The sequence below is a fragment of the Mus caroli genome, unplaced genomic scaffold, assembly GCF_978045245.1.
Source record: "Mus caroli unplaced genomic scaffold, Mus_caroli_1 scaffold_10, whole genome shotgun sequence".
In the NCBI taxonomy this organism is placed as follows: domain Eukaryota; kingdom Metazoa; phylum Chordata; class Mammalia; order Rodentia; family Muridae; genus Mus; species Mus caroli.
Window position 1 is genome coordinate 24,595,315 of NW_028227265.1, and position 56,050 is coordinate 24,651,364.

The 56,050-nt window shown below is 44.0% G+C and overlaps 3 protein-coding genes across 7 annotated transcripts in view; all 3 read right to left on the minus strand.

Moving 5' to 3' along the window:
* LOC110299699 (acylcarnitine hydrolase) overlaps window positions 1-6,149 on the minus strand; it is a 12,916-nt gene extending 6,767 nt beyond the window's left edge. The window contains exons 1-3 of the mRNA XM_021169466.3: window positions 6,022-6,149; window positions 3,179-3,383; window positions 2,309-2,450 (exon numbers count right to left, since the gene is read on the minus strand). Coding sequence (XP_021025125.3) covers window positions 2,309-2,450; window positions 3,179-3,383; window positions 6,022-6,094 — 420 coding nt within the window. The 5' untranslated portion in view covers window positions 6,095-6,149. The remainder of the gene's footprint in view (window positions 1-2,308; window positions 2,451-3,178; window positions 3,384-6,021) is intronic.
* Window positions 6,150-27,942: 21,793 nt separating this feature from the next.
* LOC110299698 (acylcarnitine hydrolase-like) lies at window positions 27,943-35,849 on the minus strand. The gene is made up of 12 exons (XM_021169464.2): window positions 35,711-35,849; window positions 34,872-35,082; window positions 33,462-33,600; window positions 32,687-32,820; window positions 32,347-32,605; window positions 31,509-31,607; window positions 31,106-31,246; window positions 30,905-30,985; window positions 30,524-30,668; window positions 30,040-30,177; window positions 29,619-29,691; window positions 27,943-29,207 (listed from the first exon to the last, which is right to left on the minus strand). The coding sequence occupies exons 1-12, from the start codon at window positions 35,784-35,786 to the stop codon at window positions 29,021-29,023; spliced, it is 1,683 nt and encodes a 560-aa protein (XP_021025123.1). The 5' UTR covers window positions 35,787-35,849; the 3' UTR covers window positions 27,943-29,020.
* A 7,660-nt stretch (window positions 35,850-43,509) lies between these two features.
* On the minus strand, window positions 43,510-54,179 carry LOC147002351 (pyrethroid hydrolase Ces2e-like). 5 transcript variants are annotated; one of them, XM_085843656.1, is made up of 13 exons: window positions 54,104-54,179; window positions 53,997-54,012; window positions 53,303-53,491; window positions 51,471-51,612; window positions 50,732-50,865; window positions 50,394-50,652; window positions 49,566-49,664; window positions 49,062-49,202; window positions 48,861-48,941; window positions 48,532-48,676; window positions 48,047-48,184; window positions 47,595-47,667; window positions 43,510-43,696 (listed from the first exon to the last, which is right to left on the minus strand). In XM_085843656.1, exons 1-13 carry the CDS (start codon window positions 54,177-54,179, stop codon window positions 43,510-43,512), a joined length of 1,680 nt encoding a protein of 559 aa, XP_085699782.1. The 5 variants fall into 5 exon arrangements, with proteins under 5 accessions (XP_085699782.1, XP_085699783.1, XP_021025128.1 ...); XM_085843657.1 differs by having other exon boundaries at window positions 48,861-48,923; window positions 49,044-49,202; XM_021169469.1 differs by lacking the exon at window positions 53,997-54,012 and having other exon boundaries at window positions 53,303-53,513.
* Window positions 54,180-56,050: the final 1,871 nt, after the last annotated feature.

Genomic DNA, 56,050 nt, shown 5'->3' on the forward strand with positions numbered 1-56,050 from the left:
CACACACACACACACACACACACACACACACACACACACCATCACCACCATGAACTCTGCATGAAAAAGGATGCAACTAGAAAAAAATTATTCTGAGTGAGGTAATCCAGACCCAGAAAGGCAAATATAGCACATAGTCACTTGTAAGTGGACATTGTCTGTTAAGTAAATTAAAATCAAGCTACAATCCACAGACCCAGAGGGGTTAGGCAAACAGAAAGGCTCTAGGAAGATGCATGGACTTCCCTGGGAAAGGGAAATAGAATGGATTTGGGGGTGGACTGGGGGATGGGTGGGGATGGGAGTGGTAAGGACCAGGTGGGGGACATGGAGAGAGAGAGAGAGCTGGGATTGGGGAGCATTGGGAATGGTGGTATGGAAACCTAGTGTAGTGGGGACTTCCTGGAATCTATGAGGGTGACTGACCCTAGTGAGGACCCCTAGTAATGGAGGATATGGAGTCTGAACTGGATGTCTTTTGTAGTCAGTCAAGGCTTCCAGTGGTGGGACTGAGTTGCATTCAGTTGAGTTGCTGGCTGAGGAGATCCTGTAGAGATCTCTAAGCAACCTATGCTGATGCTAGGACAGAAAGTTGCTCTCTGGAAACTAACAGCAGGATGCCATTGCCAAAGACAACATCTACATAGCTCCTTGGATGTAGAGAATTTGAGCTGGTGCCTGCATGGAGCCTTCATCCCTGTGCTTAGTATCTTTGAAGTAGGTAAGGTATGGAAAGAGAAACCTGGGCACCCACCCACCCACCCATACAAACCTCATCCTATCATCTGTCCTGACTGCAAGATGTGCTGGGGCAATGGTAGCTCAGAACTTGTGGGAGTGACCATGTTTAACTTGAGGCCCATACTAGGTGAGGGAACCCATGCTCTACACTACTTGAGCAGCCAGGAATGAGAGACTGGATAGCCTAGAGTCCAAGGGAACTAGAACCAAACATAACCGGCAATCAATCAACCAACCAACCAACCAATCAATCAATATCAGTGAAGTGATTTCTAATGATCTTCTGCTATAATTATAGATCAGTGCCTTGTGCAGTTGTCAAAATAGAGTCTTCCTTTGGCAGCAGATGGGAGCAGATGCAGAGACCTACAGCCGGACATTATGCAGAGAGTATAAATTGGAGGTTTCCATCAGATCCCTCCTCTCAGAGATCTGGGAACCTAGCAGAAGAAGGGAGGAAAGACTGTAGGAGTCAGAGAGGATGGGGGACACGAACAGGACATAGCCCACCAAAGGAACTAAGCAGGGCTAACATGAGCTCACAGAGTCTCAAGCAGCAAGCACAGGGCCTGCATGGGTCTGCACCAGCTCCTCTGTGCATCTGTCATGGCTGTTAGCTTGGGGTTTTTGTGGTACTCCTAACAGTATGTGTGGGTGTCTCTGACTCTTTTGCCTGCCTTCTGGGAGTCTTTTACTCCTACTGGATTGTCTTGTCCAGCTTTGATATGGGTGTTTGTGTCTAGTCTTGTGGCATCTTGTTATGTAGTATTTGGTTGATACCCCTGGGAAGCCTGCTCTTTCCTGAAGGGGAAATGGAGGTGGAGAGGATCTGGGGGAAAGAGGATTAGGGGAAGCTGGGAAGAGTGGAGGGAGGGAAAACTGTGTTCAGGATGTATTGTATGAGAGAGGATCTATTTTCAATGAAATATGTATATTTATTTAATATAATAATATATGAATAATATAAATATATATTTACATGTACTACACAATTTATATATTTTACATATAAATTTAAAAATATTTTAAAGTTTTACAATAAATATTAAAATATATAATATATTTAAAAATTTATATATTATTTAAATATATAAATAAAAATATAAAATATGTATCTATATCAGAACTCTGGAAGCAGATGTCAAAGCTCTCTGAATTTGAGGCCAGTCTAGTTTACATAGTAAGTTCCAGACCAGCCAGGGTTACAAAATGAGACACTTTCAAAAAACCAAACCAAACCAAACCAAACCAAACCAAACCAAACCAAACCAAAAACTCACCCATACCTGCACAATGGGTAACCCTTGATAATAAACTGGCATGACCTCAGGGTTTAGCTCTCAGGCCTCTGGTAGGTAGTGTGAGATTTGAGTTGATTAAAGAGCCACAACCTCTGGCGTCTCAGAGTCTTTAGGTCTCTGTGCCCCATACCCAGGGGTTAGTTTGTGCCAAGGCAAAGAAGTTCTTCCTGGATATGATAGGGGGAGCTTCTCATCAGGCCTCACATTGAGTTTCCTGAACAAATGAACTCCCATCCCCCCAAAGTTGGCCACAGCCTGACACTCACAGGCAGGTTAGAGCCCTCCTGGGCGTGGGCTGGTGTGTAGATGTTGAGATACAGGCAGTCCTCAGACATAGGGATGGGAGGCATGCTCAGATTCATCATCTCCAGACTCTCTGCATTCACGGTTTCAGAATTCTGTAGACACCTGGGAACAATGACAGACAGTTATTCCAAGAAATGGAATACAGTGGTTAAAAAAAGACCCTGAGTATATATTCACTCCCAGCCATCAGTATTTAGCTCCCAGGCCTCTGGTAGGTTGTGTGAGATTTGAGTTGCTCAAGGAGGCACAACCTCTCTCTGCCCTGCGGTGTCTTGATAACATGTGATCCCTCTCCAAAATCTCTTCCCATCACAGGCTCTGGGATAGCTGGTATCGATCTCAAACTTCCACTGAGGCTGTCAATTGGGAGGGGGCCTTGGATCCCACTTCTTTGAACGTGATGTTGACATCTCCATCTGTGAAAACTATTGGTGTATGTAATGATACAACTTCTCTTTGTGCTCTCTGAGACCTGGTATCGGAGCGCTGAACCTAGATAGCTGCTGCACTAATAAGCAGGGTGGTGGGACATCCTTGCTCTCATATTCAGACTCTCAAGGAACTGTCTTCTTTTCCAGAGTCTCCATTTGGAAGACATGTATTTGTTTCTTGGCCAGTGGTGCCTTAGATACTTTAGGTTGGTGCATTGATTGTGGAGGGCAATTTTGCCAAGAAACCATTGTTACCTTGGCCTCTCTCTGGCATCGTCAGAATATCCCCATCACAGGGAGAATGCAACTGAGGGGTTGAGATGGAGAAAGCCTGGCTCAGAGTTCTGAGTTCCTGTCCATTCCAGGGCCTGAAGTTCCCTGGGCCTCAGGAGAACTTACTTGGGTGGGTGGGTGGTCCCATTCCTCACACCGCTCCATGGTTCAGGAGGTTGAGGGGGTGCAAACCTCAGCTGACCTAGAGGTGGCTTGGCAAAGGGAATTCCCAGGAACGTGTGGACACCCACTCTGGTGTCATTCAAGTGGACAAGACTGCCCCGAACCTGTCCTGTATGGGTGGTCCTGATGGGTCTGGCTGAGTCTTCACCTGTGAGTAACATATGATATCAAGGTTAGGTTTGTCCAATCATCCATCTTCAAACTATGGGTGTTGCTACTTTCTTGTGAGCCTCAGCTCAGCCTTCTCCAAGTATCCTGGTTTCCAAATACTGCTAACTGCCAGGCACCAGATTATCCAACCAGGCTCACTGAAGGGCATCCATCCTTATGAGCTCAATAATACATTTTATACTTGATGCAGTTCAAGTGCTGTGAGAGAGGAATCCCTGCAGGTTTGCTGTCACTAACCTAGCTTCATTGAGAGAGCCTGTCTGGAGGGAATGAGGCAGAGAGCAAAAGGGACACCCACATTCTCTTTTGCCCTCTGTGTTTGACAGGTACACATATCCACATATAGTTTGCACACACCACACAAGCATACACAACATAAGCGCGCTCGCGTGCACACACACACACACACACACACACACACACACACACACACACACACATGAATATAATTTTTAAAAGACCAGGCTGTTGGAGCTGGGGTTGAAGAGCAAAGTCATGATTGAAAGTCACCTAATAATCCTGGTAAACCTAGGATATTCGAGTCCCAGTGTTCAGTAAAATGGGAGATGAGCTAGGTCCTCTTCCTCAGCCTAGGTTCTGCCTTGGGCACTACACCAAGCCCCAATTCTCCAAGCCTAGGGTATAGGGAGGTATCCACTGAGGCTCTCTGAGTGAAGTTTTCATGTCTCCACCCCTGTCTAGTCCACTGGGTTCTCACTTCTCCACCAAGTCCCACTTCCATGGCAACTTGTCTCCACAGTATCATGTTCCAACATAGCAGAATTTGGCAGACCTGCCCTGTTTTCATAAAAAGAGTGAAAACCTTCCACACCTGATAAATATGGATTGCATGTTTGATTCTACCTGGTGTGGTATCAAGTAGCCACTCCCAGGGACCAGAGGCTCTCGTCCCTAACCCCTGCAATATGCTGTCTACAGGATATGGTGCCACATGACATATCTGTCTACATTGCTCATTGAGGTAATGGGCCACTAGTAACTGTCACTGCTACAGCAACAGACAAAACCTGTTAAAATTGGTCTGGTAAGAGTCAAGCTACATACAGGATGCTTTGTCCACCAAGAGATGCTCTCCACAGAATCCCATGTATTGGAATACTTTTTGTCAGGAGGTAGGAAAAACACAACCAAGAAAGAGGTGCTTTTTGATCAATATGTGAAAAATTAAAAAAAAATCTATGCACATATTTTTAAATAAAACAGAATTGGAGTTTACTAAGCAGAGATTCTGAATACATGTGGGGAAAGGATAATGCCCCTCTAATCACATGTGTAGCCTTCTCAAGAGTCTCCTTGTCTTTATAATAACCATATGTGCAAAAAGTGGGCCCATGAAGAGAAACAAAAAAGGAGTAGAAAATTACCCTGTAATTAAATCTCAACAAACAACATCTATGTTATGTTTAAAACCAAACCATTCCCATGGATTGGATTGTCATCTGACTATATGATATTTCAAATTCCTTACTTTGTTAAGAATTTCTGTCCAAATTTATTTCCAGATCTACCCCCACCTCTGTTTAGTAACAATGCTAAAATTGTTATGGGATTCTGTTTTTACACATCTCTACATTTAACTTTTTTATTTTTCCTGAGACAGGTTCTTGCTATGTAGCCCAAGCTCGCCTGCAACTGAAAAGCCTCTTGCCTTTTCTGTCTCATCCAGCATGCTATTTACACGGAGATGCCAACATAGCAGCCTACACCTATCTTCTTTATCATGTATGAGACAGGATGGGACACAACTCTGTCCCCCTTCTAGTTATTAGTAATTCTGAACCCAGAACCCAAACAAGAATGTTCAAATAAGCCAAAAGGAAGTAGGGCAGATTGTCCTGCCCAGAAGGTCCTGGTGGCATTTCAAGTCTGGACACCATCAGGCAGGGATCACAGTGTGAAGTCCAATATGGTCTCCGTACGGTAGATCTGATTGTGGCCTGGCAGGAGATCAGCATGGTTCACGCTTGATCACCACTGGGTAAGAGGCATCAGACCTTGTGCCCAATGTCCTGCTGGCTCATCTTCTTGTAAGTCCAAAGTCTTTGTGGCAGGCCCAGAGCACATGCTCTTTGCCTTGAAAGCCAAGTTATGCCTTTTCCAAAGGTCAGAGAATGGGGAAGGGAACCTGGGCCTCTCAGTTTGGCAATTATCTTTAGGGCTGGAGAACTATATAAAGGAGGGTCAGGAAGCTTTCTAAGGGCCATTTTGGAGCATACCAGGATGCTTTTCTGTTCCAGGGGGTAAAACATCTAGAAATAAACGACTTCATAAAGGTATGATTAATTTCATTATGACTCCAAGGGTCAATAGCAGCTACAGTCACAGGCACAGCCACATACAGAGGAAGGAAATGCCCCATCTGTCCCTTTGTATTTCTTTCATCCCCGGTGCTCTTCAGAGCCTCTCATAATGAGCTGGTCCCTTAGGCACCACTGACTTTCTGTGTGCTCAGAGGTCACTTTGCCACTCTGTCATCTCTACCTGTTCCTCCTCCCTCCTTACCACCCTCCCTACCATAGCTTCAGTCTTTGGCTCTGAAAAAAAAAAAGGCAACTCTGGTCTCTGGTCCCCATCACCAACCTAGGGCATCTCACCATGCACATGGAGGAGAAACAGAAGACCACAGGCTACCGCAGTCAGCCAAAAAGGAGGTATGACCAGCGACATGATCAGCTCTCAGGCCCGTGTCTGTGCTGCTATGGGATTCACTGCATGCCTTGCCCAGACAGATATTTGGACCCTAAGAGTTGTAGGCGGGAACTTGGTGGGCAGGGCGAAGTTGTTGCAGGAGGGCTGTATTCACTAGGTGGAACTGGTAGGAGCCAGGGCTCAGCAGGTGGGGCAAACTGTCTTTTGCTGTGTATATATTCTTGTTTTTGGCCGTTCGAGGCACAGCACACCTTCGGGAGCTATTCTAGACAGCAGCAACTCTCACCTCAAACCTGGAGTCATAGCATTTCCTGTCCTTGAAGTCACAAGCCCAGTGTGGCTGTTGGGTAGAAAGCAAGGAACAGAAAGCCGTAACTGTGGACAGATGCTACGGTTGTTTTCCCAATGAGGTGTGTACTGTGAGCTTCCCACAGATGAGCTGTGTGAATATTTGAGAATCATGCTCTTGGTAAAGAGAGAGCATGGGCAAGCACAGGGTCCTCTGAGACCACCCTTTTCTCCAAAACTCCTTGTCTTCTTGAGTCACAGAGTCTGCATTCAGGTCCCTCCTCCCTTACAGTGATCATCTTAAGTCCACACATACCCCTCCCTGGGAGGCCATGACTGTTTTAGTGAAAGTCATTGCAATGGTGGCAATTTATTGTGCGTTTTAAATTACATAATAATTTTCCATTATGGCACTTTACACATGTATTTAATGTTTTAAAAACACATTCTCCCCCAGTCTTCTTCTCTTGCCCTATTCCATCTTTCACCCATGATCTCTCTTCTTCCCAATTAGTACATATCCTACCTTCCTAGTTTTAAAGGGTTTCATTTTAATATTTACGTTTTACATGTAAGGTTTTTACCTACATATATGTAGATATACCTTATATGTGCCTGGTGCCCACAGAGGCCCAAAAATGGTGTTGGATCCTCTGGAATTGAGGTAAGTACGGTTATGAGCTGCCATGTGGTTGAATGGAACTCTCTGTGAGCACAGCAAGTGCTCTAACCACTGAGCAATGTCTCCAGACCTGGTTTCCTTTTCATGTTCTCTCACTTTCCTTCACTTCTTCCCTTCCTACCCACTTCCCTCAGATCATTTTTTTTAAGGCAGATGCGACATACTTTATTTATCTGCACATGAGCCACCAGGTAGATGCCAGTAAGTACCCAGGCATATTCTAGCACACATGGGGCTCAAGAAGTAGGCACATGAGCTTAGGGATGGATGGATGAGATGCCTGGTTGTGGCTTTAATTAATCAGCAAATCACCCCCTTCAGATACTCATGAAAAACCATTACCCATCTAAAAAATGTCTCTATCATAACCAGTAAATATTTGGTCTTTTTGATGGGTGGCTTGTGGGTAAAATCAATCTACCAATCCTTGTCAGACTTTCCTCTCTCTTGATGGATTGAGAAGGACAGGGTCCCGATGTGTCCCTGGGGCACTCGAGGCAAGGCTGGGTGACAGAAATAGAGATTTCTGACAAGGGACAATTCTTTAATTGTGAGAGGAGCACTAGGGGCTACTATAGCCCACATGGAATTGGTTGTGGAGGGTTGTTAAAATGGCAAATTTTTCCAGGTAAAATTATTTTTTTCCACCCTTAATAAGACAGCCCTGATATAAGGTAGCTCCTTTTAGGGATGGTTTTTCATTTTCCTCAGATGAGAAAGGAGAAAGTAAAGGGTGATGAGGAGAGGTTTATGGCTGGGAATTTAGTTCCTCTATCAACCTTAGAATTTCCAAGGCTAATGATGACAGAATTAAATTCCCGGTGCTTCTGTGTAATCGCCCTGTGGCCACACTAACTGGGAGTGGGAGGCCGGAGCTGTATAGGAGAGAAGTAAAGAGACCAAGACAGATTTCTGATCAAGGCCCAATGTTTACTAAGAGTCTGTGCTTATATAGAGGGAAAGCCTATCCCTTGCCACTCAAGGCTTCTTGATGCTTTGTTGCTTCTTGATGCTTGATGCTTCTTGATGCTCTGTTGCTAAGTTGTTAGCACTAGTCTGTCAGAGCTGTTAGCATTAGGTCGCCAAGTCCACAGGCTGTTGACTATCTCAGGAATATCTCAGGAAGACAGGTTCAACCTCTCAGCGGTAGCTGCTAGCTGCATCTTGGAGCAGAGCAGTGGCAGGTGACAGAACAATAAAGTCATCTAGGTCGGAAGGCTCCACCCCAGGTGGTCTCATTCACAGTGGCAGCAATGTCTGAGACAGCCTACTCAAGGCTGGGGGATGCTACACTTCTGGAAATGGAGAGCAGCTGCTCACTAGGGGGTGGGGGAGAGGTAGATTACAATAATTATAAATTGGTGTGCTATTAATGATAGGTGAGCCCTTAGCAGTTAGGGTTCCCCCACCAATGAGGGGATGAATGATTCAGAAGGCATGTTTGGAGTCTGTATAGATATCTGCAGGCAGATACTTGGTCCAGATTAATGCTCTAGATAATAAAGTAGGCTCTACTTGTTATGACATGATCCCTGGGAGGAGGAGCGTGACCCAGTTGCTGAGTCAGAGGTAGTTACTGTCCTGCTTGGGTGGCTTCCTGAGTTTTAACTGAGCTAATGTCTATAAACCACATAAAGGTTGGAAGGGGCAAGGGAGATTCAAAGCTGTTAGGGAAGGATTAAGAGAGTGATTTATTGTTCAGAACAGTAGTGAGGGGAGGATTTTCTGGCTTTGAGGGAACAAGGAGAAAGGAATGTGGCTTAATTGATGTAAAGCCACACCAGGGGTTTGAAGTGAGTGTCACTTAGAGCTTGGACATGGGTGGGAAGAGTCACAAAAATTGCTTGATGTCTTAAAAGTGGTTGTAGAGAATGAGATGGATAGACATGCTGTACTGGCTAATTTTGTGTCAACTTGACACAACTGGAGTTATCACAGAGAAAGGAGCTTCAGTTGAGGAAATGCCTCCATGAAATTCAACTGTAAGGCATTTTCTCAATTAGTGATCAAGGGGAAAAGGCCCCTTGTGGGTGGGACCATCTCTGGGCTTGTAGTCTTGGTTCTATGAGAGCAGGCTGAGCAAGCCATGTGAAGCAAGCCAGTAAGGAACATCCCTCCATGGCCTCTGCATCAGCTCCTGCTTTCTGACCTGCTTGAGTTCCAGTCCTGACTTCCTTAGTGATGAACAGCAGTATTGAAGTGTAAGCTGAATAAACCCTTTCCTCCCCAACTTGTTTCTTGGTCATGATGTTTGTGCAGGAATAGAAACCCTGACTAAGACACATGCTGAATCAGAGCCTTAGACCTTAGTAGCATAACTGACTCCATGATGGAAGTAACATCCAGGAGCAAAACTCACCATGTAGATAGCACCACTTGTCGAAATGAAAAGAAAGTCCTAATCCATCAAAGTCCATGGTTATGGGAAAATCTCTAGATGAACTCACCTTGCTTTTTGGCTTCTGAAGTTCTGCTTCTAGCTAACTGTTCTTGCTAACTGAAGTATGTCAACCCAGAACATGGTTTTTGTGATTAAAAGCTCAGGACTACTCTGGGTTCCATACACCCAGTATAGTTGCAGAATGGCCAATAAAGACCTTCTGTTGGCTTAAACCCATGTCCTAGCGGTCTTCTCTGGAGACTACTCCACAACAATGTATGTAAGGATAAGGGACTAATGTAAAAGTTTCTTAAATCATAAGAACAGCCCCTTGAAGAATCTCCAAATGAGAAGGCTATCTTAGGATAATTTTATTTAACTGTTTGTGAAAATAATCAATGATCTGAATATCAGGCCCATACTGTTATCCTTAAAGTGTCGCACTTTTTTTGTTTTTATTTATTATTCTTTCTTAAAATACATCTGATCATACAATAGACTCCCCTGCCTTGACTCCTCCCAGATTCACTTCACCCCTCTCTCAGATCTATTCCTCTGCCATTTCCCTTTAGAAAAGAGCAGACCTCCAAGCGATACCAACCAAATATAACATAAAAAGATGCAATAAGACTAGGCACAAACCCTCGCATCAAGGTTGGATGAGACGACCCAGTAGGAGGAAATGGGTTCCAAAAGCAGGCAAAAGAATCAGACACTCTAACTCTGACTATTAGAAGTCCCACAAAACCCCAAGATAAATCAATGCACATATGCACGGACCTCACACAGACCCACGAAGGCTCCATTATGGCCACTTAAATCTCCATGAGCTCCTAATAACCCTGCTTAGTTGATACTGTGAGCTGTACCCACAGTCCTTTCTCCCTTCTTCTCTGGGGTACTTTGAGCTTTGCCTAATATTTGGCTATGGGTCTCTGCATCTGCTCCCAACAGTTGCCAAAGGAAGACTTTAGTAATGATTGGGCTGGGCATATATAAGTAGAGTGGAATCTCACTAGGAATCATTTCAATGGTTTTTGTTGGCCAGTCCTATTTGGTTCTATTCTAAGTCTTTGGGCTATACAGTCTCTGGTTCCTGGCTATCCTGGATAGTTTAGGCATTAATCTCCTGGTGTGGGCCTCAAGTTAGACCAGTCATTGGTTTGCCACTTCCACAAGTTCTTAGCCACCATTGCCCCAACACATCTTGCAGGTATGATAGAATGTAGGTGGGAGGTTTTTGTGGCTGGGTTAGTGTCCTAGTCACACTACTGGAAGTCTTGCTTGGTTACAGAAGATGCTAGTTCAGGCTCCATATTCTCCATTAATAGGACTCCCCACTAGGGTCATTGGCATAGGTTCTAGGAAGTTTCTACTTCATTATTCATCTATTTGTTAGACATCAGAATGGCTATATCGGATTTGCTTCTTAGGTCCATTTGCTTGGGAAATCTTTTCCCAACCTTTTCTCTGAGGTAATGTACATCTTTGCTGTTGAGATGTGTTTCTTATATGCAGCAGAAGGATGGATATGCTTTTGCATCTCTTCTGTTCATTTATGTCTGTTTATTAGGGAATTGAGTCCATTGATAATGAGAAATATAAATGACCAATAATTGTTAATTCCTGATATTGTTGTTGTTGTTTTGTTGTGGTTGTTGTGTGTGCTTCCCTTCCTTTGGCTTTGCTGGTATGAGATTATTTCCTATGTTTTCATGGGTGTAGTTTTCTTCCTTATCTTGAAGCTTTCCTTATATTACCTTCTGTAGGGCTGGATTTGTAGATAGATACTGTTTAAATTTGACTAGGTTTCCACATCACCTCCACAATTCCAGTTGTACTCTTTCCTGCTGTCCTCACCCTAATCTGGCACCCATCCTGTACCCATCCCTATCTGTTCCCAGTCCTCTCACAAAAAACTTTTCTATTTCCTCTTCCCAGGGAGATCCATATATCTCCCCTAGAGCCCTCTGGTTTGCCTAACCTTTCTGGGTCTGTGGATTGCTCTACCATGCCTGCTCTCCCTGCTTTCTTTCAGTCTTCTTTATATCTGGCTTCCTCTGGCAAGTGTTGCCCACTCTGAGGGAGTGCTTTCTCTTCTCAGTTAGTTATTCTTGGAAGTACCCCCCCCTAGACCCACCCAGAGGCATTCTCTTAGTGAACTCTAGATCCAACCAAGTTGATAATCAAGATCAACCATCAAAGTGCTGGAAATATGGCTCAGCAGTTAAGAGCACTGGCTGCTCTTCATGAACATCCACATTTAATACTCAGCGACCACATGGCAGCTCACAATAGTCCAGTTTCAGCAGTTTCAGAGTCAGATGCTCTCTTCTGGCATCTGTGTGCACTGCATGCATGCTATGCACAGACATACATATAGAAAAAAACACTCAAACATGTTAAAAAAAAGACCAGCCATCAAAAGTCTACCCCTTATTAACTTGAGAACCAACCACATCTTTTATCATGCTTATTTTCAAATGAATAACAAGGATCTAATTCTGTCTAATGTGATAGAAGTCTCTCACATAAAAATGAAAATACACCAGAGTAGATGATAAAGTCTTTTGAAGAAGGTTTAGTTTTTTAAGTATACCATAAATTAAATGATAGTATAGATTTACAACACTTAATACCCATTGCCTAGCCCAGTCTCAAGCTCATCTGAAAAATCCCAGGACACCCCAGGAATACTGGTTGGTGAGTACCACATTCTCAGTGGCTGCCAGAGTGATTCCATCATGACTAGAAGCCAGGTCCCAAACTATTCCACTATGGATAGATCCATATTATCACCTGGAGAAGTCAAGACAAGATCTCACTTCCCAAGCTGGACTGTCTCTTAGACTGTCCGCTTTGCCTATGTCCACTAGACATGTACACAAGACTCCTCAGTACCTTATGACCCCATGAGCAAAATCCATTTCACCGCCCTGCCCCCCATGAATCTATGTTTTGATGACTGTCTCCAACTCTAGCAATTCTAAAGTTACTATTCTCAGCCTCTCTGATGTAATGAAGGGGTTACCCCCATAGATATCTTTCCTTATTATTAAACAAAGGGTCATCAAGTCTCATTGGCACAGAAGATAAGATGTACTTTTTATTTTGGCTGACATTGCTATTCATCCTTTGGGTGTCTGAATAAGCCTGAAGAACTCAGGCTGATAAAGTGTGTCCTGAGCTGATCTTAGCCTCAGACCTCTGAATCTTTGGGCCTCTGTGACATACACCCAGTGTTCAGATGCCCACTGTGGCTTCCTTAGATTCTATAGGGAGAGTTTTTATTTTTTCTTCGCTTTTCACATGTATAGGGTTCAGGTTGATTTTGTCTCTATTAATCAACATGGCCTGTCACTCACAGCTAGGTTAGAGCCCTCATGGGGATGAGCTGTCATATAGATAGAGGCAGTCCTCAGACACAGATGTGGGAGACATGCTCAGCTTTATCGTCTTCAGCTCCCTTCATTCAGAATTTCAACCTTTTATAGGCATCTGGTGACAATGACAGTTATTCTAATTACCATTAGGTGGTCAAATCTAGGCCCCAAGTCTGGATATGCTTCCAGTCACCCTCAACGCTTGCTCTGCAACGATGCCTTTTTTTAAAAATTTTTAATATTTTTATTACATATTTTCCTCAATTACATTTCCAATGCTATCCCAAAAGTCCCCCATAGCGCCCCCCACTTCCCTACCCACCCATTCCCATTCTTTTGGGCCTGGCATTCCCCTATATTGGGGCATATAAAGTTTGCAAGTCCAATGGGCCTCTCTTTCCATTGATGGCCGACTAGGCCATCTTTCGATACATATGCAGCTAGAGACAAGAGCTCCGGGGTTCTGGTTAGTACATCATGTTGTTCCAACAATAGGGTTGGAGATCCCTTTAGCTCCTTGGGTACTTTCTCTAGCTTCTCCATTGGGAGCCCTGTGATACATCCAATAGCTGACTGTGAACATCCACTCCTGTGTTTGCTAGGCCCTGGCATCGTCTCACAAGAGACAGCTATATTTGGGTCCTTTCAGCAAAATCTTGCTAGTGTATGCAATGGTGTCAGCGTTTAGAAGCTGATTATGGGATGGATCCCTGGATACGGCAGTCTCTAAATGGTCCATCCTTTCATCACAGCTACGAACTTTGTCTCTGTAACTCCTTCCCTGGGTGTTTTGTTCCCAATTCTAAGAAGGGGCACAGTGTCCACACTTTGGTCTTCATTCTTCTTGAGTTTCATGCGTTTAGCAAATTGTATCTTATATCTTGGGTATCCTAAGTTTTGGGCTAATATCCACTTATCAGTGAATACATATTGTGTGAGTTCTTTTGTGATTGTGTTACTTCACTCAAGATGATGCCCTCCAGGTCCATCCATTTGGCTAGGAATTTCATAAATTCATTCTTTTTAATAGCTGAGTAGTACTCCATTGTGTAGATGTACCATAATTTCTGTATCCATTCCTCTGTTGAGGGACATCTGGGTTCTTTCCAGCTTCTGGCTATTATAAATAGGGCTGCTATGAACATAGTGGAGCATGTGTCCTTTTTACCGGTTGAAACATCTTCTGGATATATGCCCAGGAGAGGTATTGCTGGATCCTCCGGTAGTACTATGTCCAGTTTTCTGAGGAACCGCCAGACTGATTTCCAGAGTGGTTGTACAAGCTTGCAATCCCACCAACAATGGAGGAGTGTTCCTCTTTCTCCACATCCTCGCCAGCATCTGCTGTCACCTGAATTTTTGATCTTAGCCATTCTGACTGGTGTGAGGTGGAATCTCAGGGTTGTTTTGATTTGCATTTCCCTGATGATTAAGGATGTTGAACATTTTTTCAGGTGCTTCTCTGCCATTTGGTATTCCTCAGGTGAGAATTCTTTGTTCAGTTCTGAGCCCCATTTTTTAATGGGGTTATTTGACTTTCTGGAGTCCACCTTCTTGAGTTCTTTATATATATTGGATATTAGTCCCTTATCTGATTTAGGATAGGTGAAGATCCTTTCCCAATCTGTTGGTGGTTTTTTTGTCTTATTGATGGTGTCTTTAGCCTTGCAGAAGCTTTGCAGTTTCATGAGGTCCCACTTGTCAATTCTCGATCTTACAGCACAAGCCATTACTGTTCTATTCAGGAATTTTTCCCCTGTGCCCATATCTTCAAGGCTTTTCCCCACTTTCTCCTCTATAAGTTTCAGTGTCTCTGGTTTTATGTGAAGTTCCTTGATCCACTTAGACTTGACCTTAGTACAAGGAGATAGGAATGGATCGATTCGCATTCTTCTACATGTTAACAACCAGTTGTGCCAGCACCATTTGTTGAAAATGCTGTCTTTCTTCCACTGGATGTTTTTAGCTCCCTTGTCGAAGATCAAGTGACCGTAGGTGTGTGGGTTCATTTCTGGGTCTTCAATTCTATTCCATTGGTCTATTTGTCTGTCACTATACCAGTACCATGCAGTTTTTATCACAATTGCTCTGTAGTAGAGCTTTAGGTCCGGCATGGTGATTCCACCAGAGGTTCTTTTATCCTTGAGAAGAGTTTTTGCTATCCTAGGTTTTTTGTTATTCCAGATGAATTTGCAGATTGCACTTTCTAATTCGTTGAAGAATTGATTTGGAATTTTGATGGGGATTGCATTGAATCTGTAGATTGCTTTTGGCAAGATAGCCATTTTTACAATGTTGATCCTGCCAATCCATGAGCATGGGAGATCTTTCCATCTTCTGAGATCTTCTATAATTTCTTTCTTCAGAGACTTGAAGTTTTTATTATACAGATCTTTCACTTCCTTAGTTAGAGTCACGCCAAGATATTTTATATTATTTGTGACTATTGAGAAGGGTGTTGTTTCCCTAATTTCTTTCTCAGCCTGTTTATTCTTTGTGTAGAGAAAGGCCATTGATTTGTTTGAGTTAATTTTATATCCAGCTACTTCATCGAAGCTGTTTATCAGGCTTAGGAGTTCTCTGGTGGAATTTTTAGGGTCACTTATATATACTATCATATCATCTGCAAAAAGTGATATTTTGACTTCATCTTTTCCAATTTGTATCCCTTTGATCTCCTTTTGTTGTCGAATTGCTCTGGCTAGGACTTCAAGTACAATGTTGAATAGGTATGGAGAAAGTGGACAGCCTTCTCTAGTCCCTGATTTTAGAGGGATTGCTTCAAGCTTCTCGCCATTTACTTTGATGTTGGCTACTGGTTTGCTGTAGATTGCTTTTATCATGTTTAGGTATGGGCCTTGAATTCCTGATCTTTCCAAGACTTTTATCATGAATGGGTGTTGGATCTTGTCAAATGCTTTTTCCGCATCTAACGAGATGACCATGTGGTTTTTGTCTTTGAGTTTGTTTATATACTGGATTACGTTGATGGATTTCCGTATATTGAACCATCCCTGCATCCCTGGGATGAAACCTACTTGGTCAGGATGGATGATTGTTTTGATGTGTCCTTGGATTCGGTTAGCAAGAACTTTATTGAGGATTTTTGCATCAATATTCATAAGGGATATTGGTCTGAAGTTTTCTATCTTTGTTGGGTCTTTTTGTGGTTTAGGTATCAGAGTAATTGTGGCTTCATAGAATGAGTTGGGTAGAGTACCTTCTGTTTCTATTTTGTGGAATAGTTTGTGAAGAACTGGGATTAGATCTTCTTTGAAGGTCTGATAGAACTCTGCACTAAACCCATCTGGTCCTGGGCTTTTTTTAGTTGGGAGACTATTAATGACTGCTTCTATTTCTTTGGGGGATATAGGGCTGTTTAGATCATTAACCTGATCTTGATTCAACTTTGGTACCTGGTATCTGTCTAGGAACTTCTCCATTTCATCCAGGTTCTCCAGTTTTGTTGAGTATAGCCTTTGGTAGAAGGATCTGATGGTGTTTTGGATGTCTTCAGGATCTGTTGTTATGTCTCCTTTTTCATTTCTGATTTTGTTAATTAGGATGCTTTCCCTGTGCCCTCTAGTGAGTCTGGCTAAGGGTTTATCTATCTTGTTGATTTTCTCAAAGAACCAGCTCCTTGACTGGTTGATTCTTTGAATAGTTCTTCTTGTTTCCACTTGGTTGATTTCGCCCCTGAGTTTGATTATTTCCTGCCGTCTACTCCTCTTGGGTGAATTTGCTTCCTTTTGTTCTAGTGCTTTTAGGCATGTTGTCAAGCTGCTAATGTGTGCTCTCTCTAGTTTCCTTTTGGAGGCACTCAGAGCTATGAGTTTTCCTCTTAGAAATGCTTTCATTGTGTCCCATAAGTTTGGGTATGTTGTGGCTTCATTTTCATTGAACTCTAAAAAGTCCTTAATTTCTTTCTTTATTCCTTCCTTGACCAAGGTATCATTGAGAAGAGTGTTGTTCAGTTTCCACGTGAAGGTTGGCTTTCTATTATTTATTTTGTTATTGAAGATCAGCCTTAGTCCATGGTGATCTGATAGGATGCATGGGACAATTTCAATTTTTTTGTATCTGTTGAGGCCTGTTTTGTGACCAATTATGTGGTCAATTTTGGAGAAAGTACCATGAGGTGCTGAGAAGAAGGTATATCCTTTTGTTTTAGGATAGAATGTTCTGTAGATATCTGCCAGATCCATTTGATTCATAACTTCTGTTAGTTTCACTGTGTCCCTGTTTAGTTTCTGTTTCCACGATCTGTCCATTGGTGAAAGTGGTGTGTTGAAGTCTCCCACTATTATTGTATGAGGTGCAATGTGTGCTTTGAGATTTACTAAAGTTTCTTTAATGAATGTGGCTGCCTTTGTATTTGGAGCATAGATATTCAGGATTGATAGTTCCTCTTGGAGGATTTTTCCTTTGATGAGTATGAAGTGTCCCTCCCTGTCTTTTTTAATGACTTTGGGTTGGAAGTCAATCTTATCAGATATTAGAATGGCTACTCCAGCTTTTTTCTTCATACCATTTGCTTGGAAAATTGTTTTCCAGCCTTTCATTCTGAGGTAGTGTCTATCTTTTTCTCTGAGATGAGTTTCCTGTAAGCAGCAAAATGTTGGGTCTTGTTTGTGTAGCCAGTTTGTTAGTCTATGTCTTTTTATCGGGGAGTTGAGTCCATTGATATTAAGAGATATTAAGGAAAAGTAATTGTTGTTTCCTGTTATTTTTGTTGTTAAAGTTGGCATTCTGTTCTTGTGGCTGTCTTCTTTTAGGTTTGTTGAGGGATTACCTTCTTGTTGTTTCTAGGGCGTGGTTCCTGTCCTTGTATTGGTTTTTTTCTGTTATTATCCTTTGAAGGGCTGGATTCGTGGAGAGATAATGTGTGAATTTGGTTTTGTCGTGGAATACTTTGGTTTCTCCATCTATGTTAATTGAGAGTTTTGCTGGGTATAGTAGCCTGGGCTGGAGTTTGTGTTCTTTTAGTGTCTGTATAACATCCGTCCAGGATCTTCTGGCTTTCATAGTCTCTGGTGAGAAATCTGGTGTAATTCTGATAGGCTTGCCTTTATATGTTACTTGGCCTTTTTCTCTTACTGCTTTTAGTATTCTGTCTTTATTTAGAGCATTTGTTGTTCTGATTATTATGTGTCGGGAGGTATTTCTTTTCTGGTCCAGTCTATTTGGAGTTCTGTAGGCTTCTTGTATGTTCATGGGCATCTCTTTCTTTAGATTTGGGAAGTTTTCTTCTATAATTTTGTTGAAGATGTTTGCTGGTCCTTTGAGTTGAAAATCTTCATTCTCATCCACTCCTATTATCCGTAGGTTTGGTCTTCTCATTGTGTCCTGTATTTCTTGGATGTTTTGAGTTAGGATATTTTTGCATTTTACATTTTCCTTGATTGTTGTGCCGATGTTCTCTATGGAATCTTCTGCACCTGAGAATCTCTCTTCCATCTCTTGTATTCTGTTGCTGATGCTCGTATCTGTGGTTCCAGATTTCTTTCCTAGGGTTTCTATCTCCAGTGTTGCCTCATTTTGGATTTTCTTTATTGTGTCTACTTCCCTTTTTAGGTCTAGTATGGTTTTGTTCACTTCCATCATCTGTTTGGATGTGTATTTCCTGTTTTTCTGTAAGGACTTCTACCTGTTTGATTATGTTATCGTGTTTTTCTTTAAGGATTTGTAACTCTTTAGCAGTGTTCTCCTGCAATTCTTTAAGGGATTTTTGTGCTTTCTCTTTACTGTCTTCTACCTGTTTACCAGTGTTCCTTTGTATTTCTTTAAGTGTGTTATTAAAGTCCTTCTTGAAGTCTTCTACCATCATCATGAGATATGCTTTTAGATCCGTGTCTATCTTTTCCGGTTGTTGGGGTGCCCTGGACTGGGCAAAGTGGGATTGCTGGGTTCTGATGATGGTGAGTGGTCTTGGTTTCTGTTAGTAAGATTATTACGTTTACCTTTCGCCATCTGGTAATCTCTGGGGTTAGTTGTTGTCGTTGTCACTGTTTAAAGGTTGGAGCAGAAGCTGTGTTCCACTCACCAGCAGTCTCAAAATCCTGTGGCTGGGGTCCTGGGTAGCTGGCGGGTGTCAGCCGACCCTGCGCTCTAGCTACCCTGGTGCTGGTCCAGCCGGAAGAGGCCTGTGGTCCTACTCAGGCCGGGTTTTCTTCTTCCCTAACTAATGCAGTCTCAGGTCCCGCGCAATTGGATTGGAGCAGAAGCTGTGTTCCACTCACCAGAAGTCTTAAGATCCTGTGGCGGGTGTTGTGGGTAGCTGGCGAGTGTCAGCCGACCCTGCGCCCTAGCTACCCCGGCGCTTTTCTGACCGGAGAGGCTTGTGGCCCTACTGAGGGCGGATTTCTGCCTCCCCAACCAAAGCAGTCTCAGGTCCCGCGTGATTGGACTGGAGCAGAAGCTGTGTTCCACTCACCAGCAGTCTCAAAATCCTGTGGCTGGGGTCCTGGGTAGGTGGCGGGTGTCAGCCGACCCTGTGCTCTAGCTACCCTGGTGCTGGTCCGGCGGAAGAGGCCTGTGGTCCTACTCAGGCCGGGTTTTCTGCTTCCCTAACTAATGCAGTCTCAGGTCCCGCGTGCAATTGGATTGGAGCAGAAGCTGTGTTCCACTCACCAGAAGTCTTAAGATCCTGTGGCGGGTGTTGTGGGTAGCTGGCAAGTGTCATCCGACCCTGCACCCTAGCTACCCTGGTGCTTTTCTAACCGGAGAGGCTTGTGGTCCTATTCAGGCCGGATTTCTGCCTCCCCAACCAAAGCAGTCTCAGGTCCCGCGTGATTGGACTGGAGCAGAAGCTGTGTTCCACTCACCAGCAGTCTCAAGATCCTGTGGCGGGGGTCCTGGGTAGCTGGCGGGTGTCAGCCGACCCTGCGCTCTAGCTACCCTGGTGCTGGTCCGGCCGGAAGAGCTCCTGGAACCTTCTATGGAAGTCTAAAAACTGACTCTTGAGAGCTGTCTTCTGGGTTCTACATATGTGCCACAGTATGTGAATACTTACACTCACACATACATATCACACAAACACATATGTACACAATGTACAAACAGACAAACATGCATGGGGGAACACACAAGGAATTCAGCTGTGGAGCTGAGATGGAGGGACCACTGCAGCATGGCTCGGAGCTCTGAGCACTTGCCCACCCCACGGCCTGAATTCTCCTGGGCTCCAGAAAAACATACATGGCTGTGTAGGAGATTTCATCTCCCATGCTGCTCTCCATTCCGGAGGTGTAAAGGGCAAAGCATACCATTCCTGAGATGGTTTAGCAAAGCAAAACCAGAAAAGTGTGGACACCCATTTCAGTGTTATTCAAGTGGACAAGGCTGTCTTGCACGCATCCTGTGTGGTTGGTCCTGATGGAGCTGGCTGAGTCCTGACCTGTGAGTGGATGTATCACACCAAAAATTGGATTTTTCTAATCAGCTGATACCACATCGTGAGTGTTGCCACTGTTTGGTCAAGCTCAGGTAGCTTAGGCAGGGTCCTCTTGTCTGCAAACACTGGTTTCACACACTCTCAGACCCCAGCCTATCTAATGAGGTCCAGGTAGAAGCCTTGGGACTTAGTGTTATTATTTATCTTCAAGAGTTTCCAGCTATTGGCGCTCTCTCTCTCTCTCTCTCTCTCTCTCTCTCTCTCTCTCTCTCTCTCTCTCTCTCTCTCTCTCCCTCTCTCTCTCTCTCTTTTCTGCCAGGATGGGTGAGCTACTAGAAAACTGGTAGGGATTGCACTGAAAAAAAATTTCCATTCTATGGCATCTCAACCTAGAGATGGCCAGAAAGGACAAGAAAGCATTCTTTATGCAAGGAGTGAAGTGAGAGGATCTCTGAGAGATGTGTAGTTGGGATGAGAACACAAAAAGCCTGGGCTCAGAGAGGGAAGACATGACAGTCACCTAATGCACTCCCCAAATGTAACTTTTCCAAGTCCTGGGATTGGATGGACATGGATGGTGAGTGCCGTGGGTTTGCTCGTTGTTATTTACCTCAGATGAGGCCCTGCTCTGTGTGTCATGCACTCTTCAGGCAGCTCCGATTGTTTCCCTGCTGAGGGTGTAGGGAAGTGTCCAGTGAGGCCCTTCCTTCTCCTGCTGGCTATGCCGTCTTAACCAGTTCTCACCCCCCTGGCTCTTCACTGTCCTTGACATCAGGATCTGCGGCTGCAGTGCTCCGCAGATCTGACACAATTCTGTAAGGAAATAGAGAAATCTTGTAGGTTTCCATCTGATAATGCGTGATCAGGCCTCAGTATGATGCAATGCGCTTTTTAACAATCTTGTTAAAATAGCTCTATAAAAGGCATAGTCTCACTACAAGAAGACTTACAGAGGCAATGAACCCATGGGGGGGTCCTCACAGAGACTGAACTACCAACCAAAGAGCATTCAGGGGCTGGAACTAGGCCCTCTATACATCTGTAGCAGATGTGCAGCTTGGTCTTCATGTGAGTCCCCTAACAATTGGAGCTGGGTTTGCAATTGGTTCCCCTTCCCCTACCTGGTCTGTCTGCTTGGGCCTCAGCAAGAGAGGATATATTTAGTCCTGCTAGGGCTAGATGTCCCAGGGTGGGAGGCACCCAAAGGGGGCTTCCCCTTCTTGGAGGAGAAGGGTAATGGAGAGAGGGATTTGTAAGGGCAGGACTGGGAGAAGAGGAGGGAGGGGGCTGTGATCATGATATTTTGTGAATAAAAAAATTATTTAAAAAAGGGAATAGTCTTTAGATAGACAGTCCTCACAGAAACTTCTGTTAATTTTACCAGATTTGCTTTTTTTTTAAGTCTATTATAATGTATATAATGTGATGTTTGTGATGACTGTATTTATCCCCATTACTCTTTCTTATTCCCTCCCCCTTCCACTGGCTGTTTTCCTCTTTTGGCTTTCTGCTTTGTGCCTCTTCTCTTCTCTTCTCTTCTCTTCTCTTCTCTTCTCTTCTCTTCTCTTCTCTTCTCTTCTCTTCTCTTCTCTTCTCTTCTCTTCTCTTCTCCCCTCTCTTCTCTTCTCTTCTCCCCTCCCCTCCCCTCCCCTCCCCTCCCCTCCCCTCCCCTCCCCTCCCCTCCCCTCCCCTCTCCTCTCCTCTCCTCTCCCCTTCTCTTTTCCCTTCCCTTCCCTTCCCTTCCCTTCCCTTCCCTTCCCTTCCCTTCCCTTCCCTTCCCTTCCCTTCCCTTCCCTTCCCTTCCCTTCCCTTCCCTTCCCTTCCCATTTCTTTTCTTCTCTTTTGTTTTTAAAGATCCAATGTGCTTAATTAATTTTTTTTCAGGAGGACACCTGAAAGTTTATTACAAGAATGACCAAATTATCAGTAACCATACTACTGAAAAAAAAGTCTCTTCCTTTTGCATCCATTAACTAACTGCCTATAGAGCTCAGGCAGGTATGGTGTTCTACTGAGCCAGTACTCACAGTTAACTGCCTATAAATCATCAGAATATTTTATTTTATTTTTCACTTATTTGGTTAGTTTGAGAAAAGCTCTTTCTACGTGTCCCAGGCTGCCCTGCAACTAGATTCCTATGTTTCTCTGCCTCTTACAGAGTGCTTGGTTACTGACATGAGCCACCACACACATCTCATACCCACCTTCTTAAGTAATCTGGGCACTATGTGTAAGCGACTTCCCTCTTGATGTCCCTGAGGATGAGCCAAGCTTGGGAGGGATAAAGGAGGATGGGACACAACTCTGTGCCTTCTTACAACTGTTATCATTGATTCTGAACTCAGGTATCCCAGCAAAGAGTGTTCAGTAAGTAACATAGACCTTTCTATCTAGAAAGCCTGGGTGACCTCCCAGACAGAGCCTGGGAAACAGCATGCAAGGGTCACAGAGTATGGTAAGGTAAGAGTAGATTAGATTGGCAATTCTGGTGGGAGGTCAGCAAAGTTCACACTGGACACCTGGAGTGATAGACATAAAGTGTGAGAGACCAAACCGTGGGAAACTAGGTCCCGCAGTTACTCTCACCCTAAAGATCCGCTGACCCTTTGAAGGGAATTATGTCACCCCCTCCTTCATTGCCTCCACCTGGTGCCTGAGACTGCCAGCTTCATTCCCTCCTTCACTTGGCGTCTAGAACTGCTTAGATTAAGGCAGCTTCACCTCCTCCTCCATGTCTCCGTTTGGTGCCTGAGACTGTTTATGGCACTTCAAGATAAACTGCAGAATGTTTGAAGGCCGCCCGGGACTGTTAGAGGGCCGACATTCCAAGATAAGCTACTAGAAGCCTGTAATCAGCATTCGCCCTAGATGTCCATCCCTTTCTCTGTATTTTATTATGCCCCCTCGACCCCTCCCTATTTTCTCTCACTGTGTGCTTATAACCAGGCTCTTAGCCTTCATTAAACAGACCTTGACAACTCTTTGCTTGGTCTCACTCCCCTTTCTCCGCCCGCTTCTCTTGCAGGCCTCTGTCCTCCTTGACCCACGGAATAACTAGGTCCTGCTGGGCGGGACAATCAAGAGTATATGTATATGTATATGTATATGTATATGTATATGTATATGTATATGTATATGTATATGTATATGTATATGTATATGTATATGTATATGTATTCATTCTGGATATTGAACCCTTCTGACTAAATTTTGATAAGAGCCCAGTGAACATAACCTTTACCCTCAAAACCAACTTGTTCCCCTGACCAAAGTGCGGCATATGGGGAGGAGAACCTGTGGGTTCTCATTTCAGTTGTGTCAAGGAACTGTGTCCCTTAGGGCAGGAAACTTGCCCAAGATCCTCCTGGAGAGCAAACGGATGTTCCTATAGACAAGGAGGTGACACTCAGAGCTCAATGGCACTATGATGACATGATCAGTTTCATTACTGAGGATCAGTAGCAGCTACAGTCACAGGTTCAGTTACAACCCATCGCAGAGGAGGGACATCTGTCCTGTTTTGAACTTTGTGCCTGGCACCTTTGACCTGCAGGTCAGGCTCATGAAAGCCCCTCTGCTGAGCAGCTTCCTGAGTGATTGATGTGTGTCTTAGTCATCAAAGACCCTCCATGCACCACAGGGGGCCACCCCATGGGTTTGGCATGGGCACTGTCATCTGTCATCTCTACTAGGTTATTCCTCCACTGTCCCTTGCCACCAGCCTTTTCAGCCTCTGATTCTCTGACCTCAGTCCCCATCTCTCCAACATGCAGTGTTAGCCTGCACACAGAGAAGCAGGAGCCCATAGGACAGAGCATTCAGGAATCTGTTCCTGTGGCACAATTTCCTCCTAGGTCTGAGTTTGTGTTGCAATGGCTGCACCATTTCCCAACAGGAAGGTATGGTACATCTTGTCCGTGCAAGAATTTGTACTCACAGAAGCTGTGTAAGCAGGCAGCTTGGTGGGGCAGGGCAGGAGAGCTGCACTGACTAGACAGAAGAGAGCCAGCATTTAGCAGGTGGAGGAAGCCCTGTCTGCTGAGTTTGTTCACCTGTGGTCCCCTGGGAAGGCAGAGCATGGCCTCTGAAGCCATTGCAGAGTCACCATGTTTATGATCTGATGGGGAAACTTAAAAGTTCTTTAGAAAGTTGGCTGGATGGTGTTTTACCGGGGCAAAGATGTGAAGGAATGTTTTGTTAAAGTGGACACAGGTGTGAAAGGCTAAGGCAGACTTGTGAAGGAACATTTGGCTGAAGCAGACACAGGAGAGAGGATGTTCTGCTAAAACAAACATGTGAAAGGACACATGATGATAGATTCTTTTGTTAATGACATGCATGTATTGGTCCATCTTATATTGTGTAGTTGAGCTACATTTGTTGGTATGCTATAGAGAGAAACACACCAAAAAACTTCTGGTGGTGAACCGTAGTTTGTTGCTTCCAAGGACTCGGGCTGATTTGATGCTCCTATTGAGGCAAGAGCCATGCTGAGGCAAGTTACATGGAAGAAACATGATGGTTGGAAGGTTTAAATAGGATTCCATAGTGTGACAGAGACAGAGCTTGGTTTGTTGGTATAGCTAGCTGTGTAACACTTGTGGGTCTCATGTTTTTGATGATCTTTGTTTCTCTGAGATAGTTACAGTTGAGAACTTTTCTTGGTGTTCTTGTTGGTCTCTCTTGTTGACTCGAGCCAAGACTGAGGTCTGGATGTCTCTGTTAGGTCATGTCATCGCTGTTACTAACCCAACTCTATCAAACTGGACCATTAGTCTATCTGTGAGGTTTTTGTGAGTAGATCAATCTGTTGTCTATTAACCTATAAACCAAGTGGTTGATTTTTAGACAACACAGATGGGAGTTGTTTTAAAAACAGGCCTACTTCTCTTGTATCTTTTTTTTAAAAACTATCTCTAGTGGGTGGTGGGTTATAGGAAAGGTTAAAATGTTTAAAAACCATCATTAAAAATAAGATTAAAAAAATTAAAGTTACAGTGATCCTCACATTCACAGGCAAATGTTGGTTTTGTGTTGGAAAGCCTGGGGCAGAGAGCTGTAATGACTGATTCTGGTTTCTCGAAGTCCTGTGTGTTGAGCCCACAGACAGAGAAAGGGCAGGCATCCAACTTCTTAGTTTAGGCCTTAGAGCTCAGGGCTGCTCTGAGTGTGTCCTCTAGGGCTTGGTTTGTTGTCTTTACTTTTCATTAGATTCTATACATTCCTAAATTTCTTTCTTGATTTCTTCAATGATGTATGCATGATGACTAATCCCCAAAAGGTTGTTTGTGTTCTATAGTTTCTCTTACCATGGAATTAAAGTTTTATTCTATTGTGATCAAATAGATATAATTACATCAATTTTCCTGTATTTCTTAAAACTTGTTTTCAGCCCTAACACACAATCTGTTTTATAGAGAATTTTCATGGACTTCCAAGAAGAATGTGTGTTTGGTAGCATTTTTTTTAGACTTGCTTTTCTATATATATGTGATATCTTAATAATTTGTTTTTTCTTTTTTATTAATTAATGATTTCATTTATTTACATCCCAAATGCTGCCCTCCCTCCCAGTGACCCTCTGAGTTCTTCCCCCTCTCCCTTCACCTCTCTGGATTATTCTCTGGGTATCTATTAACTCCACTAGGTCTACAATATCTTTTACCTTGTACTTTGTAATTTAACTTCACAACCATGGGCCTTTCTATGCCCACCCCCATTCCCAAATAATGACACAGAGGCCTCATATCTATTTATAATGCTTTTGGCCTTAGCTTGAGCTTGCTCTCCAACTAGCTCTTACTTATATTAACCCATTTGTACTACTCATGTCTGCTATATAGATGGCGGGTTAGTTACCCCTCCTTGGTTTCATACATTGGACTTCCTTGGAGTCTGGATGGTGAATCTCCACGCCTCTCTCTTTCCCAGAGTTCCTTCCTCTCTCTGCCGGATATCCCATCTTACTAGCTTGCCTTTTGCTATAGGCCATAGGCCTTTTATTTTAGCCAATCAGAAAGTACCTTAGGCAGGCAGGGAAGGATACAACTTCACACAGTGTATAAAACCATCACTCCAACAGTACTCTGTTTTTGTGTGGCACTTCTTCTTCTTCTTCTTTTTTTTCTTTTTTGCTTTTTTCAAGACAGGGTTTCTCTGTGCAATCCTGGCTGTCCTGGAACTCACCCTGTAGACCAGGCTGGCCTTGAACTCAGAAATTCACCTGCCTCTGCCTCCTGAGTGCTGGGATTACAGGCATGTGCCTGTAATTGTGTGGCTCTTCTTAAGTGCCCTTTCTCTATCCCTTTCTCCTCTATGCTGTGACTAGCATGGTGGGAAACTCCTACTGAGAACAAGTTCAGAGTCATTTATTCACCTGACAAACATTTTTAGACACTGATAGTTCCAACACTGGGACTCTTTGAACTCTCAGAGCCTATGTTAAGGCTGAAATACTGGACTCTGAAAAAGTTTCAGAATCCCAGAGAACCCTGTCAGGAATTACCAAAGAGTACAGGGTCAAGAGGTCTCACGTGGCTAAGGCAGGCTTCATTGAGAAAATGCATGAATGTCTACTTGAGAAAGCCATCAGTTCCAAATGGAAACCAGTCTCCTCTCCAGCCTTCAATAATCTAGAGTCACCCACAGCCTGACACAGTACTTCCTCCTCAGTATTTTTCTGAATGTTTCCACTGGCATGGTACAACCATGGCTGTGCTTGACTCCACCAGTCAGCAAAGTATGGTGTCAAGTGTCCCCCTTTCAATAATCTGTGTGCTTACAGTCCTAGGTTAGGCAGATGTTCTCTCTCCCCTCAACTTCCCCACTGAAAAAGAGCTGGATACTGGGAGTTGGTCTGCCCAAGCTCTTCTAAACTCAAGGACACAAACTAGATTCTTTTGGTTACCTGAGCAACCTGATGTGCTTTCATCGTTGGCAGCTGTAGCCCAATAATGAGCTCAGGCCCCAGTGTGAGAATCTGGCACTCACCCTCCTAGATGCTATCCTTCTCTGCAGGTGGTGTCCAGGATGGGCAATCAATAATCTTCATTGTGACCCCAAAGGCCATACTGTCTTGTGGTTCCTTCCACTGGATTTTAAAAGGGAGACTTTTCCAACCTTGTAGGACAAGGTAATTAGAGGTAAGGGGGTATGACATGTAGAGTCTCTAGCACAAAGGCCCTGGGCTCTTTATGACAAGAGAACATGTTTTGGGGGGAATTCAGGCACCCTGAGCTCAACCTGGCACCTTTGTATAATGACTTAAAGTAAAAGAGAGGGGGTGTCTAGTAACAGTGATGTCTAGTAACAGTGAGGAGATAAGAATGAAAGTCATGCATATGGAAAATAAAGGCGATGGAGATTATTACAGGGGCCAGAAGGTTGCAGTGGAACTGTGGACATCAGGAGGACACTCATATACATGGACAGGTGCTCATGCAGATTGGGGACAACAATGTCTATTGTACATGTTTGGACCTTCTGATCTCCTCACCTTGTTATTAGGACTCACCCATAGTCAGACATCTTCACAGATGTGTTGTGATCATGCAAATATGGGCCTTAGCATGTACATAGAACCCTTGGAAGTGGGGACAAACCTCAGCACTTACAAAGTATCAGCCTAGTTTTCCTTGGCACACACACAACACACACACACACACACTGTCCTAGACTTGTGGAAGCAAAAATAAATTGATATCGATGAATAGATAGTTTATCTTAAAACAAATTGTTGGCAAATTTTAATTTATAAACACAGTAGATAGAGACACTTTTAGATGTTTTAAAAATCTAGTGACCAAGTTGGGAACCTCTGTGTGCTGTGTTTTGAAAATATCTATGAATCATATTTCTATATTGAATAACTCCAATGTGATAATCCCATAGGAAGAACAATATCAATCAGCCAGACCTCCCCCCAGAGCTCCCAGGGACTAAACCACCAACCAGAGAGTACACATGGAGGGACTCATGGCTTCAACCACCTATATAGCAGAGAATGACCTTGTCAGGCATCAATGGGAGGAGAGGCCCTTCATCCTGTAAAGGCTCAATGCTCCAGTATAGAGGAATGCGAGGGCGGGGAAGTGGGAGTGGGTGGGATGGGTGAGGGAACACCCTCATAGAAGCAGGGGAAGGGGGGATATAATAAAGAGTTCTGGGGGTGGGGTGAGAAAGGGGATAACATTTGAAATGTAAATAAAGAAAATATCCAATAAAAAAAAGAGTTAGGCCTGTTGGAGGCCTGTGCCATGAGGATTGTTAACTATCTCATATGCTCAGTGAAAACACAGGTATCATCTTTGGGCTAGAGAGCATGTATGGCAAACCTGTTAGTATCTTAATCTTGGGATCTATGGTCTCCAAAAGTGTGAAGCTGATGAGAGGGAGCATGTGATTCTGACACAGCCCACCCCTGTGATAGGGACTGTTTGGAGAACCATATCAATGTCTCCAAAGTCCTACTTGAAGACTGTTTTGGTCATAGAGAAGAGGACAGTGAGGATGAGAGGTGAGGTGAGGAAAGAAGAAAGGAAAGACCCTAGTCCCAGTGGAGTGTGAAAGGAGATGGGGAATTATGGGGTTCACAAATCCACTGGGAGGGGAGTTTGAACCGGTCTAACCCATTCAATAGGCTGCTTTTTGAATGGGTCTAACAAAAGATTACCCAGCAGGAGAAGGAGTCACATGCAGAGGATTTGTGATAAATGGAGAACAGGCAAGCACAGAGTTTATATGGATGTTAGAATGTTTTGGGAACCTGAAGCTGACTTCATCAGCAGCCGACACCATATACCATTCCTCACGCAGGGCACTATAGCTCTTTGTGCACGTTTTGAGATCTCTTTAACTCCTCAATCTTCCGGGGCAGAGTCTTGGTCCAGAACTGCAGCTTTCTGGCCTTCTGGAATTGTCCCACAGCAGGCTGGATGTCCAGCTGTAGATACTGTTCATCATGGTCAAACAGGGGCCAGTAGGGTAGACTCTCACTGTTGGGGTTCCTGTGGATATACCACCAAGAAAAGAAGGGTGAGGTCACTCTGGTCCAAAGCCTGATACTCTGATTTGGGTCAGGGCAGTGGTTAGGCTAGTGGTTAAGGGGTCTACTGTGACAGATGTCCTGATATGTGCATACAAGTGTCACTTACTAGTTTCTGCTTCATGTGCAGATGACTACCTGTCCTGTTTTATGTCTTCTCCTAAGAGGCAAGATCTAAAGAACAGTACTGTAGCACTATAGCCCACCAGCTAGGTCACTGTGAGATGACCAATTTCTGACTCTATACTGTACCTGTATAAATATACCATAGTGTAGAGAAGACTATCATGTGATGGACGATCCATGCATGCTAAAAGTCACCATCTAAAAGGGAGCCCTAGAAGGACCCACACGTACAAGGATGAGTTCTCACCCATGTCTTGCAAAGTTGGCCCAGTACTTCATCATTCTCCTGTTTAGCAGCTTTTCCTCTTCAGTGAGGTTAACTGGTGTCACGAGAAAGACAAAAGTATATGCCACCTCATGTAATTGCTAACTCATTCTTCACACTCACCATCCCAGCTGTTGTCTGGCCTCAAATTATTGGCTTTACTACCACCTTTTTTCACTATATAGAGTACCCAAGACCCATGCAAGCCTCTAATTGAATTCCTGCCTCGATGTGCTGTCATCTCCTCCATTACAGGCTAGACTGGGAAGGATATATATATATATATATATATATATATATATATATATATATATATATATTTCCTCAAATGGACTGTCGTCTAAGGTCATCTAAGGAGCCATCTGGGATCTCATTCAGCTCAGGAAGAATTAGGAAGACTCACGTTTCATGCCCCAGAAGAAGGAACCAAAAACAAAAGGAACCTCATCTCCATGGTCAGCCTTCACGTGGGGTGGCCTGACATCCTTAAGGAAGCTGGATTGATGTTGGAATTCATAGAAATAGACAGGGGCATGGGAACCTGGAGATGGGACAGAGAGTGACTTAATTGTCTCTCACCTGGAGCTTTTTTGATATATATTTGGTATCAAGATACCTTGATATATTGTTACTTGGAATCACAAGAGTTAAATTGGAGGCGGAGCCCCAGGCTGGAGCACTAACACTGTAAATATACTCATGACCTTCCTACCTGAGTGATTTTGTTAGGTTAATAGAGTATCAGCAACCCATTTTCTCCTCTGTACCCAGATTTCAATCTCTTAAACTAGACATAAGGAGACCTAGATACCATACTTCTCCACAGTGCTCACCCATGACTCCCATCTCTGAGCTGCTCCACTAAGCCTTGTCACAGTGGTACTCACGCTGAAAATATGCTACGTGGAGAGAAGGGATCACAAACATGAAGTCTTCCATCATCTCGGTGAACTGTATTTGGAGAGTCTTGGGGTCCTCAATGTCCTCCATGTACTCTTCCATCAACAGATCACTACACTCAGGAGGCAGCATCTATACCGGAGACATCAGAAAGATTGAGATTAGGCATGCTATTGGTCAAGTAGGTAGTACACTTGGGTGTGGGGAGAATGGGGCCTGGGATAACATATGGTATAGGCAAAACGTTTTTGCTCTGAGGTGACCCCACACAGCATCATACATATCTCCTGACCTTTATTAATAGGGATGCTGTCTGAGAAGGAGATATGAGGGTCCCATCTACTTAGACAAGACCAGAGGTGTCTCACCATTTGTGGTGCTGTATCTTTCAGGACAGCCTGCAGGTTCTCTCTGGTTATTCCCTTTATCATCTGAGCAGAGCCTATGGCCTGGGAGGCAGAAGACAGTCTTAAGTATGGGTCTCACAAACTTGGAGTGAAAATGTAGTGAGTTCCCACTGCTTAGCATATGAGTATCCACATTCCCAGAGGATTGGATGTGAGCCTCACTTTGGGGACGATCCAACCATACTCATCATTGTTGAAACCAATGATGCTGGGGACAGGGTGAAAATCAGCAGAGGCCAGCAGCTCCTGAGGATGCTTGGGTAGGAACTCTCCATCCACCACAGCAGGGATCATCTGGAAGTTCTGATGGGTGTTAAAAATCAATGCTGAAGGTTAATGAAATAAATATCCTGATGTCCACTGAGTCACCTCTACCTTTTTCTCAATTCTCACTATTTTCAGGATGATCTGCTCACCCTGGAGGAGAATCTACACTTTGATTAGCCTATCTTGTATTCATTTTACACACAGAACTGAAAGAACACAAAGGCATAAAGAAGAAGTATTTGGTTCAGAATCCCACATCATGTAGACCAGGTTCTCCCAGACACACAATTCTCCCAACCTCGCTAATGACCAGAATCTCCTCTTCACTCTTGCCTCTCAGACAGCGCACCAGGGCCTCTGAGTTCATAGCCTCACATCCAGAGAGCTTGGCCACTGTCTGCAAAGGGAACAAGCAGGGAGAAGAGTTCTCAGTTCTAAGTCAATGATTTTTTTGCATCTAATTCCCACACTATAGTGTGTGTTGTGTGGATTGGAACAAGTATAAATTATTCCCATTTTCTTGTTGCCCAAAGGTGATATCCAGGAAGCAGAACTCTTTCTGCATACCTGTTCTTTTTGTTTAGGGTAGTATTGAGTATTGTTTTCTCCATCAACTTTTGTCTTTTTCATATATGAGGGAAAGAGTGTGTTGAGTTGGTGTATGAAGGTTGGATTAGAGGACCCCCTTATTTGGCAGTGTCTTTTTTTTTTTTCTGTGTACACTAGCTGAGCTGGTCTGTGAATTCCAATTCCAGGGATTCTTTCATCTCCGGTTCCCACCCGAGCACAGGAACTTTGGAATTATAGATCAATGTTACCATTTCCAGTGTTTTATGAATTCTGGGGATTTGAACTTAAGTCCTCAGGCTTGCACACCAAGCACTTTAAAAAATTAGCGACCCAGCTCTGAACCCATACACACTCATTTTTGCCAGTGATGAACCTTTCTAAGGGCAACTTTGCTGTCTACATAACATATTCATCCAGTATAAAGGGGATCTGTGGATTCTAACCCTTGGGCCCTCACAAATAAATGAACATATGTTCCTTAGCACTTCATTTTTACTACAGAGTTCTAGTGTCAGAGGATAGTGCTGTGGCAACAGATACAGGATTGAAGTAGTTCAGGCACTCACTTGGTAAACCACCTCAGAGAAGCTAAATATGGTTCCAGGCAACAGAGCTACTCCACTCTCCATGATAGCTCTGTGAAAGAGTCCTTTGGACATGGGAGACACAACATGCGAAGACACGCTTATGCCTCCTGCTGACTCGCCAAAAATAGTGACTCGGTCAGGGTTGCCACCAAAGTGGGCGATGTTCTGTTGGACCCAGCGTAGGGCAGCCACTTGGTCCAGGAACCCCCAGTTTCCCCTGGCATGTTCATCTCCAGTGCTGAGAAGTGGAAGGAACATGGATCAAAGGACTGTCTAGGTTCTGATCAGTCCACATTGCCCAACCCTACCTCAGACTCACCTGAAGAATCCCAAGACACCCAGGCGGTACTGAATAGCGACCACCACCACATCCTCAGTGGCTGCCAGCACAGATCCATCATACATGGAAGCCATGCCTACAGTGAGTGCACCACCGTGGATCCACACCATCACCTGGAGAAATCAAGAGAGATGCCAGGAGGCTCCTAGTGAGCCCAAGTTCAGCTTGTCTACATATTAGAATATTAACTGCTGTGCTTCTGTGAAGCTACAGAAATACATAAGAATCCCCCAGACTTCAGGGCTTTGGCCACAGCCAGGATCCTCTAGTAGCTTCTTGTCTCCATTCCCACCATGTGTTGCCCTTTGAATTAATGCCTCTTTGTAGAGAGTGATGTCATCACTACTCAGGCTCTTCACAGTGCAACAAAGAGAGGTGTCTCCATGGTTATCTCTCCAGATTAAAAATGGAAAGGATCCTCAACTCTCATTGTCACAACAGATAACCCAAAAGTATAAGTTTGGGTGACCTCAGTGTTGAGGTTGAGCCCCTAAGTGTTTCTGCAGAGCACGAGTTGTAGAATGAGTTCTGGTTTCATTAAAGAGCTGGAGCCTTTGATGGCTCAGTGCTCCAGTGCTCTGTGTCCCATACCCAGGTTCCAACTGCATTGTGTGGCTGAGATGGCCTTCTTTGACCTAAGTAAGCTAAGACTTATCAAAGTCCACCCTATAGTAAAACTCAGGTTGCTTTTGTCCCTTCTAACCTTCTTGAAAAAAATGCCCTCTCCCCAAGCTGGCCACGGCCTGACACTCACAGGCAGGTTAGAGCCCTCCTGGGCGTGGGCTGGTGTGTAGATGTTGAGATACAGGCAGTCCTCGGACATAGAGACAGGTGGCAGGGTCAGTTTCAACTCCTTCAGGCCCACCATATTCATCGTAACATTTTGCGGACAACTGGTAAAAATGGGAGACAGTTATTCCAAGAGATGTATAGTGAGTATAACCAAATGTGAGTCTGGATTTTATTTTCTTAGCCACCTTTAGCTGCTTGTCACAGATGCCCTGTTAATACTTATGTCCTGTCTAAATACCTTCCAACCAAGGTAAAAGCTGTAGGCTCAGTGAAAGCTGGGCTGGGGCCAGATTTCTAGGGCAGCCAGTAGGGTGGGGCCTGGATGTTATTCTTTCTGAGTCTGAGAAAGAGAGAGAGAGAGAGAGAGAGAGAGAGAGAGAGAGAGACTCATAGGTGTCTCTCTGGAAATGATTGGCTGTCTGTAGTGACATTCATGGAATTATAAAAGACAATCAGAGTGGGTGGGGGAGCGTGTGGGGGACTTTTGGGATAGCATTGGAAATATAATCGAAAGAAATACCCAATTAAAAAATATGGAAAAAAAGAAAAAAGAAAATCGAGCTAAGCATTAGCAGGCACTCAAGCATTTTCTAGTCTCTGTTCCTGGGCGTGGATGTGATGTGAGCAGCTCCTGTAGTTTTGATTCATTGTGTTTACCATAGGATGGACTGTATGTAATCTGGAGCCCCTAATAGTAGCTTTCTCCCCTAAGTTGCTTTTGTCCGTACTTTATTACAGCAACAGAAAACAATCTAAGATCCCCATATTGGAGTGTTGAACTTACACAGCTACTAGAGGATTCAGTGGACAATGCTGCCCTAAAAGGTAGTAAGTAGTCCTTCATCACATGTGCAGACTCTCAAGGAACTTCTCTTGTCTGCAGTGTCTCTACAGGGAATTAATTACATATACGTGTTTCCTGGCCAATGACACTTGGCTCTATAGGTTGTCACAGTGACTGTGAGGGTAGAGTTATCAAGTATCCATCATTGCTGCACACCTCAGTGATCAGAAGTATATTCTCCTGATTTCAGAGGCAATGCTGTCTAAAACGTCACATTAACTCGTACCTGGAGATCCCTCCCATTGTGGCAGAGAACACCTGGCATAATCTGAATCTTTGGACAATTTTATCTTAGCTCATCTCAATCTTGCCTGATGCTAACTTCCTCTGAGTGCCAAGCTCTGACCCAGAAGCCTGGCGCAGTTGTTCTCATCAGGCTTAGCACATCATCAGAAAAATGCACGGGGCACTCATCCACAAAGAGAGAAAACTGCTCTGTAGCTGAAATGAATGAGACACTTCAGCATGATCCAGAGCTCAGAGCACAGTCTACCCCAGTGCCTGAAACCCTCTGGGTTCAAAACTTACATGGCTGGCTGTGAGGTCCCATCTCTCACACCACTCCATGGCTCAGGGGCCTCAGGAGGTGCAAAGCGCAGTGGTCCTACAGGAGGCTTGGCAAAGGGGATTCCCAGGAAGACGTGGACACCAGCTTTGGTGTCCTTCACGTGAATGAGCTTGCCTTGGACCTGGCCAGTGTGTGTGCTTCTGATGGGGTTGGTCTCTGGTGAGTCGTGACCTGGTAGAGAGAGAGATGCTTCAGGGTTAGTTTTCTGTAATCAGTTGCCACAAGGTTGTGGGAGTTCCTATCTCACTGTTATCAGGGCACAGGCAAAGGGAACCCATCACCTCCTCCCTAGCTCAGTTGTAGGGTGAGTGTGGAAACTCCCCTATCCCTCAGACCTAGGATCCTTTCCTATTCCTATTTTGAAGGGCTCTACAGCATTTCTGTAGGCCAAAGAACCATTTGGCTATACGAATTATTATTATTATTATTATTATTATTATTATTATTATTATTATTATTATTATTAAAAGGTAAGTAGTAGCTATACACCAAGAAAAGAAAATGACTTCTTGTTTTCATTTGAATTGTCTGGCATTTTCTCTAGAGCTCCTTACAGTGAACTGTCTCCTCAGTATGGCGTGATCTTAGATGTCTCTGACTCTGTATGCTAGTGGGCTCATAAAATCTGAGGGTTTTGGTCAGAGAATCGGGAGGCCCAGGTTTCCCACACTTTTAGCTGTCATTTCCAAACCCTTCCCCCTGCTCTGTGCCTCCCCCCCCCCCACAAGCTCAGCTCTGACATGCAGAACTTGGCAGCTCTGACTCCAGTCATTCCCCATGCCTGTTTAGTGAGCCTCACCCTGCACATGGCCGAGGAGAAGCAGGAGTCCAAAGAGCAGAGCATCCAGCCAGTTATGCAGTTGGTTCCGTGGCATGGCCAGCTCCCAGGCTCTGAGTCTGTGCTGCTAGGAGGACCACGTTTCACAAACAGGAAGCAGAATCTGTGAGCCTTGCCCAGGCAGGAATTTGAGCCAAAAAGATATAGGTGGAGCAAGTTCTCATTGTAAGAGAACTGTTTAGTCAGAAGTAACTGGAGCCAATGGCCTGGAGGCAGGGCAAAGTCGCTGTATTTATCAGGATTTTCCAGAGTAGCAGGGCTTATAGAATGAATCTCTCTACATAAATATATAGAAACTGGATTAATTAGAACAACTTACAGGCAATGGTGCAGTCATTGAACCATGTCTAGCTATGAATAGAAAGGTCAAGAATCCAGCAGTTGCTCAATCCACAAGGTTGGATGTCTCATCTGGTCTTCAGTCGATGCTGAAATCCTGGAGAAGTAGGCTCTAATGCCAGTAAAGGACTGGACTTGCTAACAAGGTGGGAACAAGCAGGCAAAGATCCAAATATTCTGTCTTTTATGCCCTTATATAGGTTTCCAGTAGGTGTGGCGTAATAGGTGGATTAAAGGTATGTCTTCCTGTCTTAAGATCCGGATCAAGGGCATGTGTTTCTTCCTTCCTTCCTTCCTTCCTTCCTTCCTTCCTTCCTTCCTTCCTTCCTTCCTTCCTTCCTTCCTTCCTTCCTTCCTTCCTTCCTCTCTCTCTCTCTCTCTCTCTCTCTCTCTCTCTCTCTCTCTCTCTCTCTCTCTCTCTCTCTCTCTCTCTTTCTTTCTTTCTTTCTTTCTTAATTTTTTATTAGATATTTTCTTTATTTACAATTCAATGTTATCCCCTTTCCTAGTTTCCCCTCTGAAAATCCCTTATCCTCTCCCCCCTCCTTCTGCTTCTGCTTCCTGGCCCAGGCATTCCCCTATACTGGGCATAGAACCTTTACAGGACCAAGGGCCTCTCCTCCCATTGATGACCGACTAGGCCATCCTCTACTACATATGCAGCTAGAGCCATGAGTCCCTCTTTGATTGGTAGTTTAGTCCCAGGGACCTCTGGGGTTACTGGTTAGTTCATATTGTTGTTCCTCCTAGGGGACGGGCATGTGCTTTCTTACCTCAAATGTTCAGACTAAAAGTAAATTTGTCTACTTCAAACCAAGCAAACAACCTCTCACTGGTGTACTCTCCATTTCCAGATTCGAGATGTAGTCAAGTTGATAGCAAGAATAGCCATCAGTGTTGCCTCTGCTGTTTCTGTTCCCTCTTTGGCCTCCCAGAAAGGCATATCATGGATTCTAGAGATCATTTGGGATACCAGAAATGCTGTCTCCTCATCTGGGCAGGAAGCTCTAACAGGAGAAGCTCTAACAGTGAGAAGGTCATAGTCAAGATGTCACAGGAGAATCAAGCAAACGCGGGAGCTCTGAGTGTGACGTTTATTCTCAAGACTCCCTTGACCTTTGAAAACTAAGTTTTCTGAGTCTGCTTCCAGAGTCCTTGGTCCCTATGATGATCTTAGGGTATACATGGACCCTCCCTGTTTGGTTACATTCCTTTCATCATAACACACTGCAATTCTGGAGCATTTCAAGTCCGCAGCCCCTGTTCATTATGATGTGTCTCCTCTGTTGGCCAAGATCAAATTCACAGTTATTTATTCACTTAATCGATATTTTTAATGTTTGCATTTATTTATGTATTGTGCTCATGTATATATTATGAAGGTTCTTCCATGCCATGGATCACATATGGAGATGAAAGGAGAATTTGTGTAAGTTCGTATTTCTCATACTGTGTGGACCACAAAGTGATACTTGGGTCATCAGGGTTGGAGGGACATTTTCTTACCACACCTTAGTCAATCTTATTCTTATCCATATGACCAGTATTTAATTGGGCCTTAATAGCTCCATCACTGGGGTCAATCTATGATAAAGCTGAATATATCAATGTATAAATCGTTTCAGAATTACAAAGAACCCTGGCAGGTTAAATTAAGGAATGCAGGACCAGGAGCCCATACTCAGTCCAGCCTGACTCTCTGGAGGAAGTTTCGTGGGTCTCAGTGTCAGATAGTATTTAGTGAGAATTAACCTTGACTCCAAATTATGATTGCAGTCTTTATTATCCAAATACTAATCCAGAGCCTATAGAATGTCACTATAGGACTTCTTCGTTGTGTCTCTCTGCTTCCCTGGCATAACCCAGCATGAATTTTCCTTCCTTCTCTAAGGAACAGGGGCTTCTTTGATTCAATTTCACCTTTCCAATGCTATTTAAGCCTTTCTTGGTAGCTGTTCTCTCTATACCAAGTTCCCTGACCAAAGAATTGCTAGACCATGAGGGCTGAGAAGTTCCCAGTGTGTCCAGTCTTGGGATGGAGAAGCCAGATCCCAATGGATGCTGGGCATCCCTGTGCTTCTTAATCCCAGAAATTTCTGTAGCTCAGCTCTGGAAATCCCTGTGTGCTCTGCTCCTCAATGCACCATCACTCAGAGGCCCCGTGTTGATGATGGCCATAGCCACAGTGTTCATGTTCTGCTTTGTGGAAAGAAGGACTGAGTAGGGGGATCATGAGACAAAGAGACAGAGATATAAGAGACAGAGACAGAGATAAACAGAGAGTCAGGCACAGACACAGAGACAGAGAGAAGTAGAGGCTAAACTCCATGAAAATACCTTCAATGACATACTACTATATGCCCATTCAGTATAACCAAGTTTAAGACCCATACAGCCAAGTGTTGGCAAAGACATGGAGCCACTGGCCCTTTCATTAGTGGCTGGAGGACACAGTCATTATAGATGACAGTTTGACAGTTTCTTTACACATTTAACCTATGATTCAATAATTCTACTTGTAGGTCTTTAGTTCAAGGAATTGAAGAGACCAATCAGAAAGACTTAAAAAAAAAGTTTGTAAGAGCTCAATTAAAAGCAGTCACAATCAGGACATCTAGATGTTCATCAACTGAAGAGTGGCTAAAATGTGTTGTGTGCATATGTGGACTGACACTGTTAACAAATGACATACTTGACTCTCAAATAGGCTTTATTTAGTAACAGGACCATTTGGAAAGGATTTCTTTTCCATGACAGGACATCCAGGGCTCTCATGCCTCTAAATTATATGTGCCTTCCAAACTATAGCATCAGAGAGTGGTTGCCTGGAGTAGAGACCAGGCAGTGATAGACATAGAGGAGCCCAAGAGAACTTTTATCAGTGAAAGAAATAGTCTCATACTTAAGGGCACGTGGTTGCATAGCTCATATTTTTATGCAAAATGTGTCCAGTTATGTTGGTAAATGGGCAAATTTGGTTGCATATAAATCATTAAACAATAAAGCATTTAAAAATACTTAAAATTCTAAATGCTATTTTAGAATGCTAAAATTCTAAAGGCTATTTGATGACGTGTCCTGTGTGTCATCAGAAACGGGGACCTCACAGGAGCTTGAGGTCCCAATACAAGTCAGACATCAGTCTCCACCCCCACCCCCCTACCCCCCGCAAAAGGAAGGGCTCTTCTCTGCCTAGCTACTCAGCCAAGGCTAAAAGACAGCCTCATCTCCCTTCTGTCTCCTGGTGTTTGAAATGTGAAATGTAAGGATCCTCACTGAATCCTTAATGTTTCAGTGGTCCAGTCTTCAACAAAGTGGATGAAGAAAAAGGACTTTGGCAAGCCAGGAATGAACTTTTGTACCCCAGGGGGCAAGTTGGTCACAGGTAGGATTCTGGGGTACCATCAGGGTCTAGTGAAATGAAGGATTCAGCCTCTCAGTGACAGAGGGAAAATACTTTGGGGGACATAGAAGTAAATAGAGTACAATTAGTCACCTTTGTAAAATGACATAAAGCATGAGAGTATAGCGATAACAGTAAGACAAGCAATGAAATCACAGGAGACGAGATAGTAGTAGTGCCTGGCAGATCCAGGAGGTCTCAGGGGGAAGATGTGCCTGCCCTCCCCCCCACATGGACATGCTCAGGGAACAGACATCTCCTTCTGTGGGACATTTCTGGACCCTCTGACACCATTTACACCTGCAATATTTATATTGTTATATTATTATAATCATATTTAAAGATTGAGAGCTATGATCCACAAATAAGAAAGCATATTGTATTTTTAGGTCTGGGTTACTTCACTTAATATGTTTTCTTGTTCCATTCATTTATCTGCATGCGATTTTACACCTGGTTAAAATTGCACATAAAATTACAGTAATAATGAGAATATTTAAAAAGTCCATGCCTCAGCCTCTGTAGTGCTGTGCTGGGATTACAGGAAAGTGCCACACCAAAATTGGAAGAAAATTAGATATGGGGGGGGGGCAGACAGAGTCAGAGAAAGAAACAGAAGGAGAAGCAGAGTGGAGAAAGACTGAGATGGAGAGAAACAAAGAGAGAGATGGAGGCAGAGACTAAAGGTCTCAGGAAAGTGGGAGTGATTGCAAACTCAAGCAGTCCTAGCAACTGAGGAGCAGAGGTTGGTGGGGCTTGAATGTAATGCCAGGCTGGAATACCCAAGGGCAAGAGCCCATGCCCAAGGAAAGAAAAATGCAAAATAATGGCAGCAATTAAAAAAAAGGAAAATCAAAGGTCCAGAAAAAATATCTACAACAAGACACAAGTACACATCCATTCAATGAAACCATACTAATGATGCCCAAGTCCCAGTGCAGGTAGGGATGTGCAGCAGCTGGCACCCCACATATGTCTGAATGGGTTAAAAGATGATACAGTCATTTCAGAAGATAGTTTGGCACCATATTTCTGAGAATGAGTTCTTTCCTTCTACTGTGTGGGTCCTGGGAATCAAACTCAGGTAATCAAGTTTGGTAACAAGTGTCTTTCCCCCATTGAGCCATCTGTTTAGCCTGCATAACCTTTCAAAGTTAAACATACACGTGGCTGTACCAATATTTTCATCAAAAGAATTGAAAGGCATTGGTCACATGATGTTATGTTTTAAGTCCATAAAATATTGTCTAGGAATGCATGGTGATGCTTGTCTGCACTTCCAGTACTCCAGGGACTGAGGTAAGAGCAGTGAATGGGACCCCAGACTGGGTTACATAGTGAGAGATTTCTCTCAAAAAACATTGCATCTCCTAACCAAAGCAGAGTCTTTTCATGGAAGTGACTCAGATGTGCAGCTGCTGAGAGGAGATTATATACCTGGATTAGAATTGCTTAATTTCATCTCAAGCATGTTCTGCTGGATGGCAGCTAAATACCAGTGGTTCTGCTTATAAGAGAAGACAGGAAGTGATACAGTGTTCCCAAGCCATCTTCAGGTGCAAAGTACAGCAACAGAAAGCAGAGCTTGGGGGCATGGAGGGATTCTCAGGGTGAATGAAAACTATGGGCTCAGTCACTGTGCCAGGGCTTAGCACTCCCCTCATCTGTGCCCTAGTGTCCAAAAGAGGCAACGCAGGTGCCTTCACTCTCATTCAAAGGTGGGATTTTTGTCCTGGGAAAACTGATGCCCAAGGAAGGCAAATTGGCCAGAGGTAGCAGATGAGAAATTCAAAGATCAATATGACAACAGGACACACTCTTTCAATGACAGATGCTTTGGGGGAACATAGGGTATGGTTTGGCATCATTGTAAACAACATAATATAAAAGAGGCCTTGAGTTGCTAGGGTTGAGAAGTTTAAGTGCAACAGTAACTTAAGAATGCTCCAAAACTTGGAATACCCAAGAACAATTCACAGACCACATGAAGCTCAAGAAGAAGGAAGACCAAAGTGTGGATGCTTCAGTTCTTTTTAGAAGGGGGAACAAAATACTCACAGGAAGAAATATTGAGACAAAGTGTGGAGCAGAGATTGGAGGAAAGGCCATCCAGAGACTGCCCCACTTGAGGATCCATCCCATATCCAGTCACCAAATCCAGACACTATTGTGGATGCCAAGAAGTGCTTGCTGACAGGAACCTGATATAGCAGTCTCCTGAGAGGCTCTGCCAGAGCCTGTCAACTACAGAGGCAGATGCTCACAGCCAACTATTGGACTGAGCATGGGATGTCCAATGGAGGAGTTAGAGAAAGGACTGAAGGAGCTAAAGGGGTTTGCAACCCCATAGGAAGAACAACAATATTAACCAACCAGACCCCCCAGAATTTCCAGGGACTAAACCACCAACCAAAGAGTTCACATGGAGGGACTTATGGCTCCAGCCACATATGTAGCAGAGGATGACCTTGTTGGGCATCAGTGGGAGGAGACGTTCTTGGTCCTGTGAAGGCTTGATGCCCCAGTGTAGGGGAATGCCAGGGCAGGGAGGTGGGAGTGGGTAGGTGGGAGAACACTTCATAGAATCAGAGGGAGGGGGAGGGGAGAGGGAGTTTTGGGGTGGACTGGGAAAGGGGATAATATTTGAAATTTAAATAAAGAACATATCCAATTAAAAAAAAGAATGAGGAGGATTTCTTTAAAACAAGAAGATATTCATGCACATGGTGAAGCCATCAGTCAAGGTTCCAGGGACAGGAATGTCTTCTGCTACACATGTCTGCACACCCATGAGACACACAATAGCAAAAGATCTTCACAGATGTTAGATGTTCATGCAAGTGTGAGTGTCATAGTGTCTACAAACACCCTGAGAATAAGAAAACAAACAAACAAACAAACAAACAAACAAACAAACATATTATTAGAGGGATCCCACCTAGGCCTTCTGGTCAACCCTACTCTTGGCCTTGCTTGAGGTATTTATGAACATGTCAATTCAGTTTCTTATAAAAATGGACAATTGCTACTTGGGAAGGAAATTGATGACATTTCCTCTCTAGGGACAATCTGCACAGAGGTTTTCAGAGGCTGTCATGCTCAGTGGTTACTGTCAGAGAGGTCTAGGAGCTGAGCGCTAAAAGCCTGTGTGACTCAAATTCATTTGTAGAAACATAATTCCCTATGTGTTGATATTAACAGTTGGGACCCTTAGAGGGCCCAGAGTGCTATAGTTTGTACATCCTACCTGGAGAGGATACAAGTGTAACCTTTGGGTCAAACAGCTAGTAGATCTGCTGCCAAACTGACCCTATATTTCTCAGTCTACAGAACTTCACGTATATTTTTGCTGTTTACAAATCATACACCTTATGATTTTTTGTTTGTTTATGAGATATAGGTCTTGCTGTGTTGCCCAAGCTAGTCTGGAACCCCTGGACTCAGGCAATATTTCCTTTCAGTTTCTGAGTATATGGGGGTCACAGAAACCTATCACAAGACCCGAGGCAGTTTGTGATCTGACTAGAACAGCAGCTTGAACTCAGGAAAACAATAGGACTTTGGATAATCAGGTTTGCTACTGGCCCCTTATAAAGATGTGGAAACATGGGACTTGCTGAGAGAAGGGTGTGGGGTTTTGATATAACCTACCCTGTATAGTCAACATTCCCCAAAGTTTCTGGGTCTTGGAGAAAAAAGACGATGGAGAGAAGATAACGGAAGAGAGTTAAATGGAGTTTAGTACTAAAGGAGTGTGAAAGAAGATGGGGGCACTTTGGTACTTACAAATCCACACTTACATGAGAGCCTTTCTGGAGTGGGTCTAATAAAAAGTTTGCCTAGCATTTTGAATAACGAATTACATGTAGAGAGTTGGTCATATATGTTGGAAAAATAGACAACTATAGAGGTTAGAAATGGTTGTGTGAATGTTGGAATTAATGCAGTCTTCTAAATGGGCCGTGAGAACCTTAGGCTAACCTTGACTTTACTGAAGTTCACATACCTTTCCTGGGCACTATACAGCCTTGATTTTATCATGATTTCCTTTTAGCTCTAGCATCTTCTGGGGAAGAGTCTTGGTCCAGAATGGCAGCCTCCTGGCCTTCAAGGCATGGGCCACAGAAGGGTGGATGTCCAGCTGCAGGTACAGATCATCTTGGTTTGATGCTGGCCAGTAGGGTAAATCCTCACTGTTGGGATTCCTATGGATATGCCAAACAGTATAGTAAAATGAAGGTCACTTTCATCTAAGGCCTGACCTCCCAAGGTAAGACAGGGCAGTGGACTAACAAGATGAGGGGACTGATAAACAACCTGATTTGGAAATACAAGTTTGATCCACTAGTTTCTACTCCCTGTGGGATAAGGTTACTTGGGCTGTGTTGTTTCTCCTCAGAGACAAGATGTAAAGAAAAGTACCCGAAATCAACCAAGTGGAAACAAGAACTATTCAAAGAATTAACTAAACAAGGAGCTGGTTCTTTGAGAAAATCAAGAAGATAGACAAACTCTTAGCCAGACTCACTAGAGGGCACAGGGACAGCATCCTAATTAGCAAAATCAGAAATGAAAAGGGAGACATAACAACAGATCCTGAAGAAATCCAAAACACCATCAGATCCTTCTACAAAAGGCTTTACTCAACAAAACTGGAAAACCTGGACGAAATGGACAAATTTCTAGACAGATACCAGGTACCAAAGTTAAATCAGGATCAAGTTAATGATCTAAACAGTCCCATATCCCCTAAAGAAATAGAAGCAGTCATTAATAGTCTCCCAGCCAAAAAAAGCCCAGGACCACATGGGTTTAGTACAGAGTTCTATCAGACCTTCAAAGAAGATCTAATTTCAGTTCTGCACAAACTATTCCACAAAATAGAAGTAGAAGGTACTCTACCCAACTCATCCTACGAAGCCACAATTACTCTGATACCTAAACCACAGAAAGATCCAAAAAAGATAGAGAACTTCAGACCAATTTCCCTTATGAATATCAATGCAAAAATACTCAATAAAATTCTCACTAACCGAATCCAAGAACACATTAAAACAATCATCCATCCTGACCAAGTAGGTTTTATTCCAGGGATGCAGGGATGGTTTAATATATTGAAATCCATCAAGGTAATCCATTATATAAACAAACTCAAAGACAAAAACCACATGATCATCTCCTTAGATGCAGAGAAAGCATTTGACAAAATCCAACACCCATTCATGATAAAAGTCTTGGAAAGATCAGGAATTCAAGGCCCATACCTAACCATGATAAAAGCAATGTACAGCAATCCAGTAGCCAACATCAAAGTAAATGGTGAGAAGCTGGAAGAAATCTCACTAAAATCAGGGACTAGACAAGGCTGCCCACTCTCTCCCTACCTATTCAACATAGTACTTGAAGTCCTAGCCAGAGCAATTAGACAACAAAAGCAGATCAAGGGGATACAAATTGGAAAGGGAGAAGTCAAAATATCACTTTTTGCAGATGATATGATTGTATATATAAGTGACCCTAAAAATTCCACCAGAGAACTCCTAAACCTGATAAACAGCTTCAATGAAGTAGCTGGATATAAAATTAACTCAAACAAGTCAATGGCCTTTCTCTACACAAAGAATAAACAAGCTGAGAAAGAAATTAGGGAAACAACACCCTTCTCAATAGTCACAAATAATATAAAATACCTTGGCATGACTCTAACTAAGGAAGTGAAAGATCTGTATGATAAGAACTTTAAGTTTCTGAAGAAAGAAATTAAAGAAGATCTCAGAAGATGGAAAGATCTCCCATGCTCATGGATTGGCAGGATCAATATAGTAAAAATTACTATCTTGCCAAAAGCAATCTACAGATTCAATGCAATCCCCATCAAAATTCCAACTCAATTCTTCAACAAATTAGAAAGAGCAATCTGCAAATTCATCTGGAATGACAAAAAAACCTAGGATAGCAAAAACTCTCCTCAAGGATAAAAGAACCTCTGGTGGAATCACCATGCATGACCTAAATAAAGCTTTACTACAGATCAATTGTGATAAAAACTGCATGGTACTGGTATAGCGACAGACAAGTAGACCAATGGAATAGAATTGAAGACCCAGAGATGAACCCACACACCTATGGTCACTTGATCTTTGACAAGGGAGCTAAAACCATCCAGTGGAAGAAAGACAGCATTTTCAACAAATGGTGCTGGCACAACTGGTGGTTATCTTGTAGAAGAATGCAAATTGATCCATTCCTATCTCCTGTACTAAGGTCAAATCTAAGTGGATCAAGGAGCTCCACATAAAACCAGAGACACTGAAACTTATAGAGGAGAAAGTGGGGAAAAGCCTTGAAGATATGGGCACAGGGGGAAAATTCCTGAATAGAACAGCAATGGCTTGTGCTGTAAGATCAAAAATCGAAAAATGGGACCTCATGAAACTGCAAAGCTTCTGTAAGGCAAAAGACACCATCAATAAGACAAAAAGGTCACCAACAGATTGGGAAAGGATCTTTGCCTATCCTAAATCAGATAGGGGACTAATGTCCAATATATATATAAAGAACTCAAGAAGGTGGACTCCAGAAAATCTAATAACCCCATTAAAAATGGGGGTCAGAGCTAAACAAAGAATTCTCACCTGAGGAATACTGAATGGCTGAGAAGCACCTGCTAAAAAGTTCAGCATCCTTAATCATCAGGGAAATGCAAATCAAAACAACCCTGAGATTCCATCTCACACCAGTCAGAATGACTAAGATCAAAAATTCAGGTGACAGCAGATGCTGTTGAGGATGTAGAGAAAGAGGAACACTTCTCCATTGTTCGTGGGATTGCAAGCTTGTACAACCACTCTGGAAATCAGTCTGGTGGTTCCTCAGAAAATTGGACATAGTACTACCGGAGGATCCAGCAATACCTCTTCTGGGCATATATCCAGAAGATGTTCCAACTGGTAAGAAAGACACATGCTCCACTATGTTCATAGCAGCCTTATTTATAATAGCCAGAAGCTGGAAGAACCCAGATGCCCCTCAACAGAGGAATGGATACAAAAAATGTGGTACATTTACACAATGGAGTACTACTCAGCTATTAAAAAGAATGAATTCATGAAATTCCTAGGCAGATGGTTGGACCTGGAGGGCATCATCCTGAGTGAGGTAACTCAATCACAAAAGAACTCAAATGATATGTTCTTACTGATAAGTGGATATTAGCCCAGAAACTTAAAATACCCAAGATATAAGATACAATTTGCAAAACATATGAAACTCAAGAAGAACGAAGACCAAAGTGTGGACACTTTGCCCCTTCTTAGAATTGGGAACAAAACACCCATTGAAGGAGTTACAGAGACAAAGTTTGGAGCTGAGACAAAAGGATGGACCATCTAGAGACTGCCACATCCAGGGATCCATCCCATAATCAGTCTCCAAACACTGACACCATTGCATACACTAGCAAGATTTTGCTGAAAGGACCCAGATATAGTTGTCTCTTGTGAGGCTATGCCGTGGCCTAGTAAACACAGAAGTGGATGCTCACAGTAAGCTATTGGATGGATCACAGGGTCCCCAATGGTATAGCTAGAGAAAGTACCCAAGGAGCTAAAGGGATCTGCAACCCTATAGGTGGAACAACAATATGAACTAACCAGTACCCCTGAGCTCTTTTCTCTAGCTACATATGCATTAAAAGATGGCCTAGTGGGCCATCCCTGGAAAGAGAGGCCCATTGGTCATGCAAACTTTATATGCCCCAGTACAGGGGAATGCCAGGGCCAAGAAGTGGGAGTGGGTGGGTAGCAGAGTGAGGGGGTGAGCATATGGGGGACTTTTGGGATAACATTGGAAATGTAAATGAGGAAAATACCTCATAAAACATATTAAAAAAGAAAAGTACCTCAGTACTGTGATCCATCCACAGGTCATTGTGAGATGTCCAGTAACCAACACCTACAAAGTGTCTATTTCACTGTGCCTTGGGTACAGAGAATTCTAACCCACGAGAAAGGATCCCTGAATGCTAATGAGACCATCAATCACTAATGGATCCCTACATGAAGACCCAAGCTTTAGGAGATTGAGAGAAGATCATCCTCTCACCCATATCGTGCAAAGTTGGCCCAGTACTTCATCATCCTCCTGCTCAGCAGCTTCTCCTCCACAGTGAAGCCAACTGCAGGGAGAAGACAAGGGTCCAGATGCCAGCCATTTAGTACAAAGTCATGCTTCAGACTCACCATGCCAGCTGTACCCTAAAACTGAACTCTAGGCTTCGTTCCCTCCCTCCTTTAGCACCCAGCATCCAAGGTCCATTTAGCCCCCTAAGTAAATTCCCTCAGGCTTATTCCTGATCCAGTGGATCCTCATTTTCTCTAACACAAGCTAAACTAAGAAAGACCCAGACCTAGTGCAAGTTTTGAGCTGTGAGATGGTACACACTTGATCCTGTTGGTCTGAGAGCCTTGGACTCCTAAATTGGGCTCGAGGCTCAGACATCCTTCAGGTACAAATTTGGTTCAACATCCTGTTCATGGAAAATAAGAAAGACTCACATTTGAGGCCCCAGAAGAAGGATCCAAAGATAAGGTAAAGCTCATCACCGTGGTCAGCCTTAACATGCCACGGCCTGAAGTACTTGAGTAAACTGGACCTATGCTGGAACTCATAGAAGTAGACAGGAGCATGGGAACCTGAGGGCAGGAATACATGGGGACAGAAGCGAATCTTGGTATCAAGTTATCTGGACTCAAAACAGTTGAATGTGGTGCCCCATCCTGTAGCACTGGCTGTGGGGAAGCCCACTGTTAAATAATGACTCTGCCCTCCCTGAGGGAACAAGTCACAGATACCCCTCAGCTGTTTCCTCGTCTGTACACAAATAAGATGTCACCATCTTCTACTCAATATAAGGATAAAGACTCTTAGGGTCTGGATCCAGAGATCTGATCTAGACCTGGGTCAAGACTAGACACTACAGGGCGTGCCTGGGACCCACAGCTCTGCGCTTCCTCCCTCAACCTTGTTACAGATTACTCACGCTGAAAACGTGCTACTTGGAGTGCAGGGATTATGATTAAGAAGTCCCCTATCATCTCTCTGAACTGCATTTGGAGGGTCCAGGGGTCCTCAGTGTCTCTTAAGTACTCTTCTATTAGCAGGTCACCACACTCAGAAGGCAGCATCTACAGCATTGTGATGAGAAAAAAATGAGCTTGGGTCGGGGAATGCCATTGAGGTCTATTATAGGGGGAATGCTCTGAGTGACTTCAATCAGCTGACCCTCTCTAACCTCCCATTTCTAGGGATGCTTTCTGGGCAGGATATTGAGAGGTCCTCTCAATGGAGGCAGGTCTCAAAGATTCTCACCATTTGCTCTGTTGTGATCTTCATAATAGCCTTCAAGTTATTTCTATTTATTTTCCTTATTGTCTGAGAAAATTTGAAGATCTAGGGTGTGGAGAATATTTTGAGTTTGAATTAGGCTAGATATGGATCAAAGAGTCTCTGAGTTCTCATTACCCATATTATAACACATAGGACACATAGGACATTATATCTGGACCTTACCTTAGGGATAATCCAGCCATACTCATCATTGTTGACACCAATAATGCTGGGGACAGGGTGAAAGTCAGCAGAGGCCAGCAACTTCTTGGGATGTCTGGGTAGGAATTTCCCATCCACCACAGCAGGCATAAACCTGAAGGCCTGCGGGGGACATTCAAGGTTAGTTTTGAAGATCTATCATTTATTCATATATATATATATATATATATATATATATATGAATGTATGTATTTGAGACAGCTGGGTGTTTATTATTTCCCCATTTCCTAATTTGTCTCAGGAGCATCATTCATACCACACCTCTCCCATCTCATCCCTGAAAAGACCCTACGTTTAGGCCCTACTACATACACGACTCTATGAGGCAAGCTGCACCTTTCATTTTGCACCCAGGATTAGAAGAATGCCAAGCCATGCAGATAAAAGAATTTGTCCAGAGTAGTGAGGACTTCCATTCACACACCCTATTGCTTATCATCTTCCCAGACACACAATTCTGCCAACCTTGCTCATGGCCAGAATTTCTGCTTCACTCTTGCCTCGAAGGCAGCGCACCAGGTCTTCTGAGTTTGAAGTTTCACAACCAGATAGATTTGCCACCTTCTGTAATGGGAGTTGGCATGAGAGAGGAGTATCTTTCCAGTCCCAAGTGGGTGATTGTCCCTAAATATAACATCTTGTTGTGTGTTATATACAGATTACAATAGAGCGTAAAATTGTTCCTATTTTCCTGTTGCTCAGAGTTGACAGCTAAGAAAGGGATCATCCTGTCTGCCCCCCCCCCCGTGTATGTGTGTGTTCCTGTGTAACAATGGGTATTGTGTACGACATTTTGCCTGTGAAAGTCAGAGGACAACCTCGGATACCATTTGTCATCTTCCTCCTTATTTGAGACAGGTTCTCTTCTCTTGTTTGTTGCTGCCCACACCAATGTAGTTGACCATTAACCTTTAGAGCACCCCTGTCTCTGCAATTTACTTTACCATAGAAACACTTGGATTGCACATAAGTAGTGGCCTTATGTGGTTTCTGGGGATTTGACCTCTGGACTGCATGCTGCCACAGTAGGCTCTCTCATCTACTGAATCATCTCCCAAACCCATGCATCCTTGTTTTGGCCAATAATTAAAGCCACTGGGAGGAGCTTTGCAAGCCACGTATGTATTCAGCATGTGTGGAGTAGAGGGAAGTAGAACCTCATCCTTGAACCTCTTAGGAATTATTGGAAAGAGGCTATTTCTCATGGTCCTTGTTTCCCCACTGAACAGAGTACTAGAGTATATGAGGCTGAGGGCTATGGCAAAGTCAGGGCTGGGGTGACAGTGCACTTACTGTGAAGATCATCTCAGGGGAGTCAGGTATAAAGGTAGGCAGCAGGGCCACCCCACTCTCCATGATGGCTCTATGGAAGAGTCCTTGGGACACGGGGGACAAGACATGGAAAGACACACTTGTGCCACCTGCTGACTGGCCAAAAAGTGTGACAGAATGAGGGTTGCCTCCAAAGTTGGCAATGTTCTGCTGGACCCAGTGTAGGGCTGCTGTTTGGTCTAAGAATCCCCAGTTGCCTCTGGCCTGCTCATCTCCAGTGCTGAGAAATGAAAGGGACAGGGATCAAAAGGCTGTCTAGGTTCTGCTCAGCCCCTCTTCTCCAGCCCAGACATGCTCACCTGTAAAAGCCCGGGATTCCCAGGCGGTACTGAGTAACCACCACCACTACATCCTCAGTGGCTGCCAGCACGGATCCATCATACATGGAAGCCATGCCTGCAACCAGTCCACCACCGTGGAGCCATACCATCACCTGGAAAAGTCAAGAGATGCCAGGAGGCTTCTTTACAATGCATGCTCAGTTAGAACTGCCTCCTAGATTATTAGCTGCTGTGTATCTCTGCAGATAAAGACCTACACAGGACTCCTCAGCATCCTAGACCCGGGCCACAGATGAGGAACTAAAGTCCCATTAGCATATTTTCAAACTCCACTGTGGCATCAGGAATCTTGTAGCCTGGATTAATGGATGTAAATCCAGAGTGATGTCGCCATCACTCTCAGACTCCTCAAGAGTGTGGAGAAGGATAGCTCCGCAAGTACTTTTTTCCTGATTATGAATCAAAAGGCTCACCATCTTTCATTAAGTACAACCAATATCCCAAAGCTAGAAATTTGGCTTATCTTAGGGTTCAGCCCTTGGATACCTGACTGGGTCTCTAGGGCTCAAGTTTGTAGTGTGTGTCCTTAGTTAATCCATAATCGAACTCTCAGGAATTAAGTTGTTCTGCATGGCCATGAAACAAAGCAAGAAACAAAAAATCCAAACCTTCTTGGACCCACTAGGGGTAAGGCTTCTCTTCCATCAGTGTCTACACTACGTTGCCCCCACCCAGTTGACCATGGCCCAGTTCTCACAGGCAAGTTAGAGCCCTCATGGGCGTGGGCTGGTGCGTAGATGTTGAGATACAGACAGTCCTCAGACATAGAGAAGGGAGGCAGGATCATCTTTATTATCTTCAGACCCTCTAAATTCACTATATCATCATTTTGTAGGCACCTGTTGACAATGACAGACACTGATACCAAGGAATGAAGGAATGTTTAGTGATCCAAACCTGTGTGTCCTAGTAATGTCAGAAGATACACCCATAAAGTCTCACGAACAGTAAGGTGTAAACCTGACCTGAATAATAATGACATACATAGACACACAGAAGTAGATAGGTAAAGAACATGAGGCCTCAACCCTACACAGAGCTAGAGGTAAATAAGGAATATTCAGAGTGGGAGGAAAATCTTCTCTAAGAAAGAACACTTTTATAGGTTATCTAATACTAAATGACTGGCCATAACACACACATAAACACACACACACATACATACACACACACACTATTAAACAGACTAAGCAGGTTATATTTAGAAATATGTGTATGTGTATACATATATGCATGTAACAAGAATCAATGACAAGAGGCTATGAATTTGAGAGAGCATGAAGGGATATATGAGAGGGCTTGGAGGGAGGAAAACAAAGGGAGAAATGATGTACTTATATTATAACCTCAAAAATTAAAAGAAAAGAAAAAAAGTAGACCCTTAGGATTTTCTTCTAGTCACCCCCAAAACCTCCTCTAACACAGGCTTCCTCTCTACAATCTCATATCAAGGTAAGGGTCACTGGCTCTGTGGAGGCTGAGAGGAGTCCAGATTTCCAGTTGAGTGGGGGCAACCTTCATGAGATTGGAACTTTGAGACGTCTTAGATTCTCTGTGGAAATGAGTAACTGCCGGCAGTGCTGTTCACCCCCTCTCCTTGTACGATTTATTTAGAATCACATGGGAAGAGAGTCTCAAGGACAGACTATCTAATATCATGTTGGCCTGTGGGGATTATCTTGCTTACATAAACCAAAGTGGGAATACTTGTTTATGGTGGGTGTCACCATTCCCTAGCACGGGACTTCGGAACTGAGTAAGCAATCGACTATCAGCAAGCAATCATGCATTCTTTGCTCTCTTTTCCCAGTTGCAAACGTGATGTGACCAGCTTTCCTTACTGTGACCTCTCCTAAAGTCCCCCCGCCCCCCCCCCCCCCATGATGGTTGTAACCTGGAACTGTGACATGTAGTGACTTCTTCCTTCCCTAAGCTGCTTTTGTCAGGGTACTTTTATTACAGCAACAGCAAATGAAAGTCAGGTATCTGGATATTTGGGTGCTGTTTCCGCAATGGGGCTGTAGGAATGAATGGACAATGCTGTACTGTAGGGAATAAGAAATCCTTCATCCCATGTCCTGACTCTCAGGGAATCTCTTTTTCCTATATATTCTCCAGTGGAAGCTTTCATCCATGTTCCTTGGACAATGGCATTTAATATTCTGGGTTGCCACGGTGACTCTGCAGGATACTCATTACTGCTGCTCTCCCAAGGGACTTGTAGTGCGTGACACCAGAATCTGGGCCCCTTCACTTGACGTAATCTGATTCTGGGATGAATTTAGATATGTTTTCCACTGTAGCACTGGGAGCTAACTCCCTTTATGTACCAAGCTCTAACCCAGTAGTCTGACACAGTTGTTCCATTCTAATCCTTAGCATATGCATCAGAAAAATGCATGGAAGATGTCCCTCATCACAGGCAGAGAACTGCTCTGTAGCCAAGAGGGAGGAGACACTTCCGCGTGGCCTAGATGTTGGAACATATTTTCACCCCAGTACCAGAAACCCTATGGGTCCAGAACTTACATGGCTGGCTGTGAGGTCCCATCTCTCACACCACTCCATGGCTCAGGGGCCTCAGGAGGTGCAAAGCGCAGTGGTCCTACAGGAGGCTTGGCAAAGGGGATTCCCAGGAAGTTATGGGCTCCAGCTTTGATGTCTATCAAGTGGACAAACTTGCCTCGGACCTGTCCATTATGTGTGTTTCTGATGGGGCTGGCCTCTGATGAGTCGAGGTCTGTTGGCAAGATATCATCTGGGTTAGTTTTCTGGAATCAATTGCCTGGGTAAGTCGTGGGAGTTCCCATTTCGTTGTTACCAGAGCTCACTGAAAGGGAAGCCAGGGTCCCTCAATTCAGCTGTAACAGCTCCCCTATGCCCCAGGCACAGGAACCTTTCCTAGTACCCCTTTGAAGGGGTGTCACAACATTTCTCTGGCCAAAGAGGTCACACACTCAGAGACATTTCGCAGCCCGGAGGTGTTATTGTTATGATTACCCAAAGTTAGGAACAGTCACAGCCACACACAGATGTGGGAAATGCCCCTTTTGCTTTTCTCCTGACCTTCAGGTCCAGCTCCTTGGAGCCCTTCACACTGGGCTGGCTCCTCAGCAGGCAGTAGTCCTCGACAGCTCTGACCCCCGGTGTGCTATGGCGCCCACTCTATGAATTTTAGTGGGTGCATTGGGTGGCTCACATTCCTCACGCTTTCATCTGTCACCTGGATGAGCTCCTCCCTCCGTGGTGCCTTCTTCCCACAAGCTCAGCCTCTGACTGACCTGGGCTGCTCTGACCCTGCTCCCCACCACCCCACTTAGGGAGTCTCACCCTTCACATGGAGGAGGAGAACCAGGAGCCCACAGGTCGCAGCATCCAGCCATCCAGGAAGTCTGCGCACTGGCATGATCGGCTCCCAGGCCTGAATCTGTTCGTCAAGAACTGAAAGCAGAATATATAGGCCTTGCCCAGACAGGACCAAAAGGAATGTAGGTGGGAGAGTCCCTGGGGTGGGGCAAAGTTTTTTTCTTCCTGACAACTAAACGCAGAAATGACAGGAGACAATCAGTGACCAGCTGTAGGAAAACACACCTCTGCAGTTTCTGCTCCTTGGCCTCTTGGGGAGGCACAAATGTCTTCTGTGCTCCACAGTTCTTCTGAGATATCAGGAGCTCTGTCTTCAAACCCAGATCCACCATGACCACTGTTCTTGTGCTCACTGGCAGAGGTCAGTGCTGTTGCAGAGGTCAGGGGACAAAACAACGCTGTAACAGGAGAAATCGGGGGTGAGCTGCTTCTATGAGTAGGCAAATATGGAAGATGCTATAGATGGATAGAAGCTCAATGGCTGGAGCAAGCTCAATGGCTGGAGCTCAGAACACCATGACCATTACAGTGATCTTAGGACTTCCATGGACTGCTCCCAGAAATCCTGGCTATGTCATCGAAACACTGGAATGTTGGCACTTCTTAGTCACATTCATTCCATCTCTATACTGTGTCTCCTCTGGTGGCTAGCTCCTGCACAGATCAACACACAGTCCTTTATCTACTTGGGAAACACTTTTTAAACCGTTTTCTTATTGTTTGTTTGTTCATTTAAATTGTGTGTGTGTGTGTGTATGTAGGTGCGTGAGTACTCACATGCCATGACATGAATGTGAAGGTCACAAGGTAAGTTCTGGGAGTCAGTTCTCTCATTCCATCATGTCGACTTGGGGGATCCAACTCAGATCTTCAGGCTTTGTTGGAAGTCTCTTTACCCATGTAGGCACCTGGCCACCCATCACCTCTACTTGACAACAAGTGACATTTCATGGGTGCACTCATGGCTCCAGTAGTGAGGAGAGTCTGGGCTCTCAGAGCCTATGAAGAAGCTGGAGACACAGGCTTCTAAACAGTTTCAGAATCTTAGAGAACCCTGGTGAGATACATCCGTGATTACAGGATAAGGAGTTCCCACCTAGCTTGGTTTGATTTTCAGGAGGAGGTGGTGCAGAGATCCATACCAGACAGCCTTGAGTTCCCTCTGAGAACTGACTTTGGCTCTCACTTTCCAGACCCCAACAGTTTAGGGATTCACAGTTGGGCATGGCAGGACTTCTTTCTTTGGTTCTTTTCTGGCTTCTCTGACATGAAACAGTCATGACTTCCCCTGCCTCCTTCCAATCTGCAAGTCCTGCTTTTGATTCAATATTATCCTTACAATGCACTCTTGTTCAATCTGTGGTTTCAGCCCTTCCTGCCAGATGCTTTCCCTTCTTCAGTTCTATAACCAAATGAAATGCTTGGTCATGGGGTCCCGAGAAGTCCCCAGTTTTTCTAAGATCGAGGTCAAGGAACCAACTTTTTATGCCTCCTGGGACATCCTGGTACTTCTTAATCCCAGACCATTTTAACTCAGTTTAGAAAAATCCATATGCACTGCCTCTTACAGTACCGCCATTCAGAGACCCAGTGTTAATGATGGCTAAGACCATAGTAAAGATATGGAATAAAGATGGCATTGGAGGGAAGCAGAATTGAGAAGCGAGCAAGAAATAAAGAGAGAGAGAGAGAGAGAGAGAGAGAGAGAGAGAGAGAGAGAGAGAGAGGGAGAGAGAAACAGAGTCTCAAAAATTCATCATAACACATGCAATGATACATCATCCATACCCATTCAGTTGAATCAGAGGTAATTCCCATTGGGCCAAGTGCTGGCTAGGATTGGGAGCCATGTATCTCCTCATACATGGCTGGGGAAGATGTGAAATGATATAGTCACTATAGGAAACAGTT

Excerpts from the sequence above, each read along its gene's own strand:
- LOC110299698 (XM_021169464.2), bottom strand. The coding sequence starts at position 35,786 with ATGCCACGGAACCAACTGCATAACTGGCTGGATGCTCTGCTCTTTGGA. Across the intron at positions 31,608-32,346 it reads TCTCTGAGGTGGTTTACCAA|ACAGTGGCCAAGCTCTCTGG; the intron begins GTGAGTGCCTGA and ends TTCCCTTTGCAG. Across the intron at positions 29,208-29,618 it reads GCCAACTTTGCAAGACATGG|GAACCCCAACAGTGAGAGTC; the intron begins GTGAGAACTCAT and ends GTATATCCACAG.
- LOC147002351 (XM_021169469.1), bottom strand. The coding sequence starts at position 54,179 with ATGCCAGTGCGCAGACTTCCTGGATGGCTGGATGCTGCGACCTGTGGG. Across the intron at positions 50,653-50,731 it reads GGAATCCCGGGCTTTTACAG|CACTGGAGATGAGCAGGCCA; the intron begins GTGAGCATGTCT and ends TTCATTTCTCAG. Across the intron at positions 47,668-48,046 it reads CTTCTTCTGGGGCCTCAAAT|TTGGCTTCACTGTGGAGGAG; the intron begins GTGAGTCTTTCT and ends TTCTCCCTGCAG.